At 36.8% G+C, this 68,976-nt stretch overlaps 3 long non-coding RNA genes across 3 annotated transcripts; 1 reads left to right on the top strand and 2 right to left on the bottom strand.

Moving 5' to 3' along the window:
• Positions 1–24,030: 24,030 nt before the first annotated feature.
• On the top strand, positions 24,031–51,521 carry LOC123872763. The gene is made up of 3 exons (XR_006797537.1): positions 24,031–24,158; positions 49,169–49,179; positions 51,511–51,521. It is a non-coding gene; the product is annotated as an uncharacterized LOC123872763 (long non-coding RNA).
• On the bottom strand, positions 24,052–45,013 carry LOC123872761. Its single transcript, XR_006797535.1, has 3 exons — positions 45,002–45,013; positions 38,928–38,938; positions 24,052–24,153 (listed from the first exon to the last, which is right to left on the bottom strand). It is a non-coding gene; the product is annotated as an uncharacterized LOC123872761 (long non-coding RNA).
• LOC123872764 lies at positions 45,608–68,625 on the bottom strand. Its single transcript, XR_006797538.1, has 4 exons — positions 68,611–68,625; positions 60,338–60,341; positions 50,986–50,992; positions 45,608–45,730 (listed from the first exon to the last, which is right to left on the bottom strand). It is a non-coding gene; the product is annotated as an uncharacterized LOC123872764 (long non-coding RNA).
• Between the last annotated feature and the right edge of the window lie 351 nt (positions 68,626–68,976).

The raw sequence follows: 68,976 nt of genomic DNA, 5'->3' as shown, positions 1-68,976 counted from the left end.
GGGTTCGATCCCGGACACGCACCACTAACTTTTCGGAGTTATGTCCGTTTTAAGCAATTGAGGTGATATCAACATGCTTTACCGCTGAAGATAAAGATCGTGAGGAAACCTGCATGCCGGAGAGTTGTCCACGATGTCCTCAAAAGTGTGTGAAGTCCACGGATTCGCACTTGGCCAGCGTGGTAGTGGTCTCCTTCTCATTCTGGGAGTAGGCCTACGCTGCAGTAGTGGGTGATTGGGTGACTTAGTTACGCATAGCTGGCCAATGTTTGGAATACTCTTCCGCGATCTGTGTTTCCTACTAATTACAACTCGGGTATCTTTAACACAAGGGTGAATAGGCATTGTAAGATGTTTACCTATATGTTAAAATATGACGCTACAGATCAAAGATTATGGGTTTAATTTTGGAAATCCTTTCTTAGCGGATGTCTTCGTTATATTTAATAGCTATCTGCATGCTCTACCCGATCTGTCCAGTAGTTTAAGCTCTGCATTGATAGATCAGTCAGTCAGACATTCAGTCAGCTTTTGATAGTTTATTTGAATTAAAATTTATTCTATTCTATTCTATATATTTAGATTAAAAATACCAAGCAAATATATACCTAATACCCAGGAACCTTCCTATTTTTCTTTAAGTCGTGAATCTCTAGAACCAATTCCAATTTAGAGATGAGAGGAATTATTATATTTGGAGCGGCGAGATACTAATCTGCTGATCTCGCTGAGCGGGCGGATCAATTTGTGTAAAACAAACGAATTTCGCGGGCCGGTGTAAAAATGGCGGGGATTTGAATAAAAAAAGATTTATTTTTATTGGTTCTGCAGTTTATTGTAGGGATAAATTAGTATGAAAAGTGTCCCACTCCTCTTAAAGGTTCGACGAGCACGCTCCGTAGAACATGATAATGCTTGACAAGCCGCCTAGACACCCATACATTTTTTTTACTTTATGACTTTCTGATCACATATACATAAAAGATTCGGGGACCAAAGAAATCACTATAGTAAGGGGTGGGACAGCCCTTACCATCAATAAAATTAATCTTCAGGTAAAGGAGCAACGGGGAATACAAAGTTATTTTGTCAAAGTAAACACTGCGCACTTATTGATGGTCAATTGTTGAATTTATTATCTTGATAAATAATTATATAGACTTATAATTAAACCTTGGTCTAAGAAAAAGCCACAATCACTCACAGTTAAAACGATTATGAACTATCAGAGCTGTTTAATTAGGTACATATTTTATTAGTATTATCGCGGTCTTGGAGTGTCTTTAGTTCGTTTTGACCACTGACCCTTTAAGGCACTGTCAAATCATGACTAAAAAATAAAAATGTATTAATAGAAAAGAAAATTAGGATCCACCCTAAAATTGCACTCAACAAAAGTAAAAGAGTTTTGATCCATATTTCCCCACAATATCAACAGCTCGTGTGTCGAATTCGAAGCGCTCGCAAAAACCGCGCGGGACTGGAAAAACGTGAAAAAAGTGTGAAAAATTTACACTTCCAACTGTCACTTTGTTATGACACCGAGTTTTTACTTTCAAACGGTGGTATTTTTGCATTTTTATGTCTGTTTGCCTTTGCGCTGAGCCAAGCTTTGGGATAACAACCAAAACAATTTAGAATTTAGATAGATAGAAAAGTCTTTAGCTACTGCAATAGAAAAGCAAGTTTTCTACATTTCAAGGAAATTTCTAAATAATTCTTAAATACATATCAAACAGGTAATGCTGAATGAATACTGAGTGAACATATATTATATTATAACACTCGTCACTGGCAGCAAGTAAACCGTGGCTCAGCGGTCAGAGCGTCGGGCGCGAACCCAGAACACGCAGGTTCGAATTCTCCGCGTTTCCGCAGTTTTTGATACGTATTTAAAAATTATTTGACAATAGAGGATGCCCGCGGTTTTAAAGATCCCGTGGGAACTGTTTGATTTTCCGGGATAAAAAGTTGCCTATGTCAATTACAGGGACGCAAGCTACCTCGGTATCAAATTTTATACAAATTGGTTAAGCGGATGAGTCTTTAGGAATCCCGTGGGAACTTTTTGATTTTCCGGGATAAAAAGTAGTCTATGTCCATCCCCGGGATATAAGCTAATCCTGTACCTTTCGTCAGAATCGATTGAACTGTTGGGCCGTGAAAAGGTAGCAGATAGACAGACAGACAGGCATTTATAATCTTAGTATGGAAGTATGGATAGTATACATTAGTATGGATTTAGGATCAAACCAAGAGTTGCCTCACTCTAGTTCACTCTTACAATAATTACTCGTGAAGCGATAATAGCATCAAAGTTTAAGTATAATTTGTTTGTTTTGTTCAGCGAAGTTGGTAACACGATTTGTTTGATGAAATTCGCGAACCAAGGGGAATAAGCGCCGCTCCCGGCTACTTGTGAAGTTATAAACTAAACAGTCATTAGTAACTGAACCTAATCGACGCGATTTTGGCTTTGTTTTTACCCGACTACGGTAAAGCCAAATGGAAAGGTTATGATTAAGGCTAAGGGTCGATTTCACCAACGTAAAATATAAGTCGTATTCAAGAGTAAATTTGAAATGGCGGGTTTTCAATACGTTTTAAACGTTACTCGAAGTTTGTGAAATCGGCACTCAGTATGTAAAGTGGACTAAGCTGTGATAGCTTAGTGGTTAGGACGTCCGCCTCCTAATCGGAGGTCGGGGGTTCGATCCCTTAAGTTATAAAAAAATCGTCTTAAGTAATTAAATACCTACCACTTGAACATAACGGTGAAGGAAAACATCGTGAGGAAACCTGTATGCCTGAGAGTTCCCCATAATATTCTCAAAGGTTTGTGAAGTCTGCCGATTCGCATTTGGCCAGCGTGGTAGAATATGGCCAAAAGCCTTCCCAGTCTTTTGTTTATTCGGAGGGCAGGGATCTCGTTTAAATTGGGTAATATTGCTCTTTAAAATCTTATTTCGTTTTACTGTTTTGGTTCGTGTTTTGCGGAACCCTAAAGCTCGTCCATTTCACCAGTCCATCATGTTGCAATCTGCAATAATAGCATAGTTTTTAATCTTCGGCGCGAGCCAGGCCAGAGGCGGACGGGCGTCTTGGGCAACGTTTCCATTGTTACTCGTAAATCTGTTTTTCCAATAAGAATTATCCGTCATTTAAGTTGGCAGATAACAACGTCTTATAGCACAAGTAGGTATAGAAAACAATCCGGAAACCGTGAATTTGTGGAAACATCACAAATAAAAAAAATACAGATATTTGTTCCCTACCAAATAATTAGTTTACTAAATCACATCATGATGGCGGTGTCCGTCATTAAAACAGGCACCCATATTTGGAACTATTGTTGGGTGTCAGCCAAGCTATCAATTACATCGATATTGACTTATACCTATAATGAGTCAACTAACACCTGTTAGGCACAGTGTAACGGATTCAACTGTAGTCTGAGTCTAAACTGCGTCACTTGTGCTATTTTTGAATCAGATAATATGTCGTACCGTATGATCAATGATGAAAACAAGCACCCATGTTTGGAACTAGTGTTGGGTGTCAGCCAAGCTATCGATTATATCGATATTGACTTACATAAATAATCAATTAACACTCTGTTGGGCACAGTGTAACGGATTCAACTGTATTTGCATATCTATGAACGGCCTTGAGCCACTTGTGCTACATTTATACCTCATTTATATTTCCAATACTTAGCGGCATCGCTCAACGGATAGTTTTTTTGGTTCTTTTTTATCTTTAACTTTAACTGAAAAAGAGCCCTTGAGTGCAGACCGCGTAGTGTGGGACGCCCTTCAGCACGATGGACCGACGATATAATGAGGCTGGCGGGAAGTGGTTGTATGAGGAAGGCTGAGGACCGGGTGTGGTGGCGCTCTTTAGGGAACAGCTTATGCCCAACTGTGGACTTCCTCGGGCTGATGATGATGATGATGTAAAAGGCAGTGAAATAGTAACGTAGGACGTTGCCCATAACTTTGGGGAGCTACTTAGTATGTTTACAAATTACAAGCGACCCGTCAACGCCCGGGACATTTTGAACAATTATCGCCATATTTAAAACAATATTAAACTATACGTATAAATCTTCCTCTTCTCACTCTATCTATTGGTGAAAACCGCATTAAAACCGGTTGCGTAGTTTAAAAAATCTAAGCGTTCATACAGACAGCGGGAAGAATCTTAATTTTATACTATGTGGTTAGAGAAATAAATATCACTTGCTGCAAATGGTGAAGGAAAACATCGTGAGAAAATCTGCATGCCTGAGAGTTCTCACAATAACAATGACGAGAAGCTATCGAATTACTTATCCATAGTCAAAGTCAAAGTCAAATCTGTTATTCAAAATAGGTGCCATTGTACTTTTTGATTGCCAATTGTTGCATTTGTAGGATAATGATGTAGGTAACGGTGATAATTAACTAAGCAAACTTCAAAATAAAGCTACTAGGGTTCGAATCACGCCCAGATCTGAGAAGAGTCTATACCCTACGTCTTTGATCATATGAGATTTGTTTTTAGTTAATAGGTGCTTAATTTGTTTGATACGTAATAATATAATATGAGAAATTGTCGACGTATCGATAACGTCCCGTCACTAATAGCAGTTTCAGTAAAACGGATGATCGAACACCTGTTAAGAGGTTTAGCTCTCAGCCCTACGTCTGGGGCAGCTCTCCCCTGATCGTCTGTGATTTGTTTTTAATTATCTGTTTATTTGGTACTTATATGAAACTAGGAATCAGCTAAGCTTATTATTAACTTACTTTCTCAATTTAAAAAAAAGTAATATTATTAAGTGCTGAAAGGATGCCTGTCTAATAATCTACATAATGTTATGTTTTTGCTAACAAAATTAATGCTAATCCCAATAATATTAAAAAGTCAAAGTTTAGATGTTTGTTGCACCTTCATGACTGGACCGATCTGGCTGAAATTTGAAATGGAGATTGGAGATATACCTACCCTGAATTCATATATAAGCTACTTGGAAAACAAATAGTTCCTAAAGTAAAATTCTACCTAAAAATGCACGCGGACATCGTCTAGTATCAGTCTTATGTTCCCATGTTATGATGTTCCCTGTTCCTCACCTACTAAAAAGTTTTTTGAACCAAGCAGACGTAAAAACATAGCCATCAATCAATGTGAATGACCGATAAGTAGAAAACAAAACACAAAAACGGTTTCTGAAACAAAAGTTACTTGGTCTCTGTATGTACATTTTAAAAGTCGGGATCGCCGCATGTCGGTCACTTTAAAACATTAAACCCCGAATTGAAACTAAGCAGTACCGATTACATTACACCCAAACCACTAACCGGCTTTTCAAATAAAAGTTGTTGAAATTTCAGAAACTACATACAACTACAGTTGGCGCGACGAAATTCCCCCCATTTCCATTTCAACGGGATCTAAACTTTAGCAATGCGAGTTACAACGTTGTGGAATCAGCTCAGGCCACTTCAGAACGAGATAAGCCCGCTATTTGATTTAGAAAAACAAACTTTTATATCATGGAAATTGTGAATGGACAGTGGAATTGTGTTATGTAATAATATAATAATAATATAATAATCTCCTGAAATACAGTTTTCACTTCATCAGGAGGCAGGGCAAAGTCTGTTAATAATGTTCTGTTCAGATAATAAAGATATTATTATTATTATTATAATTGCTTACTTGTTAGGGTTGTACGTTATAATAGTTCTAGTTAATAATGAAATACATTAATTAATGCTCGCTGAATATTACGTTATGCTACACCTGCTCAGTTAAGTCAAATCACAGTGAAAAAGTTAATTGTATTTCAAATATAGATATACTCAAACCACTAACCACCTTAAAAAAAAATTGCAGTTGGCGAAATTTATATAACTATAGTTATTAGGTTCAGTACAGTAGATATTAAGAGGAATGTGCAACATCCACATAAACTCAAGAGAGTTTCAGGATGTCAAGTAATAAATGTAAAACTAGTCTTTGGTTCAAATAAAGAATAGAAAAAAAGACGAGATTCCCCCAAAAACGGGGTCTAAACTTTAGTAATGCGAGTTACAACGTTGTGGAATCAGCTTAGACCACTTCAGAATGAGATAAGCCCGCTTTGATTTAGAAAAACAAACTTTTACAAACATAGAAATTGTGAATGGACAGTGGTGAATTGTCATAATATCATTGCCTACTTGTTAGGGTTGTCACGTTATAATAGTTCTAGTTAGTAAGAAACATTTTAGTTACATTTATTGCTCGCTGAATGTTACTTGAGAAACATAATGTATTAGTTAGTAGTAACTTGTCAATCGACCGAACGCTATGCGACGCCTCTCCAGTCAAAACAAATCATAAATTTTCTATGTCCATAAACATAATATCCATGTCGCGTGTGAAAATTAAATGTATTTCAGGTAGATCTGGTTTATTAATACTTATATTATAAAAGACCTACCTATCTTAACCTAAAGACTTTTTAAACGTAATCCTATTCGTGAAGAGCTCATAATTAACTTGTTCGTACTTAGAAATGATTCTCATTTAAGACTATAATTAATGTAATCAAATTCAAGGCGCTATTGCTTGTTTTCAACCATAAAACGTTTTCGCAATTTCGTAGATAGGTAGGTATTTTATCCTTTGATTTTGTGCCTATTAAATTATGTAAAATTCTTCATATTATTATGTGTACATATTCTTGTAATAAGTTTTGTATAACAAATAAGGTAAATACAAATACGGTATTAAAAAAGCGGTGATAACTTAATGATAGACTGCAGCGACGGCACCGACTTTTAACTTTTTGTATTCTTTTTCGATGCTTTCGGAGCTAATGGTGAGGGAAAACATTGCGTATGCCTGAAAATGTATTATAATGTTCTCAAATGTTTGCGTAGTCTGCCAGTCCAGACTTGCCCAGCGTGGTGCACTATGGCCTAAATTTTAAGAAAATGAGAATGGTCATAGTTCATCACGTTGGCCAAGTGCGGTGCGGCAAACTTCACACACCTTTGAGACATTATTTATGCAGATTTCCCAGGCGAGCAGGTTTCGTCTTGATGTTTTCGTCTTCGTCAGCTTTTTAATGTTTCTGAACAATAACAGGTGCGTGTGTGTGCCCAGGATCAATCCCCGGACTCCCCAAATACAGAAGGCAGATGACTTAACTACTAGTCTATCACCATAAAAGGACACTAACCACCTTGAATTCATATTTAAAAAACTATTCAAAACAAACTAGAAGATAAAATCGCGAAATATGCGAGCTATAAACAAACAAAATGGGGAAGCAAATACAAAAATCCAAAAAGCCAACTCTCGCAGTAAAAGTTGGGGGAAATTTTCACAAGCACTATACACAGTTGGTGCGACAAAGTTCTACGCGATTTCCATTTCAACGACGTCTAAAGTTCACCAACACGAGTTACAACATTGTCAAATCAACTCGGGCCACTTTACACCGCGATGAATCGACGGTAAGGCACATTAACGACATGTCGTCAGACAAATAGTTGCGTTAAGTCGATCGTAAATTGTTATTTGTGAGAGAAAGCTCAGTACGCCCGTAGTGTCATTTAAGCTACGAACTTAAAAATAAGTGCATATTATACCGTTTACTGCCATACTTCTCAATTCCCACACTTCAGAGGGTTAAATAGGGGATGAAAGTTTGTCTGAAAGCCAATCGTTTTTCATGTCATATCTATGAAAATTCGTATTTGGATTTTCGGAAAATTTAAGAAACACGCGTACGTGTTTTCACACCGATTTTCAAAAATTCTACTCGAGCGAAGCGTGGGTCGGTCGGTCTGAAATTATTAAGAAATTATTTGATCGGTCGAAAGAGGTAAATACAAAAAGATTTAGTGAAAAAACAAAAATTCTTTAGTGTGATGTTACCAAAACCAACGTAGTCAAATCTTAGGCAACTTTACACCGCGATAGGACGACGTCTATTTTATTTACAAAAACAAACTTTTTACAACGGAATGGTGATTTGATGTCATAAATAAAGTTGATGTTCGCGCTCGCTAGGGTTGTCGCATTTCTAAGCCTAATGCATTTTATGCGTAATCTAGTCATATTGTGTCCAGTGCTAACATATGGATCGGAGACATTCTCCCGCTGAAAACCAGCGCTGCAGTTGTTGTAGCATGATGCTGAGTGGGAGACCTAGATTTGGTCACACATGACTCTTTCGGACAGACAGACAGACAGACAACAAAGTGATTCTATAAGGGTTTCGTTTTTCCTTTTGAGGTACTAAACTCTAAAAATGTAGAGATCCGCTGGAGAAGTAATCAAAATCGGGTTGTGAAGCTGAAGTGTCAACGGGCAGGGCACATAGTTCGAAAAACAGAAAGACGTTTTTGTTGGGGTTTCAAGGTGTTGGAATGGCGACCTCGCACAGTTGGAAGCCCCCTACTCACGATGACGACATCAAACAAGGGGACGTCTATCGGGTTACGATGGTGATGATGATGATGAATCTAGTCATTGCCTATCATTGGACTATCATTGGTCATCTAGTTATATCCATGATAGCCAAGTGGTTGAGAAGTCCGCCTTCTGTTTAGAGGTCGGGGGTTCGGGCACGCACCTCTGACTTTTCATGACCAACCCATCGCCAGCACACTACTGAGTACAGACTCTCCTCTACTCGTGCTCAGTAGTGGACTGGCAATGCGTTGAGATGATGATGATCATTTGATTGTGCGACAAATTTTTCTCTCTTCTTGTTTGTATGGATAAGGTAATAATCATAAATCGTAGAGCGTCGTAGACCCACTACGTCTACGAAGCTCTACGCTTGTAATGAAGATCCTAGCTATAGGACCTTTTTTCTACCTACCTTAGAAGCCTACACACATTTTTCGCACGGCTTGACTGAGCGTGGAAATTATCGAGGAAACCTAGCTAGAGTCACTAAAGGAAAGATTCATAATCATTAAAATCAACCGATACTGATCTAGTGCTTGGCATAGGTCCCTCGTAACGACTTCCACACGTCACGGTCTTGCGATGCCGCTATCCAGCGGCTCCCTACGACTCGTTTGATGTCGTTTATCTTTCCTTTACATATAAAGAACCATAAAAAGACCTTGTCTAGCTATAATGGTACATAAGTTTTCTGAATTATTCTGATACAAGTATGCAGACGTGAAAATGTAACAGAAACACACGGGCAAATATTACGCGCTTCTCACTTGTGATTCCACAGGTGCAAATTTCGTAACCTATTTTCCGAATTCTGGCTCGGATGGGCTCATTTTTTAAGCAAGGTGGCGAAACTCTACAGGTGTGAAAGTCAGTACCCATTTAACCGACTGCGTCCCGGCGCCTCGCCGTCTAAGGGACAAAGCCTGTTTGTTTTTAAAGTCTCGCCGGCCCACTGACCGAGTGTGGAATCGACCGGCGCATGCGTGAACACGGCGAGTGGCTAGTGCTGGGCGGGGGCGAGTCGTTTGAAATCGATGTTTGTTTCGATGTATCGATATTGAGTTTGTCGGATATTAATAGAGAGATTCATAGCGCATTCCTTGTATGAGTGCGCTAGGTGTAAACTCTTTTTAGTAATATTCAAATAAAAAATATTCCGACGGATTGAGAAATTCCTCCTCTTTTGAAGTCGGTTAATGAGAACCAAACCGTTCTTATGGAGAGCGCTGAAGAGTGTGCTATGAAAACTTTTCACAAACAGAAAGTTTCATTTTGAAATCTATTTTTTTGTTAAAATTATCTATCCAATGTTTTTATGACGTATTTTTTACGCATATCCTGAAATAAGGGTGACATTAAAATCACATGAAATTAATTGACTACACCTTTTTGTTATAATCATAATTATGTAGAGTACCTACTAATAGACTTAGTAAAAGTTTAATTTTAATGTCACATTTATAAGTTTGCACTTACAGTCTTAACAGTACTTGCGTCTTAACAGTAGAAAATACGTATACTGTAACAGCTTGTCTTAGTAGGTGCTTTGTTTAAGGTGTGATTACAATGGAAGAGCTAGTCGATGCATCGGTATTGGGCCGAATTTATTTGAATCGAGAGAACTTTTTTAAAATAAATTTTTTGTGGACATTTTTCACGACAAATTAAACAAATTTAAAAAGAGAATAGTTTTAATTAGTGATCATTGATAGTGGATATTTTTGTGTTTCTTTAGTTTAACTGTAAATTTACTTTCCATTGTTTTAAAAATATATACATAGATTAAGAATTTGTACTTTAGGTTAGTGTTAGATTAGTTTTATTATAAAGTATACACCTGTAATTGACAACCATACTGAAGTTATTTTTCTAATTTTTTTTGTCTTATTTGTATGGAAGTTGTTTGTGTAATAATAAATAAAAATAAAAAAAAAATACATAGATACTGTTTCATTGTAATCACACAAGTTTGTGGGAATGTGTGTTTGTGTGTGTGTATGTTTGTTACTCCTTCACGCAAAAACTACTGGATGGGTTTGGCTGAAATTTGGAATGGAGATAGATAATATCCTGGATTAGCACATAGGCTACTTTTTATCCTGGAAAATCAAAGAGGTCCCGCGGGATTTTTAAAAACGACGAAGATTTTAATAAAAGATGGATGTTTTCAGATTCCAGACTTTATTCACAACTTATTATAACCAAGGCAATACGGCGGGACAAGAGAGCGTTGGCATTAGGTTTGACAAAGACATTGACAGTTATGACTACAGATAACAGATACAAGCTCATTGATAAAAAGTCTCGATTCAACGAAAATCACGTTCTAGACCCGGATATACGGAATTGGTATCTCAAATCGATAGGAGGCTCTCACGGGCAGACGTCACTAACGTGGCAGTCGCGTACCGCGCCGCGCCCAGCTCGCGCGCCTCCATCTCGCGTACCAACCCCCCCAATACGTACCAATAATCACTAATGCGATTTGTTTACATCAATTCCTCATCACGTGCTCGATAAAGTAATGGCGGACGACTAAACAACCCGACAGCTCCTCAATCGACACCGGTATGTACCAAATCAACGCTGAAACGTAAACTATCGACCTTTCCCGTGCTAACACGACAAATTCCTCAACGAAATACAGCCTAACATTCTTTATTTCTCAACATTATTGTATTTATGTCACACATTTTTATAATACAGGACTGCGTGGCCATTTTTAATAAATACTTTTTTTAGCGCACGTGTGCGTGGCGTGTTCGTAATTTTATAATCTGTATTCTCAATGCCCAGCCCTATTCGCGTTCTAAATTCGAAATTTTGAATTGCCAATTGATTACTCGGTTCCTTGGTCGTAAAATTTTGCGATATAAAAGCCGATATCGTTTCGTGTTAGCATGGAAACAGGGTATTTCTGTCCCTCTCTAGAGGTAATCAAATCAACTGCTTATCTCTTTAGTCTGTACTGTAACCTCTTTTTACTTTCAGCTGAAGAACGTACTTTTTATGGTTTTTATGGTATACGATGGTTGTAAATACCAGTGTAAGTACCTACTATAACCGCGTTGTTAAGTTTTACTTAATTACTTGTACTGTATTTTCTCAATACTTCGTAAATAATATTATGTTTAATTGTATACTTCCCTAAAAAAAGAAAATATTCAAATCTGAAAAAAAAAATCTATTTGATTTAGCATGGATGAGGCACGGGTTATAAAAAATGCCTACTTAATCTTTCCGGTTTTAGAGTGATTAAGAATATTTTTGTATAGCGCCACATAAATATCTCATAATTAAGGTTTTTCCTTTTTTCGTTCTAAATATAGAGTCGTAAGGAACATCAACATTGAAATGTAAGGAACGTAGAGTTGTAGACGTTAGGTAAATACCTTAGAATAATAACGCAAGTCAATAGGACCTATTCTTAACAAAAATATGAATGAAAACATTTTTTGCTAAATGATGTCTACGACTTTATTTGCGTTGATTTTTAAAATTTTCGTGGGAACCCTTTAAATTTCCAAGATTAAAAGCTATCTATGTAGGTCCATCTTTTTTAAAATTCAGATACTAGTTAGCCTTTGACTGCAATCTCGCCTGGTGGTAAGTGATGATGCAGGATAAGATGGAAGCGGGCTAACCTGGAAGGGATATGGTTTCCATTAAATCCATACTCCTTTGGTTTGTACACGGCATCGTACCGGAACGTTAAATCCGTCAAAAACGTCCAAAAGGTCAACAGGATACAAGCTTTCTCTACATTGAATTTCGTTAAAATCGGCCAAGCGAATGGAAAGGACAGACAGACATGCTGTACAAATTATGCCAGTATGACAATAATTATACTGTGTACAGTTTAAATAGTTTATTATCATAAAGTAAACAGTTTCACTTGGCCAGATAAACACGAATTCATTGTGACACCGCGTTAGTAATCAAGTAGTGTGTGCTTATGTTATTTGTTCGATATTCATTTTAATTTCATTAGCGATTCATGTCTGAATTATTTGACTACAATTAATCTAAATATCTATATATAAAACGAAAAGGTGACTGACTGACTGACTAACTGATCTATCAACACACGGCTCAAACTACTGGATGGATCGGGCTGAAATTTAGAATGCAGATACCTATTATGACGTAGACATCCGCTGAGAAAGGATTTTGGAAATTCAACGCCTAAGGGGGTAAAATAGGGGTTTGAAGCCAACGCGGACAATGACGTTGGCATAAGCTAGTGATAAAAGGCAAATAAAATGAACAGTTTATTATTCCCTGAGTCAATCGCAATTCCGTGAGAAATAGCGCCTCTGTCCAAATGACGTATTTATCATCACAACAATATATATAACATCTTATGTAGTAGGGATACCTAAATTCAACCTTATTAGGTAGGTATCTTGTTTAAATCTGTTACTAGCGTGAGATTTGAGTTTTATATGAGTCATTCAGATCTTATGGAGTAGTTGTTTAGTGTGGATCATGTTTTTCAAAATTACGATAGCAATACTTAACTTTACGTACTGGGAACCGTTGCTCTATAACAAGCAAAACAATATTCATTTGATAATTAAGTATATGTAACATATAAGTCAATGCAAGTATGTCATTCCTTTTTTTGGCATTAGAACGCGGTCGACCTTTAGAACAAAGCTCCGACACCTTGTATATAAACAAGTGTATATTAAAAATGTATAACACCCCCGACAAGTGAATGTTACAGTAACTAGAAAAGAGCTGATAACTTTCGAACGGCTAAACCGATTTTATGTAATGCAAGTATGTCATTCCTTTTTTTTTGTTGGGATTAGAAACGCGGTCGACCTTTAGAACAAAACTCCACCTTGTGTATAAATAAAGTCACATCACTATACACCCCTTTTGTGAAATACAATAATGATAAAATATGAAAGCCAAATAAAATTAACAGTTTATTTCCCTCATCATTAAAGAGTCATGCGTTGGCAATTCCGTGAGAAACAGAGGCCCTGTCCAAATGAAGTAATTAATGCAAATTGTGCAAGCGCGGCCACCCTCGGTTATTATATTCGGAGCCATTCTTTTGCATATACTTCTTTAGTTATGAGTTTTATTTTTTTTCTGTCGGTGTAGTTTGGGTCAGCACAAAGTGATAAAGTCTGCTCGCATGCCACCTCTGATTGGTTGATACCAGAGTGAACTAGGGTGAGTGAGCTCTTGGTTGGCTCGGTTTGATCCTGAATCGACATCTGTAAAATATTAGGTGTTTGACTCAGCACTATGGATGACGTGACGTGAAATCAAAGATTTACAAATATTATAATACTAGCTGATGCCCGCGACTTCGTTCCCGTGGGCACGTTTTTAAAAATCCCGTGGGAACTCATTAATTTTCCGGGATAAAAAGAATTTTATGCGTTAATCCAGAGTATAATCTATCTCCACTTCAAATTTCAGTCAAATCCGTTTAGTAGTTATTGAGTGAAAGAGTAACAGACATCCATCCATACATACAAACTTTCACGTTTATAATATACATGACATATATATGTACGACGTCAGGCTACTACGAGTTCAACTATTATTCCCAGTAGTTCAACTGCATCTAAATCCTTTTTAAAAGTTGAACTAGTGGGAAAAAATCCCACTAGTTCAACGGTTGAACTAATCAGTTGAACTAGTGGGAACGGGCGGTCACGAAGGTCCATGTCATATTACGCTCGTTCCCACTAGTTCAACTGATTTGTTCAACCGTTGAACTAGTGGGAATTTTTATTCATTAGTCTTCAATTGACGCCTGCTAGTGCAGGTAGGTAAAGCCTCGAGGTTTTATTAAAAGTTTCATAACTGTCGTGAACTGTGCTGATACTCTATCACTCTATAAAATAAAGTAGCAGGCAGTAAAATTAAAACAAAAGTGATTTGTTTTGTTCATTTGATTAGATTTCATAAAGTGAGCGCGAGTGGAAAGTAGATTTCCATGAAAGCTCGGAGGCTATTTTTAGACGAGATATGAAAAGTTTTCATCTCGCGAGACGTAGGAATAAAGAGCTGAGAAAGTTGATTTCGGAACGGACGACTATTCAATATTTTTCGGAGCATAATGGAAGAATTATTGCTTAAATTTTTACTTTTATCTTTAACTAGGGATGTTCAATCGCCACAAAGTATTGATATAATATATCGTAATGACCTATTTTAAATGTATCATTATCGATTTCAATACAAAAAAACCGGCCAAGTGCGAGTCCGTTCGTACTCGGGTATTTTTGATACCCGACGGTGTGATTGTTGTCAAACGCTTGCCTAAAAAATAAAAAAAATACATAGGTAAGTACATGAAACCTCAAAAAAATTCACTCCTTTTTTGGGAAGTCGTGTAAAAATGAAAAGTTCCTTATAGCAGTAGCTGTTCCTTTTGTATGAAGTAAACGTTACGATCCTCACAAAGCAGCCTCGCTCCCTAGTAAGTTAATCTCCGAAACTTGGAAACAACCGAACTTGATACCTTACTTTACAAACTTGGCGGTCTTTAATCGAGTTTCTTTTGAGGTTATATTGAGAACTTCTCATATTTTGTATGCACGTGGGAATTTGCTACGTGTTGAAGTTTTTCTTCTGATCTTTATATTGTAACATCGTATAAGCATAGAATACTAAGGCTGGGATCTACAGAGCGCACTTTGGCTTTGCTCAGACTTAAGATTGCGTTAAAACGAAATAGATTTCTGTGATAGATTTACCTCAGCCTCGTTTTGACCGTCTTAAGTCTAAGCAAAATCAGAGTACATTCTATAGATTTCATCTAACTTCTAAGAACCTAAGAATTAGGCTACACGATGCGTTTTGAGTGCGTTGGGGCACCGCACCGCACCGCACGAAGTCGCGTCATTTGCCACGGTACAGTGTGTCTATATAGGATGACGCAGCGGTACCGCTCAGACACCGCACCGCCAACGCAACGCATCATGTGGCTTCGCTCTTATGATTACTAACCTAAGGGAGCTTGTCTACTGAAGCAAAGATGCGCTCAGTAGACTAACCAGATTATTGAGAGTTGACGTGATATATTTTTGCGTCATTCTGAGGAATCTGATTTGCCAGCTGAATACGTCTCCGCTCCCCTCTATTTCAATGGACATGTACCTAATGACATGGGTTCTACTGCCCCGCTGGCGTCACTCGGTCCTCACCTTGTCACGTGAGCGAAAAGCAATGATGATAAAAAGTTGCCTGTGTCAATTACAGGGACGCAAGGTATCTCGGTACCAAATTTCATACAAATCGATTAAGCGGAATGGTTTTTGGGAATCCCGTGGGAACTCTTTGATTTTCCGGGATAAAACGTAGCCTATGTCCGTTCCCGGGATATAAGCTAACCCTGTACCTTTCGTCAGAATCGGTTTAACTGTTAGGCCGTGAAAAGGTAGCAGACAGACGGACAGGAAGACACATTTTCACATTTATTATATATGTGTGGATAGGCACCGTCTTCCATCCCTATCTCATCCATATTAAATAACAGTTATTACCAGTTGTACCAGTGAAACGTTACACAAAAATACTTTATCATACTTACACTAATAACTAGGCCAACTTGGCTCTTCATATGGGTCATATTATTATTTTACTGTAATTAAAAAGGAAAATTTAATTAACTTTAATATTGGGGAGCGACCGGCCCAATGATACTTGTATTAAAATAATTATGCAACTGATTTCCTGGAAACAGCATGTTGACACAGAAAGCCTTAATAAGAAAATAAGTTCTTCATACTTAATATTATAAGGGGAAAAGTGTGTCTGTATATGTATCTTATTGTTTACTTGTCTGTCTGTTATCTTTTCATGGCGTATCCCAGTGATGTTACATAGGCTACTTTTTATCCAGGAAAATCGAATTTTCTCACGGGATTTTTAGCATCAACGGGGATAAAAACGCAGACATCAACTACTTTTAATAATTTTTTATTTTACTCTAGCTGATGCCCACAACAAACAAACACACTCTCACATTTATACTAAGTAAAAGAAAACATTTTTTTACACAAACTATCAATTAAACATTTGAAATAAAGTAAAGTAAAGTACCTACATAAAGTAGGTAAAGTGTGACATGGCGTTGTTAATTTTTTAATTTTCTGGTTTTTTCACATGGTTTATTTTAGCACGAAGTTGTCTCAAAACTTGCCCTAAAATAGAAATTTTTCACGGGCCATAACTTTTAAAATAAATACAATTTTACTACATTTATGGTTAAAGCATAAATAATGGACAGAAAAACGATATCTGTTTCAGTTATACATTAATTACTACAAATGATAGAATAATAGCCGTAATACCTTTGTATGGAGAAGCGCGTAACAAGCCACCTTAAAGGTTCCTTTTTCTCTGGAGGTACAGAACCTTAGACTAAAGCAATGAGAAAAACGACGCAGATGAGAGTGAGTGAGAGAGAGAGAGATAGTTTTAACGCAAAAATTAGTCTTGCCTTTGATCCTGAAAATATTATTATAACGCCGATATAACGAAGCTACGAACCGCTACAGATTCCAGACTGTTACGCTTTTACGTAGCAGCGTAGAGGTTCTACGAAATACCAATCGTTCTTGATTGCGAGCAACGCAACGTGAAATACAATGAACATTTTAACACTTTATCATGTTATGAACTTTCCACGTACAATTAATGCTTCAAGTTTGTTTACAATGAAGCAATTTAATAAATTGAAATAAAAATAATTGTGACGATCGTGCTGGCTTTATCAGCGAAAGGTTACGGATTTGATTGCCGGCTTCCTCAATTAGGGAAGTTAGGTGAAAGATACAAAGTAGGGAAGTAGGAAACAAAAATTAAAATTATAAGGAAGAGACGTTAGTAATGGGAAAAAGGGGTGGATAAATGGCCTAAACACTAAAAAGTTCAAAATCGATTTAAAATAAGTTACTCTATGAAAAATTAAGCATTTTATATAACTTTATTGTAATTGTTTGCATAATGAAAAGAAGAATTATGAAAAAATTCAATATAGTATGTAGCTGATTAAAATGATATTTTTAGTTTTAGCTTTTATAAAAGGTTTTGGAGCAGTATTTTGAAACACTTTTTGAGATTTTTTTTCAATCAAGTTTCTATCACACAATAAATTCAGATAAAAGACCCAAAAAGCATGACAACCCATTTATACTTTTCAACTTACATATTACTTCATCATGTAAGAGATATTTAATTGCTGAAAAAGCACATAAGTCTGAAAAGTTAGAGGTGCATGCCTGGGATCGAAGCCCATACCCCCTAAATAGGAAGCTAACGTCTCAACCGCTAGGCTATACAGATTCACAGACATGGACATGTAATATAGTACGCGACAGATGTATTGATGGCTATGTATTGGTAGAGATCAGTGGTTTGATTGGTTAATATTTTTAAGAGTACCAAACTAAATTTGTATGAAAAGCGTTGGGGAGCGCGTTACTTATTTTAACACAATACTTTTACAGACCTGTCGATTGGACCATAGCAAAAGAGTAGCCGGTTTTAATTAGGCTGGTCTCTTTGATCTGAGTGGCCATTTTAAAAGATTTCTCGATTACTGAAAAACAAAAGAGTAGACGGTTCTTAATAGGTTGGTCATCTTTGACCTACGTTGCCATTTAAAAGGCCCCTCGATTAGTTTGTGACAAAAGCCGAGACGGTTCTAATGATGTTGGTTGTCTTTGACCCGCAATGCCTTTTAAAAAGACCCCTTCATTGGTCCATAACAAATGAGTAGACGGTTCTAATTAGGCTGGTCACCTGCGACCCGGCCTTGACACCCAAAATGCGTACGTGCTATGGTGTTAACCTAATAGGATTCCATCTGAAACTAGCGAAACAGGACATTTGCATAATAATAATGTGTTAAAATAAGCTCAAATTTCTACCTATTTGCAGGTTTACTCCTTAGGGTAATCGTGTACATTATAGTTATTTATTTGCATACTGTAACCGCCTGTAAATAGGATTATATGCTGACCGAGCACCTAAGACTTAAATATTGTAATTTTTTTCGGATAATTTTGTTGGTGGTTCGATAAAATAAAATAGGGATTTAGACCAGAGGAAGTTTGTACTTCAATTTTGCATACAAATATGGGAATAAACTGAACAATACCCCCAGGCTTACGTCAGTTAAATTCTTTAGCGCGTTTCAAAAAAGATCTTTTTTCGTGGTTGCTGATTAAATGCTTTTATTCAATAAATGACATGTTGGCCCTGTAAAATAATATATAATAATAATTTTATTGTGACAAAATATCAATTTTTAACATTTAATTTTTGACATTATTGTACTTGACTAATTATATTTGCATGCCAGAAATGGTTGAATACATTGGACTCATTGTATACTCTTTGTACCACCTTTTGTACCTGTATTCAGCGAATAAAGAATATGATTATGATTATGATTAAATTCACGGCGTTAAGTTACCACAGCATAAAGAGAGATACAGTAGTCCAACATCTTCGAACTCGTGGTCGATGGCAACCACGATGATACTTCAACGTAAGGCCCTTACTACAATCAATTTATTAAAATGATTTTTTTTTATATGTGTAGATAAATTCGACTTTATTTCAATTAGCGTAAAAATGCATAAGTGTAGTGTCAGCGTAATAGTGCTTATAGTCTAGGGACAGTTATGGGACTTAAAATAAGATACAGAAATTAGTCATGATTAGAAATTTAAGCTAACGTTATATTAGGTACTTAAGAGGGGTCTCTCCGTCATTCGCTACATACAAACGTAGTTCCAATTTCATTTGAATACTAAGCAACCAAAGTCCGTGAAATTTTGCAGACATATATTCTAGACTCTAATATCTATGCCTGTGGTTTTCCAGATTTCTGTTAAAATATTCGGTTTCAAAGTTACGCGGTCTTAAAAATTCACATACAAATCTTTGAGCCCCTGTAATTTTAAAACTTCATATTTTTAGAAAAATCTGAAACACCACAGGCACAGATGTTAGTTTCTAGAATATGTCTGCAAAATTTCATAGACTTTGGTTGCTTAATATTCAAATGAAATTGGAACTACGATTGTATGGAGTAAGTGACGAAGAGCGCCCTGTTAAGCCTACAGGCTAGGTGGTAATAGGAATAAAGCTGCGATTGTACTAGATAATGCTGCTTTATAAAAAAGATAAATTCGACCAAAAATCAGGGCTGGTCTTCATATTTATAGTGCACGTCAACCTTTGACCATATTATCACAGTAGGTATTGTACGTACAAATACATTTATAATCTGTACGGATTAGCCATAGGTTACAACGAGTATGGAAATGTCATAGAGCAATTTGTGAAACGATAACTACACATAATTAATAAACGGACACGTCAATTATTCTTTATTATAATTGACTGATTAACACAGCATGTAATTAGTGGGATATTGGGCTTAGTTATGCGTGTTTTTTGTGATAAAATAATAATTATAATACATACAATATATCAAAAGCTTTGTATTGACTGACTGACTGACATATCAACGCACAGGCATATTATCTACCACTGGGCGATATTTCATAATTCATGTCTATGGTTACAAGTTGATATAGTATAATAATAATAATACAATATTTAAATAGATTAGTTTTTTCTCCAAGCAATTGTCATCAGGTTTGTGGACTATAAACTTTGGTTTCTAGCAGCTGAAATCACAAAAAAAAATCTACGAAACAGAAAAAGACTTAAAAATTAGCTCCCACTTTAAAGCCCAAGAAAGAACACAGGTGGGTTTATTTTATAACGTGAAGTTTCCTTCACCTCGGGCGGGTCGCTTCTTTATTTGCCCTCTATATATAGCGTGAGGTGGCCATTAAACCAGCCCTCAATGGAAATAAGATGCCATTCAACTGGTGTGACCTTATTTTTTCGCAACCTTTGACACAAAAACAAACCCGCCACGTCTAAACACTTATGTGTGGCTCTAAAGTAAGGGGGCTACACGCTGCGCGCACAAGATGTTTGGTCATGGAACAAGGGCATGGAAACACTTCCATTCTGTATGGGGTGGAGCACCACCCTGCCTTTGAAGTATCAAAGATGACACCATTCCGCCACTTTAGCGGTGCTATTCTTAAGAAACACAACCTCGCTTTCTACGTTAACGTAGCGACGAAATCCATGCTTCTATTATACTAATATTATAAACGCAAAAGAAACTCTCTTGTCTGTCTGAATTTTGACCTTTGTTATACAGATCTCAGATATAGGTTACTTTTCATTCCGGAAAATCTAAGGCTATCTATAGAGCGCACTTTGACTTTGCTCAGAATTAAAACACTGTTAAAAAGAGACAGTGTTATACCGCTGGCATAAATCTGTCTCGTTTTAATTGAAACTTAAGTCTAAGCAAAGTGAAAGGGTGCTCTTTAAATTTAGATGTTCAACTTAAGAGTTAAGACGGGATTTTTATAAAACCAAACCCACTTTATTGAAGTCGGAAACACCATCATTTAACACTATTGTTAGCTTTTCTCGACTTAATCACTGAACCTATCATGACCTGTGTCAAATAACTATTTAAAGTTTTAAAGTATAACAAAGCTAACTAGCTTGGACTTAGGGCTAGTCTTTATTATTCCAAAAATCAGTGAAATAATTTTTAACAAACTTAAAGCCACGCTGACGGAGATCAAATAAAGAGCGATTGCATAGTAAAAGATAACCGGCAAAAGACATACTTATCTTCGATTTTAACTCTCGTTTGAGGAAACACTGTAGAATGTAGATCTTGGATACCCTACAATTTAATAACTTTCGCGTACCATGAAGTAGAGCAAAATAATAATATTGGCTATGCAGCCGATAGTATAGTAGAAAACGGTGCAAGATGGGCGCCCCGGGACCTCGACTACAATCGAGACTCTCAGAGAATGTATTAGATATGAGATTGGCAAATAATTCATATTCTGGCACATGGCTAATTGATCTTGTAAATAAACGCCCCGGGAGAGGCTTAGCTTTGTTATAGTAACACAAAATTTTGGAATTTCTGAGTAAATTTCCTCGGATTAAATTTGAACTGGAATAATATGTAACCTATACTCGTAAGATATACGTAGAGTAAGTATTCAAACATCCAAATTCCAAGCCTTCATTTTAGCGACTTCAAGCGCATCCTGGCGGAGATCACCTGGGTACTTTGATTCTGTTTTTAGTTGACTCAATTTGGTTTTATGAAATAGCTGTGGTAAAAAATATAAAATGGAAGTTATATAGGTAATATTTCATTTGATTTCATGTTTATTTTATTTATTTTGCTACTACTGTGCTACTGCGCTAAAAATTTGCCTAATGCATTTTTTAGGGGCCTAAAAGCATCTTCGCATTATTGTCTTTTTAGTCTAGACGTTTTGGGCATATCAGTTGGATGGTTTCAAAGTCTCTAAGGGACAATCTAACCCTCAATGATTATAGGAGCGGACTGATATCCGAAAGGTTGGCGGTTCAAACCCCACCCGTTGCACTATTGTCGTGCCCACTCCTGGCACAAGCTTTCTTTACGCTTAGTTGGAGAGGAAAGGGGAATGTTAGTCATGATTAATATTCTTTAAAAAAAATCAATTTTAACTAAGTGACTGTAGTGATAACGTCGCCCTTTGTTTTTAAGTTTATCCTGTATTTTTTATTCTTTGTCATAGATAAAAGCAATAAGGATGTTTAAATAAATAAATAACGTGTTAGTAGGTATTAAGACGAAAGCAAAATTTTGAATAATGAATCAGTTTTTGTTCCTGTAAAGCTCCCTATATTTTCGCATTTTGTTTTTGCAACGCGACAAAGTCCGCGCGATAATTTCACTATTTCGCACACAGTGCTATAAAGAATTTTTGAATTTTACAACGGGAACAAGCGTATGCAGCGCACAGTGTAGCAATTTTTAAACACACTAGCAGTACTATGCCGCTGGTACATAAACAACGTTTATTTTCCTCGCAAATATGGCTTTTCTTTTTCGTTTAAAGGAAGAGAGATTATGTGTTTCGTACCCGAAGAGTGCCAATGGGACCCAATTGATTTAATAAGCCTCCGCTGTCCATCCATCTGCCTGACAGCGAGCTGTATCTCATAAACTGTAATAGTTGGTAAGCGATAAAACATCAAATATCTATCGCCGCTTTAACATCAAATAATAAAAATTTTAAAATGTCTGCCATGTATATCAAAAAATAAAAAGTACATAGTGTTCTATCTTGTACGACGGATGGCTAAGTATATTTGTGAAATATCAGGATATGGATAACGTGAAATCAAAGAAAAATAGGCGACTCATAGGCTACCTAGCGTCAAATGCAGGAACATTTGACGCCTGCTAGTGACGACAAAGCCTCGACGTTTTGCTACAAGTACCCTGCCTGTGTGTGAACTGTGCTGTTAACTTGGTTATTTGGTTCACTCTAACTCAACCGTGTGCATTGCGTTTGAGAATTACAATACAACATAACATTTTATTTTCGCAGCAAAACTAGCTTTTTCTTTTATTTTAAAGGAAGACAGATATTAAAAGTGTATTTGGACATAAAAATTTGAAGTAGTATATGTGCACGGCCGCGAATTGTTGGCAAGCGCATCGGCATGGGCAATTTAATTTCACATAACGTTTAATTTGAGGACGTGTTGTGTGATTTTTCGGACTCGCGTGTCGGCTCCAATTGGGAATTAGAGGCACGAAAGATTTTTGCGTCACTGACGGAAACAATAGGTACAGTCAGCAACAAAGCTAGGTTTGCAGTTTGCAACCGTCCATAGTCGCTTTTACTGGCGGGTGCTAACCTAGCTTTGTTGCTCACTGTACCTAACCTATACAAAGTTCTCTTGAATTTATTTTATTTTATTCGGATACAAGTTAGCCCTTGACTGCAATCTCACGTAGTGGTAAGTGATGATGCAGTCTAAGATGGAAGTGGGCTAACCTGGAAGAAGGCAGTTTTTACTAAATCCATACCCAGCACGACTTTGTCGGTAGGGTGGTAACTAGCCACGGCCGAAGCCTCCTACCAGGCGAGACCAGAGATTTAGAACTGTGTAGTGACACCTCACTTCGTCTCTTTGTCTCTATTACCTACTCTCTACTCTGTTATTTTACAACTGTTATTTATTTATTATACTTACTCGTAAATTCCAAAATCCATTAATTTTGATTTCTTACCATAGATCTTATATAATAAACTTTTTGCAACAACAAAGGATAATTTCTTGCCAATGTTTTGTAAAAAAATTGACTGCTCGACTCGTTAAAAGCCCTTTTGTGATAACACGGCCAGTAAGCTTAGTATGAGATTTTATTTCTCACCAAAGTTGATAGAATTCGAAAGTCGAAACGGTATGCCAAAATAAAAGGAGTCTAAGAGTTCTGGATTGTAAGTAAAAAAAGTACTTTCTATTTAAATTTCGCAGTTCCGCGTGGAGCACAGCTACTTAGCTGTAGAGATATGGACAAACTTGAGCATTAAAACAAGGCAGTTAATGTCCATTTAACTTTAGTTACAATAGCTCAACGTTTAAGGAGTAGACTGAATTCCGAAAGGTCTGCGGTTCAAACCCCACCCGTTGCGCTATTGTCATATCTACTCCTAGCGCAAGCTTTACGCTTAGTTGCGGGGGAATGGGGAATATTATTCATGATTAACTTGGCTAATATTCTTTTTTAAATTAAAAAAACTAACGTTAATGCTTTTCGACGCTCGAATACTATCAACGTTTTGAGATGTAAAATCTTATACTAAGCCTAGGCCACATAATGATTCGATCTCGGCCGTTAGCTAACGCAATATCCGGTGGCGAAATTACCATGATTTATGTGGGCTTGTATGGGGTTTGGTACGCGTATCCGCTTATAAAGGTTAAAGTAGGTACCACTAAATAATTTCATTTTATGTAGATTATTGAAGCTAGCTCACTACGACAGACGACATCAAACGAATCGCAGGGAGCCGCTGGATGGCGGCGGCGTAAGACCGTGGTGAGTGGAAATCCCAACAAAAGACCTATGTCCAGCAGTGGACGTCTATCGGTTGATAATGATGATGAGACTATCAAAACCAACGGGCTGGGCAGCGTTCAGGAAGCTTCGAGATGTTTGACCCTAACATAAGCATAAGATTAATATTTCGTAAACGGATCCCTGAATCAAAAAATGATTATCACAAGCTTAATATTTTTGAAAGACCTAACCAACGACACCCCATACCATGAGATAGACGAGAAAAAAATTAACCCATTTTATAAGGGTAAGTAGGGCAAAAAGGTTTATTTTAAAGATTTTATTATAGGTACCGTTTGGTCTTCGTCATTTGTATAAATTAGAGCTGTCTAGTACTAAATAGTCTCTGAGCTATCTCTGCGGACAGCATGACGATACTATAAGGGTTCCTTGTTTACTACGGAACCCTAAAAATGACTAAATTTACATACTGATGTCACTTTTGTTAATTTATAATTTTAATGATAATGTGGCTACTGGATGGCACTTGAGTACTGAATAGAAAACAGAAATGCATACTTATCTTCGGCACTGGGCATAAGTAAACCGTGGCTTACTTAGCTGGTCAATGGCGGCCCGGGCGCGAGACGCAGGTTCGAATTCGTAATTTTTTATATAACTATATAATGAAATCCGCAATTTTTCATATACTTCATTTCATTATATATGTATTTAAAATTATTTAGAAGAACTCGCTTTTGTTAAGTTGAAAACTTTCTCCTTTCAAGATAATTTTTAAGTACATATCAAAAATTGCGGAACCGGCGAAATTCGAACCTGCGTTATCTGTAAGGCACATTAATAATACACACTGTATCTATACTAATCTATACTAATAAATAAAATTGGAGTGTCTGTCTGTAATTTCGAAATAACTACCGCATATTAAGGTCATATGGTTATTTGAACGAAACTATAACTGAATCACACGTTTTTAACATTTTTGTCTGTCTGTCTGTCTGTCTGTCTGTCTGTCTGTCGGTTTGAAAAGGCTAATCTTGGGAACGGCTGAACCGATTTTGACGGGATTTTCACAGACAAGTAGAAAATTGACCAGGGAGTAACATAGGCTACTTTTTTAACCGACTTTCAAAAAGGGAGTTGTGTTTTTCTACCTATGTACACCGAAATCTCCGAGATTTCTGAACCGATTTGCGTCATTTCTTTTTTAATCGATAGAGGAACGTTGCGACATTGTTTCATAAAAAATTTGGAGTCTAACTCCTCAATCCTGATGCTGCAGGGGATCTGACCAATCCACGCGGGCGAAGCTGCGGGCATCAGCTAGTCTGTAATAAGGCACAGTTCGTATACTGCCAGTGACGAAAGTGATAATATGTATGTTCAGTCAGTACTGAAGCGACTGTTCTGTTCTGTTTTCACTTACATTGAAACAAGAAATGCAGTAGTTAAGTAGCTAAAGCGTAACGCGAATAAGAGTTTCGGCTGAGGCTAATAAAAACTAACGGCACAATAAATTCACATTCAGTTATTTTTAAACTTATTTCCCGCTTAGCGCTAGTTTATCGCTTCAGCGCGAATTAAGTATATTGGATTGGACACCTACGGAACACATGCATAGTAGTATGAGCATTTGTTTTTGAATCCAGGTTCAACTTAGGCGCAATGCCCATAGACGGAGTAGAGTGCAGCTTTTAGGGTTCCGTACCTCAAAAGGAAAAAAGGAACCCTTAACAGGGCTCTCTCCGTCACTCGTTTCATACAATCGTAGTTCCAATTTCACTTGAATACTAAGCAACCAAAGTCCATGAAATTTTGCAGGCATATTCTAGAAACTAATATCTATGTCTGTGGTTTTCCAGATTTCTGTTAAAATATTCCGTTTCAAAGTTACGCAGTCTTAAAAATTTTCATGCAAATCTTTGAGCCCCTGTAATTTTAAAACTACATATTTTTAGAAAAATCTAAAACACCACAGACACAGATATTAGTTTCTAGAATATGTCTGCAAAATTTCATGGACTTTGGTTGCTTAATATTCAAATGAAATTGGAACTACGTTTGTATGAAACGAGTGACGGAGAGAGCCCTCTTATAGGATCACTTTGTTGTCTCTCTGTCTCCGTCTGTCCATCTGTCTGTCGTGTCTGTCAGTTTTTCCTTTTATATGTAATAATAATTTATATGTTATAGGATATTTAAACAGGTGTATGAATTAACCACGATAATGGTTAAGTAGTGTGCAAGAAAAAGTGAAACGCGTGTTATCGTAAGTCCTAGCTAATAGGATCATTTCTCACGCGACTCTGACCGTACTGCGATACAACCCTATATTTACTGACTGAAAAAACTACGTTTACTTTGCAACTGTGTATAGATAGCAGAAAAAACTGTAATTAAATTAGTTATCATAAGAATAAACCTTTTCGTTATTGAAATAATTGATTTGTTGCGCTCTAAATTCTATATGATATATTGATCCCAATATTTTCTTGTCAAATGCACTCGAACCAAGACCTTTTTAACCCCCGACAAAAAAAGACGGGTGTTATAAGTTTGACGTGTGTATCTGTGTAACTGTCTGTGGCATCGTAGCTCCTAAACCACTAAACCGATTTTAATTTAGTTTTTTTTGTTTGAAAGGTGGCTTGATCGAGAGTGTTCTTAGCTATAATCCAAGAAAATCAGTGCAGCCGTTTGAAAGTTATCAGCTCTTTTCTAGTTACTGTAACCTTCACTTGTTGGGGGAGTTCTAAATTTTTAATTTACTTTTGTTTGAATGTAACATCAATAATGTAAACAGGTCGATTTTTTTCTTACAAAATATAGTCTATGTCACCCATAATAAAGAATCGATTGCCCCCAGTCATCAAAATCAGCCCAGTAATTTATGTGCTACGGTGGAACACAGAAGACCCTACACTAGATGGACAGATGAGTCAAGGGGAGCCGCTGGATTCAGGCGGCGCAAGACCGTGGCGTGTGGAAGTTTCTACAAAAGACGAGTATGTTTAGTAGTGGACGTCTATCGGTTTATGATGATGATGATGATGATGGAAACCCCTAGTATTTTAGAACAGAATAGAATAGAATAGATTTTTATTCAAATAAACTTTTACAAGTGCTTTTGAATCGTCTTGAATCAAAAATAATTTATCACTGGTTCGGAATGCCGTTCCTACCGAGAAGAACCAGCAAGAAACTCGGGTAAAAAGATCTGTTATTGAGGCGTTTTTTTCCTATCCGTACAAGCCTACCGTACGTGTGGCACTAATGTAATCATGACGTTCCTAATCAGAAGATTAAAGCAATAGGATGGAGTTTATATAAGCGTGTAATCATTTTATTGTACCTACTCACCGTAGCTTTGTGGTTCCCTTTCGACTTCCTAGCTACTTGCAGGGTTCCGTAGGAAAACGGATAAATCTATAGTAACTACCTTACAAAATTTAAAAAAAAACATTTAGTAAACTGAACCCACAGCTAGACGATCACATTTTTCTCTACAACTTACCTGGGTTTCATGTAAAAGTAAAGAACCGATGAATAATTTTGGAGATGGTGGACGGAACTCTTCAATCAGCTTTCAGCTATGAATGACTTACATACCGGTGTATTTTTATATTTTTTACTTATATATTTTTTAAAGTAGCCAATGTGCTAATCCAGGGTATAATCTATATCCATTCTAAACAGCTCAATCCGTTCAGTAGTTTTTGCGTAACAAACACACACACACATACATACATACAAACTTTCTCCTTTATAATATTAGTGTGATGGAACAAATAAGCCCACCCGTGCGAAGCCGGGGCGGATCAACTAGTATTATAATATTAGTCATATGTATTAATGTATTAGGCTACAACTGATCTAGCACTAGCCTGTTTAACGCGCGACTTATTTCTAGATTGTATCTAATTGACCTTCGCATTAATCGATGACATTACAACTTTATCAAGTAGGGATTCCTACGGCTTCCCTTCTTTACATGTCAGCGCCTTAACAAGGTCTGTTTTATTATAAACTTGGATATAAACTAAAAGGCTCTATACGCACTGCATACGACCCGAATCCGAGAATTCTTGTTCCGAAGTAACCCTAGTAGGTACGAGTAGGTACTATTTGTCAAAGCTTTTGCGTACTAGATCCAAAATTGGTTTTCCGAAGAATATCTCCACTTTGGGGTATTGTGTACGGATCAAATTAACTACAATATTATTTGTGTTTGTATTACATCATTATCTTACAAAAATTCAACCATTGACAATCAAAAAGTGTACTTATAATGGTAGGCAATATGAGTAAATGATTTGACTTTGAAAATCGAACTATGTTTGTTTTTAACCCCCGACCCAAAAAGAGGGATATTATAAGTTTGACGTGTGTATCTGTGTATGTGTGTGTACCGATACACATCTGTCTGTGGCATCGTAGCTCCTAAACCAATGAACCGATTTCAATTTAGTTTTTTTGTTTGAAAGGTGGCTTGATCGAGAGTGTTCTTAGCTATAATCCAAGAAAATCGGTTCAGCCGTTTGAAAGTTATCAGTTCTTTTCTAGTTACTGTAACCTTCACTTGTCGGGGGTGTTATAAATTTTTAATTTACACTTGTGTATATAGAGCGCGCTTTCTTATCGCCAAAAATTCCGTAGTAAGTACTTGTTATAGAACTAATTTAAATGCTTGGATTTGAACAACATAGTCAATAGCCAATACGGAGAGTCAGCCAAAAATTCGCCCATTTCTTTCCAGTTTGTTTGCAACAAAAACGCCAGGCCAGCGGGAATTTTAAAGTGATTTCAAGCAATTTAATATGAGAGAGAAATACCGCTTCCACCAATAGATACCTTCAGAACGCCAAGATATATGGCGGCTTGGACTGTCTCCCGACACGTGTCGCCGATAACGTCCTAACTGACAAAACTATATAAAAAGAATACATGATATAATATGTTACTGTATAATGTGAGTTACGGGGTTCGTGTTACATTTTATAGCAAAACGGAAAACGAAAAATTGTTTGCACTATGCGCATAGAATTTTTGTTTGACTTTATCTAAGACTTGGCTTTCATCTATTTTAGGGAAATATTTTGTTTTTTACATTTATGTGATACTGCTCATGTCTACACATCCGGGTGGATTTAGATTTTTGAAAACCCGTAGAAGCTATTCAATTTTCCGGCATAAACAGTAACTTATATGTATTCAAGGAATACTTAAGCTTACTTCATTTCAATTTTCGGCTAAATCAGTTCAGTCATGGTGGTGTTAAAGAGTAACAAACATTCAAAAAACCAGACTTTCACATTTTTAATATTAATAAGATAATTGGGTAAATATTATTGTGAACTTTCTACAAAACCGTTTGCTTTTAAAGAGTAGCACATAGAAAAAGACTATGATAATAGACCAATTATAAAATAATCGTAGAAAATCCATACTATGGAAGTATGGATTTTCTATGATTATTTCAATTGTTAAATAATTATAAATGAGAAAGTGTGTCAGACAGACACCTGTTACAATTTCACAGCCGATCCGTTTAACCTATTTTGAAGAGGTATAAAAATAGCTTGCATCCCGGAGAATTAGACTACTTTTTATCCCGGAAAATCAAAGAGTTCTAGAGTTATGATCTAGTACACTTTAGTAGATACTCCTTTTAAAAGGTAAATAAGTAGATTCTCGTCAAAATGCTTAAGTGGCCCACCGAAGTCGGTATATGACTGTTGTCACGGACTGAAAATGAATTGAATAATACGAAAAACCTATCCAGAAAGTCTAAAGCGCCGGGCAAACCGCGTCGCTTACGCGTTTCCCCGAGGGTTCTACGATTTGTTTATTTTCTATGCAAACTAAACAAAACTAAAGCTTAGCATAAACATCTTTTTAAAATGTTGTTTATAAAGCAACGTTCTCCCCAAATAAAAACATCTAAAGCTGAAAACATCGAAACACTAAGGTGAAAACACTTACAATTTCCACTGGGTTACATTATAAACGAAACATTTAAGTAAAAATAAAACACGAATGCACTTGAATAGTGTATGTGCTTTTAATTCCAACCTTTACCTTTTTCACGAGTCCCTCTTCACTAGAGAGTAGAACTTTTCATTATTACCTCAATTCATATGATATTGTGCGGGGATTTCCATTCTAGGCCGAAATAAAGAACTCACTAGCTATTTGCACAGTTTGAAAGCAGTCTCTTGCTAGTCTCTTTCAAACACACGTTTCGTAATAGGGGCTAATGTAATTGACTAGTTTCTTTTTCACTTTTAGGGATTTAAATGAAGAGCGTTAACGAACGGTATGTAAGTAAGTGTATAGGGGTTAAGGCTTTGTAATGTAACATATTTAACTAGTTTTTGCATGTGATTATGTCTGCGTCTCTATAATCTCAAAGGTGTGTGAAGTCTGCCAATCCGCACTTAGCCAGAAAGGTAGACAATGGCCCTTCTCACTCTGGGACCCGTGTTTAGATGTGGGTTAATAAAGATGTTTACGTACGTAGTGCGTACCATTGCGTTGTAATGTATGCAACTGTATGAAACATAGTATACCACTTGCGTGGCGTGAACATTCACGTAGACGTAATGCGTGCAGTTATGTCTACGGGTTTACGCGCGTCACTACGCGCGTGTCACGTGTACGTGCTGCATACGCAATTGGTGTGAATCGACCATTACTCTTACGCCAGCGAGAACTATGACTGATTTTGCTTACGTATAGCGTTGTCCTTGTTCCACTCGATGGGATTCGGTCAGACAAGACTGAATAGGCATCTTCTAGGCAAGTGCGCTACATCTTAGGCTGTTCATTATTTGCCAGCAGGTCTGATTGCAGCCAAGCGCTAGTCTATAAATTAAAAAAAAAAAAAACATCAGTCCTACCTTTACTTACTCAACTAACAAGTTGTGTGCGGTCAGGCTGGTTTTCCGGTAGTAGGAATAGGTAATTAAATCGGTCCTCTTTTATGGAATTTGGGGGGTGTTGTAAAAGTTAGGCATAGCCTTTAGCCTCTATTAATCTAATCTAGACCGTGAATACATGCGTTTAGTGTCTGCAGGCTGGTAGAGTCGTTTAATGGCCGCATGTAAATCAGCCTAACAAGTTAATGCCTACCTTTGTGTGTCTAATCCCATTAGTGTAGGCTCTATAATCGTCCCCGTATTTATGGGGACCAAACACTAATAGAGCTAATAGGTATACCAACTATAAATTATAACTAACGTGTACCTGTATTTGGTTCTCATTTGAATATTAACCAATCAAACTCAATGTTTGTAGAAACGAAAATATTTTGTGTCTGTGGTTTTTCAGATACCCATATGTCTTTAGTTTTCCAGATTTCGGAAAAATCTGTAGTTTTAACAGGGCTCTCTCCGTCACTCGTTTCATACAATCGTAGTTCCAATTTCATTTGAATATGAAGCAACCAAAGTCCATGAAATTTTGCAGACATATTTTAGAAACTAATATCTGTGTCTAGATAGATGTATATAATATAGGTGACACATCAGACTATCAGCCTAACCGCAAAACCTAATGATTTACGGGCCAGCAAGTTATCGCGATCATTTTTTACGTTCTCCGCCCGCCAATAGGGTAGCTATAGGTAGGTAAATAATAGGTATATAGAGGCATAAGTAGGTATACGCTTTCATATCTACGATATCATTCATCATTGACTAATGTCCCGATATTTTTAGCCGGGTATCCCTATCCATTACCGTATTACCAACCGAATATGTCTTGTTGGTATGGTGTCGAGTTAAAACTTGGCATGGAGCTTTGGGGCTGTGATCCTTAGGTCCCTGTTGGTCCCTGTATTTAGTATTGTCAACTGCTTTTCAAAAAATGCACTAAATCTATTTCAAAAATGCAATAGTTAAAAAATTCTGGCTGTCTGTCTGTCAGCAGGCTATATCTCGTAAATTTTAATACGTAGAGCGATGAAATTTTCACAAAATGTGTTTTTCTATTGCTACTATAAGAATAAATAACAAAAAGTTCAAAATGTCCACTATGAAAATAAAAAAACTTAAAGTGTTACTTCTAGTACGGAACCCTTAAGACCACAGCACTCACCACTGCGCCAGGGAGGTCGACAAAATGTGGTTTTGCAGGTCGTGCGGTCGAATAAGATTCCTTCACCCTAATTAGCTTACTATACCTACATAATGGCGGCAGTTGATGAGACTCAGGTGCTCCGGACAGGTCTTTGTCTTAACTCTTTACCTATTACGGTTCATGAGATACAGCACGCTGACAGACAGATGACGACGGAGAGTGACAATAGTGGAGGCTTAGTAATAGGGTTCTCTTGGAAACCTAAAAAATGCGGTCCTGCAGGTCGTAGGGTTGACTAAAATATCCTTCAACTGACTTGGGGAGGACATCTCGACCGAAACTCGTCCGAATGGCCGAGTTGCCTCTTTGCAGTAGGTATCTTAACTAGCTTACTGTACATAAAACGTGCACACACAGAGCTAGCAATAAACAATTTGTCGCCAAACAATGGCGTCCGTTGATGAGGCTCAGGTGCCCCGGACAGCTCTTTGTCTTGGACCGCTTCCACGCAGCAACACAGTTTCGCTACCGTACAGTCTAGAAAGGAACATGTTTGCACAATAATAACAACCAGTACCTACCGAGTTCAGGGCACCGAGAGTCGTGAGTCCCGTCCTACAAACTTGTTTTTTTTTTTAAATTCATTATAGGCAAGCGCTTGACCACGATCACACCTGATGGAAAGTGATGATGTGACCTAAAATGGGACGTGTTTACCTAGAAAATGCCTATTCACTTGTTTTAAATATACCCGGATTGTAATTGGTAGGAAACACAGATCGCGGAAGGGTAGGAATTCCAGACCTTAGCCATCCGTATGAGGAATGATGACGCAAAAATAGCTTATTTTAACAGGTTCTTGATAGTAGTAAGTTTTTAGTTTGATCAATGATCATACATAGCAAATAAAGCCTCTTCCAGGTGAGCCCGCTTCCATCTTAGACTGCATCATCACTTACCACCAAGTGACACTGCAGTCAAGGTTTAACTTGTATCTGAATAAAAAAGCGTTTTAAGAAACGTCATTATCGTCATTATCAACCGATAGACCACTGCTGGACATAGGTCTGATGTAGGGACTTTCACACGCCATGGTGTTGCGCCGCCTGAATTCAGCGGCTCTTTGCGCTTCATTTGATGTCGTCTGTCCACCCAGTAGGGTTCTTCCAAAACCGCTCTTTCCAGTGCGACACGTCATAATTTGAAATGTCAGTTTTTCTCAATTTAGATGCTTTTAGCCACTACTTTTTGTAATTAGCTATTTCCAGAAGAAGAACGGTAGCGCAGTAGTCGCGATTGGTATTGGAGGGGAATACTGTATGATTGCTAAACTGTGGCACTAATCAGGGGCGTAGGAAATAAATTCCGATACCGTATGTGCGAAGTGGGAACACAAATGAAAAGTGAAGTTTTTATTTGCTTTATAAGTGTTCGAGGGGAATATCAAGTGTCTGTTTTGTGTTAACTGCAACTATTGAGTAAGATAGTATTTATTCCGACGTTTTTAACCCCAGACCCAAAAAGAGAGGGGTGTTATAAGTTTGACGTGTAAATATCTGTGTATCTGTCTGTGCCATCGTAGCTTCTAAACCAATAAACCGATTTTGATTTAGTTTCTTTTGTTTGAAAGGTGGCTTGATCGAGAGAAATATTAGCTATAATCCAAGAAAACATGTCCAGCCGTTTGAGAATTATCAGCTCTTTTCTAGTTTTCTTATTAGATCGATTATCTTATTATTATTATTATAAGATCGATACATAGTAGTATTTAAATAAAAGTTCCAATTACCAATCTGGTAAGTAGTAATCGTAGATTTTACTAGTACATTTTGTTAATGTAATAGGCTACATTGTACACCATTATATTGTGTACGACACACATTTATAGTATTTTATGCGCTATTCATTTACTCCCTAACACGTAAAAGGTATAAATAATTGTGACAACATTACATGTGCTTGCAATTACCTATATTTGCATAAACGCATAGCTACCGGTTGCAATTAGTTCATACTCTTTAGCTTATTAATTATAATTAACTAGCCGATGCCCGCGACTTCGCCCGCGTGGATTTAGGTTTTACGAAATCCCGTGGGAACTCTTTGATTTTCCGGGATAAAAGTAGCCTATGTGCTAATCCAGGATATTATCTATCTCCATTCCAAATTTCAGCCAAATCCGTCCAGTGGTTTTTGCGTGAAGGAGTACCTAACAAACATACACACACACACACACACACACATACAAACTTTCGCCTTTATAATATTAGTGTGATTATTGAGTTTATAAAGTTTTAAACCATATCTAAATACTTACTACCTATGTGATTTTGAAAAGCCTATAGTATTTTTTATAGCTTTAAACGCAATATGTGACGATTTTGTAAATCAGAATTAAACCTACTTATTCCAAAATTCATATTTTTAAATAAGAATAATTGAAAACTATTGAAAGAATGACTTATTTTAATAAACGGAATGGTTCTGCATTATTGTACCTAATTTCGATCCAGCAAAAAAGCAGTCAAGTGAGTGTTAAATATAAGATCAACTATGCAATAGGGTATTAGTTCAAGTCCCATATTGAGCACATCGTACAAGACATAACACTATGTATTTTTAGCCCCCAACCCAAAAGAGGGGTGTTATAAGTTTGACGTGTGTATCTGTGTAGCTGTGTATCTGTCTGTGGCATCGTACCTTCTAAACTAATGAATAGATTTTAATTTAGTTTTTTTTTGTTTGAAGCTGGCTTGATCAAGATTGTTCTTAGCTATAATTCAAGAAAATCGGTTCAGCCGTTTGAAAGTTATCAGCTCTTTTCTAGTTACTGTAACCTTCACTTGTCGGGGGTGTTACCTATACATTTTTAATTTACACTTGTTGCTAGATCGGCTAGTTGGTTGTTACTCATGGAGAAAATTTCAACTCTCTATACCTATTATGGTTCCCGAGTTACAGTCCGCTGACGGACAGACAGACGATCGGACAACGAAGGCTAAGTACTGTGGTAATTGGGTCCCCTTGATACCTCTGAAGCCTGAATTTGAAAATAAAATTAATAGAGTGAATTTCCATTTTCCACCCGTGCTTTTAACTTTCATAATAACAAACAGTAGGTACAATGTAGCGCGCCTCTTGTCCTTACTCTAAAACAAAAATAAGGAGACACTCTCATTTCATAAATGGAATGAAAACATTTGTTTTTTTTTTTTAAAGCAGAATGGCTCTGGAAGCCGGCGCGTCCATCGTCATACAGGGACTTGAAAACAACCTATTTATATCTAGAACAGCACTTCTAATGAGTGGCTTGTGGAGTATTTCTCACTTTCCACAGCCGGATGATGGATGGGTGAATAATTTAAGCGGACCGGTATTCCGGCTCTTGGTAAAGTATGATGTTAATTTAGGCTGTGACATTTGCGAACTTGTGTGGGGATTTAATGAATTTTAGAATCATTTATGTTGAGATGTTTGCTTGTCTCAAATAGTTATTGTTATTATTATCATCATCAATCCATAACTGGGTCACTACTGAGCACGGTCCGGGTCTTCTCTCATAATGAGAGGGGTTCAGACAAGTTTGGATTGGCAGACTTCACACACCCTTGAGACATAAAGAACTTTCAGCCATACAGGTTTCCTTACGATGTTTTTCCTTTACCGTTAGAACAAGTGATAATTAATAGGTCTTGGACTGGCGTAGCATAATTTTTTGTATAGCGGTAGTTTACGGGGATAAAATCAATTTATTAAAAAGACTAATTTAATAAAAATCAGGGGTTTTAGTTATTTTTAACATAATTAGTTATTAACGTCATGTATGATATATTTTTTTAATATTTTATCATACAAATAGAGTAATTTTTGCGGGAAAATATTTTTTATGTTCGAAAATAGAAAGATTATAATTGTCGTTTACACCTTGTGACATCATGTAACACGCTAACATTAACTTCTATACTGAACGTTAACTTTTCACAGCTAACGTTAACTTCTAAAGTTAACTTTAACTTGTTACACTAGAGTAACTGGTCCTTGAAATAAATCCTTTTGACTTTGACTTTTGACTTTGCGCTGGCAATTATCATAAAAATGCATTATAAAAATACTTTCGACAGCTTCAAAAACATTTAGCTGTTAATATAATTAAAGTTATAGTAGCTATGTCTAAAATGATATCCCTCCACCCAAATAGTGGTATGCAAATGAGATTACTATGTTAGTAGTTGAATTTCTTTCACAATATCAACTTAATAATATTAAAAGCTGAAAAGCGGTTCGGTAATGGAGGGAGGGTGGCCGTTTGTAGCGTCGATATAAAGGCGAATTTTATTTTCTAAATGGCCGGGCTAAATGTTCCTGCATGTTGTTTCTCTTTTGTACGTTCGGATTTTAAAAATTCCGCCATATTTCTAACGGTTTTTGCGGGTACATCAGGTAGCGTTTTGATTTGAGAGTGCTTTTTTTTCAGCGGTCGCTCTTTTTTTTTCAAATTATACGCTCTTATAATATATTGCCTCTTTGACGTGTGTGTTTTAGCGCGGTTTTTAGATAGGAATTAATGGCTGCTCCACGTTTAGGCTTCGTGTGTTGCGAATTTTTTTTTTCGTAATAAATTATTATGAAATGTACGCTTGCATTCAATATAATCTATTCGATCACGCATATATTAATTAATATATGCGTTAAAACTCTATAGAAATATTGCAAGTTCAAAGGTAGGTACATACAGACGGGTAGATAAAGCTCTGTGCAATTTTTAATTAGTGATTGATTAAATAAATAGCACGACCGCGGTACGTATTGAATTTATAATTTGGAAAATAAATACTTATATTGGAGTGATAAAATAATGTATAAGCCCAATTTGAATAATTTAGGTACACAGTTCAAATTGTGCGGTTGGTGAAATCGATTGAATTGTATGGGGCGGGGAAGGTGGTGTGGCCTACATACGCCCCATAGCTTTGCAAGTGTCATTCCAGTGCGCGCAAAACAAGTGGACCAATCTGAACACGAGGTGTATGACTCCTTATTGAACAACAAGGAAAGTTAAACAGCACTAAAGCCCTACTACCTACCCACGAACTGCCGATAGATAGCGATAACATATATAGTACAACATTGTTTTTCTGTCGTTCGGTGTATTTTAACTTTGTACTATTATGTACAGTTTATGAACTTAGAATTTTTCTTTCATTTGATATTCCATTCGATACAGTAGCAAAAAAGATTTTTTAAAAACCTTACTTTTTTTTTTCGTATAAAATATACCTTCAGGTTCAAAATGTTGAATTTCTAAAATGTTGAATTCTAGCCTATGCCACCCGAACCACAATAAAGAATCGATTGACACCTTATTCATCAAAATCGCCTCAGTCGTTTATGCGCTACGGTGGAATACACATAAATACAAACCTACATACATACATTACATAGACTGCTAAAATCATAACCCTTCCTTTTGGCTTTGCAGGTTTCCTCACGACAGTACCCAAATTTTGTTTAACTATTATTACTTACTTGTGATAGGCGCTATAGAAATGTTAAGAGATACAATAAAAGGTCTACGCTTACAAAATAGTCGTATAGCCGAACTGAGGTATTCCATAATTTCCATACACAAAGGTCTGCTTTCATTATGACGTCACTAATTAATTTCGGTCTGACATCAGCCGTGATAAGTTTGAGGTCTGAAAGCAAATGGCTAGAAAATAGGCCATTGTAGTGTGGCGAGCATTCAGCGCCGAAAAGTGACATTTGAAATCTGGCGAATAAGGACGGATAAAGTATTAATTGCTTTTTTAAAGTTCGCTAAACCTACAGAGAAAGAGGTTTCTGGTTTGAACATTTTTATCAGACCGAAATGCAGGTATTGCTACTAGTTGATGTCCAAGGCTTTGTCCACGTGGATTTAGATTTCTAGGAATCCCGTGGGAACTCTTGGATCTTCCGGGATAGAATACAGCCTATACCCGTCTCTGTTGCTTAACTTAGGTATATCCCTACCATAGACAGATGCTATCCACGATTTTGTCAAAGTGTATTTAGATTTTTTAAAAATTCATCCTGGATTTTCTTTTCATAATCTTTGATTTTCCGGGACAAAAAGTAGCCTACGCCGGTCTCGATCTGTTTAGTGGAAGTATCCAAAAACTCAGTTACCTACCACTTTCTCATTAATTTCAACGGAATGACTTGTTATGTATTTTTTTTTTCTTTAAATCTGGCTTTACTCTGATTAGCCAATGTCAAGTTTGTGATATTTTCAAGTTATTGAATTTATACAAGTATGGACTCCGTCTGCGCCGGCGCCCGCCGACATACGCGCGGCGCCCCTTTAGAGCGCTTCCCAGTCAGTTCCACCACCAAAAAACACCAACTAACACAAAAACCAGCCACTCTTAACAAAAAAAAACACTCCAAACAAGCACAGCACGCGCGCCAGCAAACGCCATCACAGACGAAGTCCCTTGTTATGTATTATTATTGCAACCAAATAAAAAGCTTTAAAAAAACAGTGTCTCGCTTCTTTTGTGAGTGGGGGGTGACCTGCAGATCAAAGTTGTAATTGTAAAATCGTGTTAAAAAACAGGCACGCATAAATTACTTAAAACGATATATCCCACGTTACCCTTGTCTCCTAAAAAGCCATAAGTGATATAAATGTTCCACTAGATACGGCGCTACATACTCGTAGTAACAACATCTTCCAAAACTCGTAGCTAGCGTTCTGGGCACCCTGCCTCGTTAAAGTGGTTTGGATGACATTTTTGTTTTGAAATTTTCATATTTTGAAATTTTTTGAAATTTTAACATTATAGTATTTGTAAATAAAGACAAATATGATAATGTCAATAACAATGTGGAGTTATCGCTTAATTTTTGCAAACAGACTGCGTCTAAAGCAAATTACGACTGACAGGAGTGCGGACACCGATGTTTGATAGAACATGTTGTTGCTATGAAGCGTCGCTTCTAGTGAAACATTTATATCACTGGCTAAAACCCGTAGCGTAAAATGAATAAGGTAACATTTGCAAATGAGAGGCGCAATTAATTTTCAAGGTGCTTGCGAGGGAAAAAAATGGCGCGATTGAAACAAATTTGTGTTTCGGGACCAGTTTCCCGCGATAAGTTTATTATTTTGATCGGAACGCTATATCTTGTCGACTTTTATTCACCCCCGACCCAAAGAGAGGGGTATTATAAGTTTGACGTGTTTATCTGTGTATCTGTCTGTGGCATCGTAGCTCCTACACTAATGAACCGATTTTAATTTAGTTTTTTTTTTGTTTGAAAGGTGGCTTGATCGAGAGTGTTCTTAGCTATAATCCAAGAAAATCAGTTCAGCCGTTTGAAAGTTATCAGCTCTTTTCTAGTTATTGTTTCTACCTTCACCTGTCGGGGGTGTTATAAATTTTTAATTTACACTTGTATTTTAAGGTTACGTAGATAAATATATGAGCGGTGATAGCTTAATGGTTAAGACGTCAGCGGGGTCAGAGGGGTCAAGAGTTCGATACCGTGGACACGCACCTCTGGTTCAAGATTTAAGATTCAAGATTTTTTTATTTGCAGAAACATTTTTTACAGTGAGATCTTATTAAGTAGGTACATATTGTCCAGTAGAAATGTTTCATCTTATATAATCAGACATGCAAAACTGTTCTTTAAATTCATTAAACTAAATTACTTTATTACATTAAATATATCACATATCAAATTATAATTTAACTCGGTTAACTCGGCCAATCCACACTTGGCCAGCGTACCACGCCTACGACTATGGCCAAAGCCTAAGAGTATGAGATATTGACTCTTAGATTTATCGAATGTTAAGATTTTATTCTTCTTTTCCATCCTATCGTGCCATTTCAAGTCGACCTTCGGATTCAACTGACAAAGTTTCTAACTTTACAAAAGCATGTAACATTACTCTTTTTTTTATTACAATACTTTTGATTTTACGCTGGTATTCCGAATTTCATAAAAATACCAATACCTGTCCTACAGTCATATTCTGATGCCCGCGACTTCATATGCGTGGATTTAGGTCTTTTAAGAATCTGTAGGAATTCTTGCTACGTTAGAAGTCCTAGTTCCGGAATGCAAATCTCTGTACCATAATTCATCAAAATCGGTTAAACAGATGGGCTGTGTAAAGCTAGCAGACAGATAAACAGACAGACACTAGATTATTATTTTGCAAAAAATGTTATTTGAATTATCGCCAAATAACGGCGATATTAATTAAAACAAGTAATGTTTCTAAAATATGTTTCGTAGGACCAAACTTTTAAGTTACTTTTTAGTGTAGTCCTACGTAGCCATTCTTTTTTCTTTGAAACATTAGTTTTGAAAATTGCCACGTTTTTCAGCGATAACTCAAAAAAAATTGTACTTAACGGCTTTTTAGTTGGACGATGGTAGCATTGTTTAGCTAGTCGGATAATTCGAAATTGTAGGTACAATATTCCCATAAAAATAATAAAACTGAGAGCCATACGGATAAGCAGGGGGTAGTCGTTACATGCGTTCGCCAAGAAATGGCCATTCCATGTCGTCAGAGGATATTATACTGTCTGGCGGTGCGTAAGTATTACTATACCCCATATCGGGGTAGTTATATGCTTATCTAACTTCTGCTTAGGGGTAGTTTGGTTATTTATATGTTTTGATAGCTGATATATCACAAAATAAAGCCTCAATAGCTCAACGGTTATAGGAGCGGACTGAAATCCGAAAGGTCGTCGGTTCAAATCCCACCCGTTGCAATGTTGTCGTACCCACTCTTAGCACAAGCTTAACGCTTAGTTGGAGGGGAAAGGGGAATGTTATAGACTACAGGCCCATGTTCAAAAATGGATGGGTCATATGAACCACCAGGTGACGTATACAGGACGATATAAGAGCATAAAATAATAAGATTCAGCACTATGCCGTCACCTGTAAGCTGTCCAACAGAGTGCTGGTGGGAATTCAAAAGTGCAGGTAGAGTGAGTACATTTTGGTCATATATTTTTGTACGGCATTTTTACCATCGATAGATCCATGAAAAATAATAAGAAAGCGCGCAGTGCCGTAAAAAAATGGTGCGCCACAAAGTCAGTAAATTTTTTGATTTTCTGACAATTTCCAGGATAAATTTGGTCATTTAATTCTGTACGGCATTAGTTTCATACTGTTTCAATACAGCCTCTAATCCATTATTCCGCAACGCCGTACAAAAATCATGCGACAAGGGGAAAAAATTGAGGGTAGCAACCCCCTCTCTTTCCGTGGTCCGGGGGATGATTTGAAACAACATAAAATTAATTTATTTTGAAAGTGTTTTATGCATAGATAATATTTTTTTACATGCCGTACATTTTCGTTGGTCCAAAGATTTGTAGGGGATGTGAATATTATATACACACCCGTTCACTTCAGTTAGACGGCATAGTGATTTTATCATATTATCAATTGTTCTCTTCAAAAATATGTTAATGCCGTACAGTATCAGATGGCCATAAAGTACTACACCCTTAAAATGGTAGTGTCATTTTCATCAGCCTAAAAGATATGGTCTGCATTAAAATGTACGGCATAATTTTCTCCTAATTTATGTATCTTAATACTATTTAAAACAAGGGAAAAGCGTAGATAATTGCTATATTTTATTAATCTATGAATATTTAAACTTTTGCAATAATTTGAAAAATTTCAGTTTTTGTATTTCTCTATAATTTTTTTTAGAACAGTTTCTTTTGAACGGCAATACTATATAACAATAGTATTTTACACTTTCATGTTAAAAAAAAAGTTGCCGTACAGAGTCAAATGATTTTACAGCTTTAAAAATCAAGTATACCATGAAATTAAGATAATTATTGATACACATTCAAATGAACACTAATTTTTTGACGGCATTATTTTTAATAGTACTTTTGAGTGCTAGATAATGTTTTGGAACCAAAGCCGTACTTTTTCCAATCACCCCCCGGACCACGGAAAGAGAGGGGGTTGCTACCCTCAATTTTTTCCCCTTGTCGCATGATTTTTGTTCGGCGTTGCGGAATAATGGATTAGAGGCTGTATTGAAACAGTATGAAACTAATGCCGTACAGAATTAAATGACCAAATTTATCCTGGAAATTGTCAGAAAATCAAAAAATTTACTGACTTTGTGGCGCACCATTTTTGCACTCTGTTGGACAGCTTACAAGTGACGGCATAGTGCTGAATCTTATTATTTTATGCTCTTATATCGTCCTGTATACGTCACCTGGTGGTTCATATGACCCATCCATTTTTGAACATGGGCCTGTAGTCTATTAGTCATGATCAAAAATGACTAATATTCTTTATTTAAAAAAAAAGAAAAAAGAAAAGAAAATAACTGGCTCTATTCTATATTCTATTGCCTTTATAATGAGGAGTACTCTGAAGAGCTGTTTGACCTTATACCACCCTCCTTTTTCTACAATCGCATCGCACGCCACCGTAAACAAATTCCTGAAAGTCCAGTAACGCATCGGCGGTTCTCCATAATGTTTTCAAAGGTATGAAGTCTGCCAATCCTCACTGGGCCTATGAGGCGGACTAGTACCTAATTACACCCTTCTCATTCTGCAAGGAGATCTGCGCTCAGTAGTGGCCCGGAGATTATGATGATGGGTAGTTGACGGGTTTTTCTTTTACGAAACTCAAGAGACGAGTGGCCTAGTTGTGACAACGCACACCTATCCTCAATCGATTGCGATAGTTAAGAAATGTGGACCTAAAATAAAAACTGGATGGGTGACCGACTTTGGACTTCGAATTAGGCGTTTTCATTTGCAAATTATTTATAAACATATTATACAAAATCAACTAAAAATTGATTCAACTTTCTCTAACTCTACCCCTTATTCGACTAATTTAATATATGTTTGAAAACAATCCATAAAACCAACGAAGTTACAATAAAAAGCAAAAACCTTTTAAATACGCCTTCCTTGTTCAGAAATCCAAACGCCACTTTTAAAGCTTCAGAACGCCACAATGGCTTATTTCCTAGCCATTTGCTTTCAGATTTCAAACTTATCACGTCGGATGGCGGCAGAGAAATTAATTACACCCATAATGAAAGCGTGCGGACCTTTGTGGCCGGAATACCTCAGTTTGCGTATATTTTGAGAGCGCCTATCTGTGCTGGACTAAGTACTAGTAACCGTACACCAGAATATTCATAAAATTGATCACAATTTACTTATTTTTAGGGTTTCGTACCTCAAAAGGAAAAACGGAACCCTAAAGGATCACTTTGTTGTCTGTCTGTCCGTCGTGTCTGTCAAGAAACCTATAAGGTACTTCCCATTGACCTAGAATCATGAAATTTGGTAGGTAGGTAGGTCTTATAGCATGAGTACAGGAATAAATCTGAAAACCGCGAATTTGTCATTATATCATTAAAAAAAAATAGGTAACAAAAAGAGAGATAATGAGAGAAAGAAAGAGAAACAGAGAGAGAGATAGAGATAAAGTTTTAGACTGCAGTGTTGTGCGAGTTGAATTACACTTTATTGTCTTGTAACAAGAGACGTTATTCGTCCAAATGTCGTTGGTAGTACTAGGTAGTTAGTAGAGCTGCTCAGTTTTAGCTTTAATATTATTATCGTTTTAGCAGCTAAGATAACAATAAATTATCCAATGGGTAAGATTGAGGGCTCGGTTGTTACTGTAGCCAATTCGGTTGTACACAAACTCTTAACTTATTTGAGAGATCTAGATCTTATTACCTTCAGTTCTTTACCGCGCAAGCATTATGGACGGGATAGCAATATAAGATCTTTCATTTTAGATTCATTTAGAGACTGTGTACAACATAATTAGCCACATTGTTGCATTTTTTTCACCTTACATATAAAAAAAAATGTACGACTCATACATGCTATGCTAAGAGTTGTTTCTACTTCCTAGCTATTTGTTTTCGGATTCCAAAGGTAGAGAAATCAATTACACCCATCAAAGCGTGTGGACCTTTGTGGCCGGAATACCCCAGTTTGCGTACATTTTGCCTATCTGGAACATCCCAAACAAGGCATCTCTTGGCTACTGTTAGTTTTGTAAACGTTTACTAGGGTGATAGTTTGCTATCTAACCTTTAGGCGCGCTTTTTGAAGTAAAAGTTCTTTGGATGCGGTTTGAGAATATTTCCATCGGCAGACGAAACTCAAAACTCAAAAACTCCATTGAACTATTATGTATATCTCTATGAAAAACTCAAATCATTTATTCAAAATAGGTCCCTACTATCGTACTCCTTTTGATGGTCAGAATTGTTTTATGATAATATTATAGTAGTGATAATTAATTACGTAAAATTAAAACTAAAGTAACGGGACGGCAACAGATGACGTCCACTTCTGGACATAGGAGCATCATCATCGTCAACCCATGACGTCCACCGCTGGACATAGGCTCATCACCATTGTGAACCGATGACGTCCACAGCTGGACATAGGCTTTTTGTACCCTTGAGGTGGGGTTTTTTAAAATCCTGTGCCTAACACTTTTTCATTTTTAGCCAAAAGCCCAAATACCAACATAGATTAACTTGAACAATGACTTTCATTCAAACTTTCATCCCCTATCACCCTTAGGGATGGAACTTCTGAAAATCGCTTCCTTGCAAGCCAACCCAAGTGCTAACATGATAAAAGGAATCTATTGTCAAAATTTCAAATTTCTAACCCCAGTGAAGACTTTTCTATGCTGTCCGTTGATAGATCACTCAGTCAATCACGTCTTTTATATTATGTACATTGTACAGATATATTATAGTATAAGTAAAATATTCTTTTTATAATATAAAAATACCCGTATTCGAGATAAAATCTAAGTCACGTATTAACTTGTCACTTCATGGTGGAGCTTTTCGTACTAGCTTGACAGCTTTGGAGATCTCACGTCACTATAAAAGACCTGTCGTAAATAGGCTTTTGTTGCGGAAATATTATGTTATTTTCCTACAAATATACGCTAGTTTAGTGATGTATTTTAAAGTATGCCAGCGGTTTGATTGCGGTAGAATGATAGCTACAATGTCACGATCGCAATCAGCTTTGATTGGTTGACGGTCGCTCACTATTGGCTACAATGCATTGTTGCAACAAGAATACCATAAATTCAGCCAATCACAACGATTTCGATTGTTATAATGATTGATGCAGACTTTTCGGAATCGACCTACCGGTGTCATGCTATCGTAGCTATATGAATAGAATAGTAGTAATAACTATACATATTGTGTAAGTAAATAAATATCATAATGTCTGTATTTGTAGAATGTTTCGATTTCGCGTCGAAAACCGCTTATTAGCAACATTAATGCTGTGTCTACACAATTTGCTTTTGACACTATCATATTCATTAATTGCTGTATGCTCGATTGATTATTATATGACCCGTGACCAGCAATATTGCAAATAATACTATGTGCATCAACATTTTATGATTGTAGGGCTAGTACACACGCGATAGCGTCGATGAGTCCGTCTGAGGCTGAGTCTAAGCAAAGTTAAAGTGCGCTCTATAAATTTCTGCTTGAGTACGTGAATATGAATATCTCTGTGACCCAAACACTGAACGTATAATGAAAATAAATAAATTTTGAAATTAGGGGTTACTCTTGATGAGTAAACCAGAAAATTAAAGACCATCTCCCCGCCCTCCACCTTCGAAACTACTGAGCCTTTAGGCTTAGTTTTTTCGTGAAGTAACCTGCATGCCTGAATGTTATACATAATGTTCTCAAAGATGTGTGAAGTGCCAATCAACATTCGACCAGCGTGGATGGTAGATTATGGACTAAATCTTTCTCATTTTGAGAGAAGACCGGTGCTCAGTAGTGGGCCAGTGATGGGCTGTGATGATAAGGATGATGAGGATTCGACTATGCTAAAAGAACCGTGTGTGCTATAGCTCTTATAACACATAAAACCTGTAATATGTGCGGTACCTATTTAGTTAATAATTTATTAGAAATTAATTTTATAGAAGCAAATATGCGAAACTGTGGCCGATGAATTACTGAATCGTTTTTAATAATTCATTAATCGTACCTATAAAACAATTCATTTTGAACTTATTGAAAAATATAAATAATATGATCGTGAATTTATTAGCGCGTTAGTTTTCATAAAGCGGTTGTTAAAATTGATAGAATCATAAAAGATTTATTTTGTCATAAATACACAAATCCACAACATAATGTGTGGCTTTTATCTCGTAATGAATTATTATTGACAATGTACCTATTAATTGTTATTTCATTCTGATAAAATCATTGTAACAGTTTTTTGTCAGAACATAATTGATGCATCACTAATCACTACGAGTATCACACTAATATTATAAAGGTGAAAGTTTGTATGTGTGTGTGTGTGTCGGTGATTCTCAGATTTGGCGCAAATCACATATCAGGTCAAATAAAAAAATAATGAATGAAGTTACAGATGAGAATTGCATTACAAAAGAACTCTTGTATATTCAGCTACGGGTGCCCCAAAATTCAAAATTGTAACTACAAAGGTTACTTCAGAAATAATATTTTTGATATTAAAAACTCACCTCCTTCTGCGGGTAAAACAGGAGTCTCAGGAAAAATCGCTATGATTTTCAAAGAAGACGGTTTTAAACGAGCTCGAGTTTTTCACATATTAACATATACATCCTGAGAAGCAATTAAAATGCATTTTCACACGTACGAATCATTTAATTACGTCATAAAAAAATAACAAATGTTTGGCACAGAAAAAAAGTCATTACCTGCAACTGAGATGGCACCTCCAAAATATCCTTCTAGTATACATATTGCCTTCCGTTCTCCCCTGCCCTGTACTAAGCCATAATCAGTCTATCTAGGCATGTTGCGGAAAGTGGCCGTGCACTTGTAGAAAAAAAAATATTTACGCTTTTAGTGCCAAAACTGGTGTTTGGCACGACTTTTCACTCTTTACCTTCAACATCATTTTAGGACAAATAATTAGTTTTTCTTAATAATTTTATCTTCTTTCATGCACTAATAACAACATAAGTATGTAGTTTGATGTTCATATATATTGCATTTTAAAATACGACGTTAGACAATTAAAACTGCCAAAACCTCATTTACGCTCTATCATTACCGTAATTTTCCTTCCGTTTTTAAATTGAAGGTAATGATGTTGAATTGAAGGAGGTGATCAATTTTTCAGGAAATAATGTTGTTCCAAAATTGTGTAATTTTCTTCATATTCTTTGACATTAAATCACGTGACAAAATATTAATCTTCAGTAATTCTTTAACTTATCAGTTGAATTAGTAGCCCATATTGTTCCAAGCAATTTAGAAATAACTATTCAAAATTATTGCACCTCGTGGTATTTCAATATTAAATATAACCATCATATATCGATTTTAGAAACTACCATAGTGAAAAGAAATAGTCAAAAACGCGCGAAAAAAATTTAGCGCAGGCTAAAAACACAAAAAACAAACAAAAACGAAGAACTAAAGAAAGATCTAGAAAAATATGCGAAACGTAAAGAAGAATGATGGAGTCCTTTCATTCCTTCTTGGATATTAGGGCTACAGCAGTTGTTTTCTAGGTCTCCCTACCTTTGGTTGCTGCTTTGACATGGTTCCACGAGAATTCCATTCTTTTAAGGTCTGCTTCAATGGGCCTCCTCTAGGAGTTTGTTGTTCGACCAGGTCTCATTTGACCGCCAGGCTGCCAGGTAGGCACGTTTCAATAAATGCCGCTTGAGCAACGTTTTCTTCCTCTCTTCGCAAAATATGCCCGACCAATCACAATCGCCTCAAAGCTATTTCCTTATTAACTGGGAGTTGCTGGCATTTGTACCACAAGTCCTCATTTCTGATCGTGTTAGACCAGAAAATGCGGGGAATAACACTGAAACTCTTATTGTGGAAAACCTGAATTCTGTGGATTAGCGATATAGTTGTTTCCACGTTTCACACCTGTATAAGAAGACTGAATTTACAAGCGATTCAAACAGAGAGAGCTTTAGCTTTTATAATCCAGTTATTGACATCAGCCTTGGCACCGCCGCTAGGAGAAATGATGCTACCGAGGTTATAGAACTCCTCCACCTGTTTAATTGGTTTGTCTTCTAAATAAAATGGTTCTGAAGCAGTAGAACTTATCCTCATCTTCACTGTTTTCTTTGTGGTAATCGGCAGACTAGTTAAGGAACTTTGTCTTGTAGGTATTTTGATTTGGACTTAATGTATTCGAGTCAATCTGATATGAGAACAAGGTCATCCGCATAGTCAAGGTCTTCAAGTTGCCTACTGCTCCATGATATCCCTTTCGGACTATTGGTGACACGACGCATAACTTCGTCGATAAGCAAGATAAATAACAGTGGTGAGGAAGACATCCTTACTTAACTCTACGGATTATTTTGAGACTAAAGAAGAATAGAAAATCAAAACTCTTTGTTGACTCCAAGACAACAAAGAGTACAGAGAAAAAAAATACGTGAAAATTAAAAAAGCATATGAAAAAAATAAAAAGAAGTAAGCCGATTGAGAAAATACTGTTTAAGATAACAAAGGATTTAGAAGAAAATCATCCACAGAAAAATAATGTGCTCCTTGTGAACATACTACTCCTATAGTAATAAAAGATGTTATTTATTTGTCAAAACCTCTACAATTGACGTCAAGGGCTAGCTTTGTGTAATATACATTGTCGATGGTGTATGTCAATAATTATTAGGCTTTTGTTTCGACGGTTTGACGTGTTTTGGAATAAAATGGCGTATCGAAATGACCATGGTTATTAACTTCTTGTAGTACATTTCAGTGGCGACGAGGATGGGATTATATAAAAAACCTTTACAAGAAACTCTATCAGTTGAAACAAATAAAACGGAAGAAGTTTCCAGGAAAGCCAGGAATTCACCAAAAGTAAAAATACTTTCTGATGTACGTTTCCATTGGACTAATACTCCTTTCTTTATTAATGGCAGATTACCTCTTAAAGATAGTACGCGTACGACTGATACTGCTCATGTCTGAGAACATGCCCCAGATAACCGACCTTTCTGCATTTGATCGCCAAAATTAGGTCTCTATCTTTACTGATGCATCTTTGTCATTTTTATTTTTTGAACCCAACTTACTCGCAGTAATTTTCAGTAGCAGTTGCTTATTGCGCAGTACTTTTTTCATTTTCATGAATAATTCACGGGCAATTTCAATTCAGGTCTTTATTTCAGAATCTGGATCCCATTCTTCATTTACCCATGTACCAAGATATTTGTGCATTGAAACTCTTTAGAGTGTTGTACATGTGAGAGTTCTTATTGAGGTTTGTTGCAGTTTTCTTGATACTGTACATAAACTTAGTCTTTGAGAGATTCATGCTTAGACCCGACTTTCTGCTACATTTATAAACGCTATCTATTATTTTCTAAAGATCTTGGGAACTAGAAGCCAAAAAAACAGTATCATCAGCGTATCTAATATTATTTATATTTATTTGTTTACCTTGACATCCCATTCCTTATTTTCCAATGCTTCTGAGATGATAGCGTCTCAGTATGAGTTGAACAGAAGCGGAGATAAGATGTGTCCTTGTCATACCATATGGCCTACCGCTACTTCATCTGTTTCCTCAACTTCAACTATTACTGTCCCAGTCTGCCACCAGTAAGGGTTCTTAATGATCTTTATTTCCTTGCCAACGAGTTCAACATACTGCAAACGACGAATAAATACCACTTGATGTACACGGTCAAAGGCTTTCTCATAATCAATGAAGGAAATTCATACATCAGTTTGCATGTCTCTATATTTTTGGACTAGTACGTTTATAGCAAATAATGCTTCTCAGGTTCCAACACCAAATCTAAATGCAAACTGACTCTCATTGAAGTAGTTGTCACATTTATTTCTAATCCCTTAAGAGCTGATAAGTAGAAACATCTTTGGAACATGACTCATGAGGCTGATAGTGCGGTATTCATTGCATGTCTTAACATTCCCAAGATGTTGCAATGATTCCCTTGACATGTGTCTGCGAACATATTATTTTCTATAAATCGTTTTACAAATTCTTTTTGACTTCAGGGTCCACAAAAGGGTGGGTTTAACTTTATCATCAACTAAAATGTTTATATACGACACACATCGCAGGTCTACCATTTCTATGCAAATTAAAATAATCATGTTTTCGCTCATACTGTTCTATCACCAAACATTTGTTTTCGTGATAATATGCTCTCGCAGCATGATTATTTTATACATTTCAAGTAAAATTTATAGGTGATGATATGTCTGGAATAATATTTTTGTTAAAGTTTGCAATATTTCCGTTATTAATTCTGTTTACTTGATTAATAAGATGAAGAAACACGTTATTTTTTGAAAATGAAATATTGCTTCATTACCATCAGATAAACATCAACGCCTTCTCCACCAAAATCATTACCAGCACACTAGAAATCATTACCTTCAGTAACTGAAAATTTCAAATGCATATATCTCTGAAATTCATGGGTGCAATTTGATATAACTTGGTCATTCTTTTTAATTTTACCTATATTTTAGTTTAGTTCAGCAATTTTCACAATTTAAAAAATTCTCTTATTTTCTCCGATTTGCGCCAAATCAGAGAAGTACCCGTGTGTGTGTATGTTTGTTACTCCTTTACGCAAAAACTACTGGACGGGTTTGGCTGAAATTCGGAATGGAGATAGGTAATATCCTGGATTAGCACATAGGCTACTTTTTATCCCGGAAAACCAAAGAGTTCCCACTTCCCACGGGCTTTTGAAAAACCTAAATCCACGCGGACGAAGTCGCGGGCGTCAGCTAGTTATAAATACTAAGGTTTGTTAATTTAAAATAATAACGAATCGACGTGATTTTTTGGATGAACATACTTAGTTAAGGACTTAGAGAGTGACACTTACTTTTTATCCCAGAAAATCAGAGAGTTTCGGAAAATTCCGAGGAATTTTCTAAAACAAGGAAGGAAATATATGGAATATAGGTATATATTATAATAAATGAATGATGAATGAAAAATATGGAAGGACACCACAACAAAAAGGTATTGCTACAAAAAGTCACCGTGGATATCCTTTAGATTATACGGTCTATGATATCCATTGGTACACTTGGTAGTGTTCAGTATACGAACTTAATTAAGTTTCCGTGTAAGTGTAACAAGTGAAAGTGAAAACTTCTCGCGAACTCTCCCGTCAAAGTGAACTGAAGAACATTCATCGCCGGACTTACCTGTACTTACTTCACTAATGATACCTTAGACAGACTTGGACTTTATTTGTTAGGGTGGCTTCTCACAGGTCGTGATAGTACGAACTCCGTCGTTCTGTTTTTTATATAACAAGTTAGCTCTTGACTGCGAGTTCACCTGGTGGTAAGTGATTATGCAGTCTAAGATGGAATCGGGCTGACGTATAAAGAGGTATGGCACTTTTTTTATTGAACCCGTACTCCTTATCGATTTCTACACGGCACCGTACGGGGACGCTAAATCACTTAGCGGCATGGCTTTGCCGGTAAGGTGGTAGCTAGCTATGACCGAAGCTTCCCACCAGACTAGACCAGAGAATATTTTTAAATTGTAAATTCGCAAGTTGTCCATGCCGGAGTCGAACTTGGGACCTCCCACTTATAAGACCCCAGCGCTCACCAGATAAGGGCCGAATTTGGTCATGACAATTTTTTAAGGAATAAGCACGCCCCTTTCCCCCATCCCTTGCCTATGGATACGCTCTTTGGAAGAAAATTATATTAAAAAAAAATTTAATCACTTTTAAATTGAAAACAAAAATTAGTAAATAGGATCGTGTTACAACGAGCTATGGGAAGGAACCTTAAGGATATTTTGTTCAGCCGAACCTTGCTATAAAAGTCGTTTTATTTAACGGTGGGACTCTATGCCGGCTTTGAGAAGCTCTGGCTTAAAGTAAAAAGTGAGCGCGTTTATAAAGATTAAGGATAAACCGTTTTAATTGCTGCGGGCTTGATATAAAAATGTTTGAGACAATGTTTCTTGTTTACTTTAGATGTTGGGCTTCTGATTATAAACTAGCAGGTCCCGCTATATTGTGTACATTTTAATTATTTTATCCTTTTTCTAATATCTAGCACTCAATAGAAATTTATCCATATTAGTATTATAAAGAATAAACATCCAAATAGGTTAGTGGTTGAGATGTCCCCCCCCCCCCCCCCCCCCTATTCGGGACGTTGCGGGTTTGATTCCAGGTACCTTGTATTTTTCGAAAGTATATTATGTATTTTAAGCAATTAAATATCACTTGGCACAACATTGTAAGTAAATATGCATGCGTCTGAGTTCTTTTTAATGTTCTCAAAGGTATGTGAAGTCTGCCAATACACATTTGACCAGTGTGGACTATGGCCGAAAACCTTCTCATCCTGCGAGGAATTCTCAATAGTGTTGGTATGTTCCTGTAACAGATCGAACTAAATCCTAAGTGTTACTGTAAAAGCTCGAATTATGGTAACTCCTGATGCTGAATGACGAGACGAACATAGCAAATCTTCTAGCTAAGCCCATGTAAGAAAGTCAGTAACGATTTCTAACGTCGAATACAAACATAGGTAAAAGAAGATGTACCTACCCTAAAACTCAGAAAGTACCTAGTTACTATTATTTCTTTAAAATAGATCGGACTTTTAACGTTTACCTTGTAAAGCTTAGGGTTTACTGTAATGTTTTTAACCCCCGACCCAAAAAGAGGGGAACTATCACTTACCAACAAAAAAAAAATACTATCAAAATCGGTTCATATTATACGGAGTAATCGCGTAACTAACATACAAAAAAAACATACCGTCGAATTGAGAACCTCCTCCTTTTTTGAAGTCGGTTAAAAATGATTGTTATGGAATAGTGACCATCACCTATCGATAATAAAATCTCTAATATAATATGGATGTGACGCAAAATATTTTAGGATCCTGTGTCAAATATGTCCCGGGCAACATTAATCACGGACACCTGCGAGCCCCTGTCTGGTTATCGGGGTCGCATCGACCGGGCCCGTGAGGCCCGGGACTAATGATTCCTCGTTTGTAAGGGTAATTGCTATTTAAATCTTCGCTGTGAAAGGGTTATATCAACATAACGGGTTACGGAATATTATTTTAGGCTTCATTTTTTTGCGCCGTATAACCCAATGATATAGGAAACAAGTAGGTACCATAGATAATGTTACGTTGATATTACATGGCGTATGAAATCCGTTCTCGCTAATCTATGAAACAGAAGATACAAAATGCAGGAGAGTGAAAGAGATGTATCTACGAACGTAACCCAAATAAGTTTAGATAGTTTTAAGCCTTCACTTTAGACGCTTAGTTGTTACGTATCTATTTTAGTTTTTACTTAAAATAAGTACATGTTATATCATTGCTTCAACCAATTTTTATCAAAGTACATAATTAGGTACCTAGTGCCTAAGTAAGTTAGGCTTTGAGCTTTTTAATCTACTTGAAAAATATTTATTATTGGTAATCTGATAAAGAATAGATAAAGGTCTTCTGTGTTGTGATAACAGCTAATAACTGCTTACTCAAAGAATAAAACGGCTAAAAGAGAATGCCTACATTCTTTGCAACAATTAGTCGTTAGTTACTATTGACGAATATTTGTGTTAATGTTATATCCGATCATAAAATAAGCAAACAAACAATATAAATATTAACATACGTAATTTTATTATCTTAAACTCGCGTTTTTAATAACGGAATTTTTATTTGTCACAATCGCTTTTTCACGCAGAGATTCCATGATATCGTAAAATTTTATTCGCGCGGAGAAAAATTTGTATGAAATTTTTCATGGCATTTTTTTCATACAACTTTTAAAATGCTCGCCGCCAAATAAGTGCGTTAAATTTAGACACAAAATAAACCTGTCAAAATAAAGTGCAAGCATTTATCAACAAGTGAGACTTGGCTCAGTTTCATGTGCGAGTTAGGGGATGTAAGGTCTTTTTGGAGGCTATTAGGTAGAACAAGGGTAGAACTCAACCTTGTATTTTGCCAGTAGGTATTATAGTACAGTAGAGTTTTATTTTTTTGAAGACTACCTTGACGGCGACCTCACCTGGTGGTAAGTAATGATGCAGTCTGATGGAAGCGGGCTAGCCTTGAATTAATATGACAGTTTTTATTAAACCCCATAGCTCTAATCAGTTTCCACGCGTCATCATACCTTAGCCACAGTCATAGACTGAACAAACTTGAGAGACAGAATTCTCAAACTGACACTACCTTTCTATGTGGCAAAAAGTAGTAGGTATTCATCATCATCATTTCAACCCATAGTCAGCTGAGAATAGGTCGCCTCTCAGAATGAGAAGAGCTTAGGCCATATTTTTCTTTAATTTTGTGTCCATCTTAAACTGCATTATCATCACCTACCACCAGGTGAAATAGCAGTCATGGGCTAGCTTGTGATCGATAAAAAAATTAAAAACAAGCGCTTGGCTGCAATCAGACCTGCTGGTAAGTGATGATGCAAGCTACAGTGCTCTTGCCTAGAAGATGCCTATTCGCTCTTAACTTGAAGGTACCTATTTTAAAAGTGGGGGGGGGGGGGGGGGAAATGAAGGAGGAAGGGCATACCATATTATCCTCGGTTTCATAGTCCAGTAAAAAGTTATAAGCTGTATAACTATACAAGAGAACTTTGTCAAATAAATTGTAGGCATTGACTTGTAGCTCTAAAATTGAATTTGTTACACCCAGAATAAAATATTCAAAAATCGTGACACGAAATTAATATTCGCAACAAGTGTGTTTTGGCACCGACGAGTTTACGCTTTTTGGCCAAAAACGAGAAACTATAACAAAACTTTTGATGCTAAAAGTCGATTACTGTGGATTCTCAGTACCTAATACTTTTTATTTGGATTCAAAAATATTTGTATGAAGTTTTGTCAGTGACTCTTCCATCGTTTCGACATGGCATGCAAAAGCAGCATGCTTTTAAGGTTCCGTACATAAATGGTAAAACACCGGCCAAGTGCGAGTCAGACTCGCGCATTGAGGGTTCCGTACTCGGGTATTTTTTAAAATATTCGGTTTCCGTTTTTTGCCATTTGACTACGGAAGCCTAAAAAGTATGACTCAGTCCGTTTGTCCTTCGGTCCCACCTTCTCACTTCAGTAACTAGGTAAGTACTAATACTATCGTAGGTATGTTTAAATAATGCTTAGCCAATTTTATCAGTAAGTACCTACCCATATTATAAATGCAAATTTGTGTTGGTTTATTGGTTTTTCCTTCAGTTACATCGCAACAGAGCAACGGATGAACATAATTTTTTGCATGGGTACATTTAAAACCTGGAGAGTGGCATAGGCTACTGTTTATCCTGGAAAATCGAAACATTCATTCCAGGGGATTTTTAAAAACCTAAAACTACGCGGACGAAGTCGCAGGCGTCATCTAGTAAAATCATAAACGCCAAAGTGTGTCTGTCTGTCGGTCAATCAGCTATTTGTAACATTTTTCACGGTTCATCTATTTATTAACTCGAAAAATTAAAGTATTCCCACGGGTCAAAGTATTAAAGTACTTATTGAAATACTTAAATTGCGACGAAGTCAGGGCCATCATCTAGCATCAGTGTAAAATGAAGACACTGAATGCCTTTCACAGCTGTCTTCTCAAAGCATCGATCTCAAAAAATTCCGAATTCTATTTTCGGATCCTATCACCCTAAAAAGGTTTCTAGTAGTCGTAAAGGTTGCTTCAACAATGATTGATATCTGGAGTGGGCGGCGCGCAGACAGGGCGTCGCAAAGCCGTCTGGCGAGAACGGACGCACGCACGCTGCGTGAACTGAACTGCCTTTGTGGCCCTTACGCTACTGAAACCAGAGATTTTTAGTTGTAAAGGTTGCTTCAATAAAGATTTATATCTGAAGTGGATCGCTCGCGTTCTCTACATAATCAAATGCTTTAAATAAGTCTCTGTAAGTTTTTTAAGTAAGTTTCTTTATAAAAAAGAAATTTTTCTTTATATTAATTAATTCTTTAAATCACACTTAGCATAATATGCTGATACTAAAGGGGGAGAAGAATGAGATTAGGATCTTCAAATATTTAAACTAAATCCTATTTTTGGATTTGATGGCAGTAAAAGGCGCAGACGGCGCGTCGTAAAACCGTCTGGCGAGAGCATAGACGCACGCACGCTGCGTGTACTGCCTTTGTGACTGATACGCCACTGAAACCAAAGATTTCTATCATAATTTAAAATATCCTTTATATCCTAATATATATACTAATAATAATAATATATCCTAAATAAGCGTGTTTACGTGCTTTTGTTATCTTATGAAGTTGAATGCATTTGAATGGTTATGACTTGAAAAATAAAGGATTTTCATTAAAAATTTCACCCCCTGTTTAACCTCCGTAGGGGTCCAACTTCCAAAAATCCTTTAATATATCCTATTTAATATATCCTAAATAAGCGTGTTTACGTGCTTTTGTTATCTTATGAAGTTGAATGCATTTGAATGGTTATGACTTGAAAAATGAAGGATTTTCATTAAAAATTTCACCCCCTGTTTAACCTCCGTAGGGGTCCAACTTCCAAAAATCCTTTCTTAGTGAGTGCATATGTCATAAAAAGAACTTCATATTTCTTACCACAGCAGTTTATGCTTTTTTTTTAATTTAAATAGACTGGAGCTTGACTAAATCAGACCTCTTAGCAAGTGATGATGCAGCCTAAGATGGAGCACGCTTGCCTAGAAGTTGGCCATTCACTCTTGAGTTGAAGGTACTCATATTAAAAAAGGAAGGAAGGAATAAACTATGCTCAGTATTCTACACTAGATTTGTTTAGTGAAATGGACTAATTGGGTTGTCGTTTTAAGATCTCCCGGGATATGGCCAACTCCCGGTTCATGCCATTTCGCTGCGTTATAATCACACTAATATTATAAAGGCGAAAGTTTGTATGTGTGTGTGTGTGTGTGTGTGTGTGTGTGTGTGTGTGTGTGTGTGTGTGTGTGTGTGTGTTACTCCTTCACGTAAAAACTACGGGACGGATTTGGCTGAAATTTGGAATGGAGATAGATAATATCCTGGGTTAGCACATAGGCTACTTTTTATGCCGGAAAATCAAAGAGTTCCCACGGGATTTCGAAAAACCTAAATCCACGTGGGCGAAGTCGCGGGCATCGGCTAGTATTATATAATAGAAGAAAAAATACACGTAGTGGCCCAACCTGAATAAACTTGAAGCCCGTAAACGGAATCGAAACCCGATGATAGTCTCGTATAAATATGGCGATAAGTCTCGACTTTGTAACTAAGCAGTAAAAGTTGTCTGCCCTACATTCTGTTAGGTACTTACAGGTTCAAGAAAATAAATATCCCTTTGTGCCTTTTTATAACAGCACACACTTTTTTTGGTGTTGAGGGATGATTCATCATGATCAAACCATCTCCCACTACTGAGAATGAATCTCCTCTCAGAATGAGAAGGGTTAAGACCATAGACTGCCACGCTCGTCCCGTGTGGATTAGGAGACTTCACACACCTTTGAGATTGGTGTGGAGAACTCTCAGGCATATAGGTTCCCTAATGATGTTTTCCTTCACCGTTCAAGCACGTGATATTTAATTGCTTAAAACGCACGTATTAATTAACCCGAAAAGTTAGAGGTGCGTGCCCGGGATCGAACCCCGACCTTACAAACAAAAGGCTTATTCTTCTCATTCTGAGTGGAGATCCGTGTTCAGTAGTGGGCCAGCGACGGCTTGATAGGGATGAAGTTTAAAATGATATTTATAAAACGAAGCACAACATAAATAGAGACAAATTCACTACCACGCCACGGCGGGTTTATTTATATCAACAATTCCAAAGATATTTATAGGACTGCCATTTTATCTGGTATTTTTATCAGTAGAGAAAATCAAGCAAACAGCACTTCGCTTCAAGCAGTACAAGCTCAGCCGTGCTTTATGGGTCAGAAACGTAATTTCTCATTCTTGTTTAACTTAAATAAAATCTTTCTTTTGTTGACAAAGTTTTACAAACAGCAAATTGCAAAAGTTGAATGCAAGAAAAAGAATAGATAAATAAAATAGTGTACACTGTGTACTGGAGTCAGAGAGGTGTCATAGTTGTTATCACTAGAGCAGCAATGTCTTGCAAAATGTGATGTGTGTCTTGCAAAAGCTAATGACTTGGCAAGCGCGGAGGTTTCTCCGCGCGTCCCTCTGACTAGCAGAGGGCACAGTGGAGAAAGCAAAAGACGGGACGCAAGCGACGTGGGTGGGATCGCCGCCTGACGCCCCAGTAGAGGACTCAGGGCGATCAGTCTGTTGTCACCCGCTCTGGTGCGGGGCGTCCTCTCCGCCTCCTACCCCGATTGCCATCTTAAGCTGTCGCGTACTATACGTGTCTTTATTTCACCATAACTTGGATTAATGCCGTATCGTTAGAATCCTTACTGCATCCCAATTCCCAGGTGACACTGGTCATGAATTTGCAAAAATTCAATATGAAGGCTGTATGGCATCATTTCCAAATATGAATTTGTTACTTTTTTATTAGTTCGTTTTTGGCAGGGTTGTCATGTTTTTTTTTTTTTTAATTAAGATTTGATGCTTTAAGCATGAGATTTGGTGTTCTATTGTCAGGTTAACTCAATGATTGTAGTCACGAGACTGGAGACGTTAAAGAAAATTGATGGATATTTTATTTATAACGGAAGCGATCCCGGCAGCTGAGATTAAATCAACATCCAGCAAGCGAGAAGCTAGCAAATAAATAAAGCTGCAGTTTAAACTAACATAAAATGACAACAGCCATGTATCAGGGGTTGTGCTCAGCAAAAGTGAACGTGAGGCACTTCGAGGCGGCGGCTTATCAAGATGGCCGTCGCCCGCCATTTTGCGTTTTCGGCGGAACGGACGTGCATTTTGTTGGCTGACTTTGAAATACGGCGCTTATTTTAAATTCTTGTACCGTATCGATAGTGCGATTATGTAAGGGATAAAATTGGTCTTAGAGTGGATTTAGACAATTATAAATAACTAAACCGGAATCATTTGCAATACGACTCGCGCGCCGCCTATTGTGCGTTAATAGTACCTACTAAGCATGTGAGAATCCTTCCTGCAAGTCACAATAATAGCTGTGCAAAGTTTCAAGTCATCGACAGTTCAACAATTTTTGTATTCCTACGGTTCCCTCAACGATTAGGACATGGAAAGGTCTGAAATTCGGTCATTCAATATCCCAGCTTTGGTCTAACACCAAGCATCAAAATCTACTCCTTTACAAGGTGTTATCAGAACGCTAGCAAAAACGAAGACAGGTGATAGTACCTACTGATGATAACTGATAAGGTACCACAAAAAAAAAACGCCCAAAAAATAGTAAAAAGTCCTATATTTTATTAATTTCACAATATATTGTAAAACATCTGAGTGACGCTAGAGGTCAACGAAAGTTATGTAAATAGGCCACTCGGAGTAAATGCTGCGTAAGTAGGGCATTGATCCAAGTTTTGGACACTATACATTGCGGGTTAGAAAAATACTAAATCACTAAAACTACAAGATAAGGCAAATGGTTATTGGCATTGGATTGTGTTTAGGTAGTAGGTATAATAGTAACCCTAAATTTTTGCTAGCATTCTGGCTACACATTGTATTGAACTTGTTACGGAGCAACGCAGGCGGTAATGGATGCGCCTTGCGAGGGAAAACGTACATCTCTCGGTGTTTCAGCAAGGCGGCCACCACTCAACTTACCTTTCCCCTACTCTATTATAAAACTGTCTCTGTCAAAAATATTCGAAATTCAATTCGAAAACATAGGTTCGTTTGTGATTGGTTGCTGCTTCAAAATGGTTAACGGCCACTGAGTTCTTGTCTTTGTCATTTGTATGAGATTACGTAAACGAGAGAGCGCCAGAACCTTGTACTAACCTCTTTCCGTGGATCGAGTATAGTAATCTATCTTGACATCTTAGGCGGGCAGTAACCCTACAGCATCAGGATTAAGGAGTTGGATCCAGATTTTTTTTTTTACAACCACAGAAACTTCTACTGTTCATTAAAAATAATTCAAATTGGTCCAGAAACCTTGAAAAAAACGGGTTGGATTGAGAACCACCGCCTTTTTGGAAGTCGGTTGAATAAATAAAAATACCACTAATAATAAAAAAATCCCAACCTTTTTTTTCGCAAATAATACAATTTGCTAATTTATTTCAGAAACAGTTTTTCTAAAATTTGCTTATTTATTTTTCATAAAAAAAAACTAGGAACCCAAAAAACGTCAATTGTTTTGTTTAATTATGAATTAACTTATCTAGCACACACTCAAGTGTCAAAATAACACAGCATTAACTAGAGTTGTCATAAAATTGAGTTTAGTCGGTAACATATTACTTACCATACACCGAAGCCAATCCAATATGAGAACGCGTGTCCCATGGGAACTGCCATAGGCCTCCGTAAATTATGTAAACAAAGGTGCGATTTATTGCTTATTACAACGCGAGTCACCGAAAACGGATATCTGTATGGGGGATAGGTCTCACAAATTTTGCTGTCCCCCAGGATTCTAAGAACATTGCAAGAACATGTTACATGTTCTTACATACCAATAACGGGTACCTAACCTACCTTCCTACCTATTCCTATTCCTACCTATTCTCTGAGTTTTGAGGGCAAGGCGATAATTCTATAATTTTGTCTGAAAAACTACTGGACGGATTTGGCTGAAATTTGGAATGGAGATAGCTTATACCCTGACTTAATACTTAAGCTACTTTTTCTACTGTAAAATCAAAGAGTTCCCGCGGTATTAGAAAAATCCAGACGGAAGGAGTCGCGGGTATCATCTAGTAATCCATCACTGATGACATATTATGTCATCACTGTCAACACGCACTGATCGGAAAACATATCCTTTGATTATCCATACTAATAAATGCGAAAGTGTGTCTGTCTGTCTGTCTGCTACCTTTTCACGGCCCAACAGTTTAACTAATTGTGACGATAATGGTACAGAGTTAGCTTATATCCCGGGGACGGACATACGTTACTTTTTATCCCGGAGAATCAAAGAGTTCCCACGGGATTCCTAAAGACCCATCCGCTCAAGCGATTTGTATGAAATTTGGTACTGAGGTAGCTTGCGTCCCTGTTATTCACATAGGCAACTTTTTATCCCGGAAAATCAAACAGTTCCCACGGGATCTTTGAAAACCTAAATCCACGCGGACGAAGTCGCGGGCATCAGCTCGTAAATAATAAAAATACAGAGGTATTTTTTTAAATTCTCCAAATAAAACACCTGAAAATATTTCCACGAAAAATGAAACAGTGAATCAGCATTCACGAACTAATAAACAAATGAGTCGTGAAGTGAAGTGTAAAGGGTATCCTCATAACAATTACTCTCTTTGCGACAAACGATATAGAAGTAATAAAACGTTCGCAATCCCGCATATCTCGAATGCCTCGAATTTAACGTTCTCTGTCCTTAGTACGACTCGCCAACGTTGATCGAATATCGAATATTATGACGAAGTAAAAAAAAATCCTTTAAATTCCTTTTTCTCAGTACTATTGCAGAATACTTAATAGTACAATTTGAATATTTAATAGTAGAAAGGATAAGTTCGTAAAGACGTTTAAATAAATAGCAACGCAATAAAGTCCAATTTAGCTCGCAACGGCTTAAAAGTTAATAAATGCCTCTCTTTCTATTGCGTCACCCGTATCCTTTCTCTCTCTCTCTCTCTCTCAGGAAACATATTAAGAGCTACGCGAGTACCTCAAAAGAGCTCGCCGTCGCCGTAGGTATGTTTATCGGATAACGTGACCAAGTGAGCCTGGCCTTTATGTTTAACGATGTGTTGTGGATGAATATGAAACATAAAATAGGTAGCTTTATTTTGCTTTGACGTTATCAATGCTCGAAATATATTTACGTTATCGAAAAGTAATAACTCGCACTAAGCCTTCAGAAAACGCTTCGAATTCCCGAAACTTACCGAAACTTGCCGAAATTCGGCGAAACTTGCCGACTTTTCCGGTGTTCCGAATTCCTGCGACGTGTGGTCTCGTTGTATGCACCGTGAAAATATACGATGTGTTTTATTGAAAATAACTGCTGCCGTTCCCACGGGATGATTAATGCGTTCAAATTAAATAAGAATGAATTGCTTCTGGTACGTGTGCTTTGCTTTGTAGAGAAGTGAATTCAAGTTTCTGAGTAAAGTCAATGTAGTGCATATTTTTGTTGGCGCTTGTTTAGGCATATTTATTTTATACGAATAAAAGTATAAGCACCTTTGAAACCAATCCAGTCCACTTAATCCATACACTACTTAACACGGGTCTCCTCTCAGAATAAGAACGCTTTGGACCATAGACGCATTGACAGATTTAACACACCTTTGAGAACATTATGGAAAACTTTCAGGCATGCAGGTTTCCTCACATTTTTTCCCTTCTCGGTTAAAGCCAGTGATATTTTATTATTGAAAACGCAAGAAGTTAGAGATGTGTCCAGAATCGAGCTCCGAATAGGAGGCTGGCAACATCTTAACCACTAAGCTATCACTCTTTGATTGCGCAAAGTGTTGCGTACAAATAATGAGGTAAGGTATACTTTATAGTTGCTGAGTTAAAGTTATTTTTGCTAAGTATTAAAAATAGAAAACTTTATGAGATAAATAAATAATCAGTTAATACCATCTTTATTTATTTGATACACAATCAACATTTTCAGCAACTAAGTAAATAATGGAAACAGCCCATAACTTCGTGTATCCATAAAACGACCAGTGCAAGAAACAAACCACCTAAACTGTCCGTTGAAATTATTGTACGTTTAACATTAATATCCAAAAGCGTCGCGCGCGCGCACGTGATACGTCTGCGTACGTTTACAATCGTAGGCTATTCGCAAAGTAACGCCTGTTTCTATCCAACATTTTTCTAAGAATTACTAAATAGAAAACTATAAGATCAAGAAACAATTAATACTATCTTTATCTATTTTCATGTTACATATTGACATTTCCAACAACTAAGTATATGTATAATATAAGCAACTCATAGCTACATGTATCCATAAAACAACGAGTGCAAGAAACAAACCACCTAAACTGTCTGTTGAAATTATTGTACATTTAACATTAATATATTCAACGGCGCCGCGCTGGTGTACGTGATACGTCTACGTACGTTTTCAATCTTAGGCATGAACGATACGCGCCGCGGAATACAGTAGAGTTAAATATGGCGCCGAATATAAAGTAAACCCTATTTAATATCATTGAATACCTACCTACCTACGTACATGATCACACTAATATTATAAAGGCGAAAGTTTGTGTGTGTGTGTGTGTGTGGTGTGTGTGTATGTGTGTGTGTGCGTGTGTGTGTGTGTGTGTGTGTGTGTGTGTGTGTGTGTGTGTGTGTGTGTATGTGTATGTTTGTTACGCATTAACTACTAGACGTATTTGGCTGAAGGAATGGAGATAGATAACATCCTAAATTAGCACATAGGCTACTTTCTATCTCGGAAAATCAAAGAGTTCCCACGGGATTGCGAAAAACCTAAATCCACGCGGGCGAAGTCGCGGACATCGGCTAGTTTCATTATAATACGATACACGTAATAAGGGCGAATGAGTAAGAGCACTACTTTGTACAATAATGATTTAAAGAATGTGTAAATAATACACATTTTTAACTAAGTAGCCTGCAAGGAGTGTTATATTAATAATAATTACTAGCATATTTTTTGTGGAAAATAAATAATCTGAAAAAAAAAAAGTTTTAAAGGTAGCCGTTCCAAATAAAACACCATTAATTTTTTATTTTATTTATTTATTTAATTTATCTTTCTTATCTGTTTTAAGAAATTAATAAATATAACTTGTTTTAGGGTTCCTCCATACTGTTCCAAAAGGTGTGTGAAGTCTTTTAATCCACACTTGGCTAGCGTGGTGAACTATGGTCTAAACGTTCTCATGCTGAAATCTGAGAGGAGATCTGTACTCAGTAGTGGGCTGGCGATGGATTGAAATGGTGATGATGATCATTTGAAGAACACCATGACAAAAATGATAGCGTTTGTTCAAACATTGTAAAAAGTGAATGTTTTTACTAAAAAAATTCGGCGTTCTGTCAATCAAAAAGCAAACATTCTTATCGGGCGCATGTACACGTACACCACCTGTTGGTTGTATTTAATTAAGTACATAACACATTATCACAGTTCTGATAACAGTTAACAATGACCCAGTATCAGAAATACGGTTACAAATATAATATGTGACGGTTTCAGTTTCAACGTTTGAAACTTCACTGAAAAAAAATCGCAAACCCGGTAAATGGTAGTGTTTTAAATGCGATATGGCGGCCTAGTATAAGTTTTCAAGTTTACTAGCATGACATATGCATTTAGGGGGTTTTGTCAGATTTATGAGCGATAAAACATCGTAATTTGACATTTCCAAACCATTTTGGCAGATAAGTGATAAAAAAAAAACGGTGGTACACGTCTTTTAACTTGAACTGTCCTGAAATGTGATTCGCGTAGTGTTTAGTGCTATTTAGTGATTCCAAGAATGTTTTCAAAGATGTGTGCGATCTATTTAAAACAACTTTAAATACTTACACATTTTAGCAAATACTTGTATCAAAGTATCTAAATAACAGGTGTGTACTATTGAATACTATTTTAAAATTACACGTGCCATATTTTAAATATTTACTCAAAATATTGGACTATTTATTGACTGGATCCTCAATAATTTAACAATGATGTTAAAACCACCTCAAATAGTTTATTTTATCGATAGGATTTTGTGCAATTTTATATTGTCGGAACTAAAAATTAGTAAATATTGTGAATAACTAAAAACGTAAACTGTGTTATCTGGATAACCAATATTATCAGTACTAAACCGATAAAATAGTGAGTATCGATGCAAGTCAAAAGTTGCCAGTTAAAAAAAGATGGTTGGCAGTGAATATAATCTGTTTTCTTTTCAACCAATTGGCGGTTCGTATCCTTTATTGTCTGTGGCCTTCGAGCGGTGACGTCAAAAGAGATTTTTATATCAAACGATAAATTTGACGCTAAAGTTTTACGAATAAAAACGGAAAACGGAGATTGCTATTTTAATCATACTGGTTCTTTGTGAAGCCCATAAAATTATGACGTTTGATTATTAACAGAGAAATAGGCTTACCTTCTAAGGGTTCCGTACCCCAAAGGCGCGAACGGGACTCTTATTAATAAGCCTCCACTGTCTATCTGTCTGTCTGTCAGTAGCTCATAAACTCTCTGACCAAGTGCCAATTTATCAGACCTCACACACATTCGAGAACATTATGAAGAAATCTCAGGCATGCAGGTTTCCTCACATGTTTTCCATCGCCGTTAAAGAAAGTTATATTTAATCTCTTAAAACGCATATATTCGTAGCTCCGTAAAGTTACTTGCGTTGGATCGTATGTCAGACTTTCCGAATAGGAGGCCAACGCATAAATGGACGTAAACGTAGGTTGACTGATGTATTGGATAGTTAATAAACGGTTACTGTTTACAATAACCTGTGAATTATATTAACGCTGTCGTGTCGTTACCGCAAGCAGAGAAGGAGCCGGAACGCAACAAAAGGAAGAGTGAACGATGTTGCCATTAAATAAATTGATTGCGTCATTGTTATCTATGCGATAATGGAATGGTAATCGATTGCGCGATAACAATTGCTCGATTTCGATTCGTTTATGTCGATTCCTAATTAATCGCTGATTAATTGGGCGTATGAACGGTTTGGACGGATATAATGAGGCGGATTTCATTTATGCTTGCTTTTAGTTTTTCGTTTGTTTTGAAACCCCTTTTTTTTTTGGAAGTGTTCGCATTGTCTTCGTATAAAAGGTCATGTTAGGTTTCTTTGTTGACTGTAAAAAAAAAGTTTTGGTTCATTAATTTACACCTTACGGTTGAGCACATAGACAACAGTGTGGAGTTCGGAGTTGAGAGTTCTGTATTTTGCTTGCTTATATTTTGATCGTCGCAATCAACTACTTTTGTGTGCAGTGTGAATGAAGTTCATAGTGAATGCAGAACTCTATAGACCATTTTGTTAAATGACACAATAAAGAAATATTAAAAAAAATATATACTACTTATTGTTCCTTGTGTTTTATGGATTTTGGCATAGTAAAGTTTGCTTTAATCCAACTTCTCTGAAAGAAATCTCTTGGACCACATGTAGTGTCATCAATTTATGGGAAACGAAATTAATCAAAATGCTCATTTAAAGTTATACTTATGGTAGTAAGACCGTAATTATAGTAGATCCGTACAGCCTACAGGCGCCGCGCGAATATTATTTCATTAACAGAAACAATTATATCGCGGTCGCGCCACAGTCCGCGGTCGTGGAGCTGTGGTGTGACTCAATTAAACATAAACCCAGCTTTTGTGTGAACCGCGTGCGTTTTAATAAGGACTAAAAATTTTAACATACCAAACCAAAGTTGTTTCAAACAAAACACGAGCTCTACATGTTGTTAGTAACACTAATGCTAATGATACTGCAATGTCGAGCAATGATTTTAAGATGACTCCCTGCCCATTTTGTAGTAATAGTAACGTTTCTGAGTACACGTGTCACAAGCTAGGAAATTATAAGCTATTTTGTAAGAAAAGTTACGAGACTCGCCACAAACGTTGTCACATCTAGTGGTTGCTGCTTTGCGTGTCTGGGTCTCCACAGTATTGCCTGTTGCAGAGTAAAAAAAATATGTCGCACTTGCAAACCGAAGCATCACTTCTTGTCACACTTTCCCAACTATCTTTGGCGAATTTCAAAATGGCTGCCAAGCAAATTTAATATAATTAACAAGTACATAGTGTCATATCTTGGACAATGGTATGGGACCCTTAGTGCGCGAATCCAACTTGTGCTTGACCGGTTTTAATTAAATATTTATGTCCCTAAATATTGCCATATCACGTCAGTATGGCTGTAGCATTAAAGTCATCACCATCACGACAATGCAGTCGCGAAAATCACCTAGTCTTAAATATCCAGTGAGCTAGAGGGAGTAAACCGAGGTTACAATAAGAGCACTCAGTATAAATCGGCGCATAATAAATCGGGCAATATTAGAGCAGCAGTAACTCGGGCGATACAGAGCGCGTGGGAGCACGTACGGGCCGCCTATCATGTCGCGGCTACAAACATGGTTAGCTAATATGCGTTTTATTCTTGTGCGGTAGGCGCGGGTGGGTACTGTTAGCAAAAAGCACCATATTTTATTAATGAACAAGTGTAAATTAAAAATTTATAACACCCCCGACAAGTGAAGGTTACAGTAACTAGAAAAGAGCTGATAACTTTCAAGCGGCTGAACTGATTTTCTTGGATTATAACTAAGAAAACTCTCGATCAAGCCACCTTTCGAACAAAAAAGAAACTAAATTGAAATCGGTTCATTAGTTTAGGAGCTACGATGCCACAGACAGATACACAGATACACACGTCAAACTTATAACACCCCTCTTTTTGGGTCGGGGGTTAAAAAAATTATCAACCTTCTATACACAAAATACTATTAATACTGTTCTTTGTATTTCCTAGTTTTAACTTTAGTTGTAATTTTGTAGTTTTAACATTCAATGTTTTTTTTTATTGTGTGTTATAATTTGTGAGCGAATTAAACTTTCATTTATTTATTTATAACTGATCCTCTACAGAACTGACTGAGCACGGGTCTCTTCTTGAAATGAGAAGGGCATAGACCAAAGCCAAGTGTGGATTGGCAGACTTCAGATATTTTTTTGTTAACATTATGGGGAACGTTGGGGAAATGAGTTTTTAAGGGGCAAGACAATGTGTTTGGGGAGTTTCGTCGATCGAATTCGATCAGTTAGTTAGTGAGAAGTAAAATCCTATACTAATCCTGCTGGTTGTAGAGTCTATGATACTATAATGTTATCATAGTTGAGACCAACCCACTTGCCTAACATTAATTTCAGACACAGGCCTCTAGAAATTGTTCATAAAATATTAATTCCAATTAAATAAATTTTCATTATATCGCTGTTTTGTGGACGCTACCGCTCGTAGAGGCGGCGTAGCGCGTAGCCGGCGTGCAAGTTTGATGAGAGTCGTAGCGGACACATGTTGGCTTATTTGTTCAACTTCCATACATAATTTACACTCAGTCTTATTACGAAAGAAATAAAGCCTATATTACTAGAACGAAACCACAGCAATGACTACGAATTTACGGGTGCTTTCACACATATTCGGGTCAGTAATAATCGGCATAAATCGAATATAATAATGTGGGGACCGAATGTCGTTCGGATTAATAGAATCTGCCCCAAA

This window comes from Maniola jurtina, chromosome 15 (genome assembly GCF_905333055.1).
Source record: "Maniola jurtina chromosome 15, ilManJurt1.1, whole genome shotgun sequence".
Classification (NCBI taxonomy): Eukaryota; Metazoa; Arthropoda; class Insecta; order Lepidoptera; family Nymphalidae; genus Maniola; species Maniola jurtina.
The sequence above is the reverse complement of the archived record's forward strand: the minus strand, read 5'-3'. Positions and strand labels throughout refer to the sequence as shown.